Source organism: Nerophis lumbriciformis, linkage group LG30 (genome assembly GCF_033978685.3).
Source record: "Nerophis lumbriciformis linkage group LG30, RoL_Nlum_v2.1, whole genome shotgun sequence".
NCBI classification, from domain to species: Eukaryota; Metazoa; Chordata; class Actinopteri; order Syngnathiformes; family Syngnathidae; genus Nerophis; species Nerophis lumbriciformis.
The window spans coordinates 12,682,081-12,750,759 of record NC_084577.2 but is presented as its reverse complement, the minus strand read 5'-3'; the positions used below and the strand labels follow the sequence as shown (position 1 = coordinate 12,750,759).

Here is a 68,679-nt window from a genome sequence, read left to right as displayed (position 1 = left end):
GTGGCATGAATAGAAACAACTTACTTGGACATGGCATGAAGTGCGCAGAGCTAAACAGAGTGTGAAGCACAGTGTCAGGGGTATGGCAAGAGTGATGTCGTCAGGCCGACCAACAGAAAAAGACAGGCTTTAAATAACAGTGACATGATTGGTGACAGGTGTGTGAGTCCAAACGTGGAACAGGTGAAACTAATGGGTAACCATGGAAACAAGACAAGGAAGTGAAAAGGCAGGAACTAAAGAGTCCAAAACCCAAGCAAAACATAACTAAACGAAACATAATCACAGACATGACAATAAGCTACTTTGTATTCCAAATGGCAACAAGGGAAGATGCAGAGACATCATGTACTAGCAAGTCTGCCCCACAACAAGTTGATAGAGAAAATGAAGTAACTTATTTACTACAATGTCGAACTACAGTGGCGGACTCACGCAATGCTCCTCAGGTAAACCTCTACCATATATGGAGATATCCGCTGATGTCACATGTTATTAAAACGTCACAAGTTCCACAAATTCCAAACGGCTTATTTGGAGCAAGTATGAATGAAGGCAAGATTGTTTTATGAATATCTCCTTAATGCTGCCATGGTTTGATTTCACATTTTCGGGGCTTATTCAGTAACCTGACTCTCGCCAGATCCTTGTAGTTCGCTGAGCTCCACACAAGGATCTGGGCTCGAAGGCAATGCAGACTCCTTCAAACTCCGGGTGGGATGTCATAGATGTGACGTAGCGTCAAAGTGACTGTTTCATTCAAACAACAATGGCGGCACGCAGCGAGGAGTCGTGTGCTGACATTGATTCTGCTCTTGCAACTGTTTTGTCGAATCTATCGAATATTAATTATTTAAAAGATGAACAGAGAACGGTTTTGAAGGCTTTATTGGTGGCAAGGATGTTTTGGCTCTTCTTCCGACCGGGTTTGGCAAGAGCTTGATTTACTAAATCGCTCCACTGGTGGTAAAGGAAATGAACCTGACTCTCGCCAGATCCTTGTAGTTCGCTGAGCTCCACACAACTTTTACTGCCTTGTTTCAGTAAAAGTTCTGTAACTTTTCGCTCTGTCGTTATCCAATATGTCGGCTGTTCTGTTTTCGATTTCCCAGCGTCGCTCTCATCAGCGTCACGGGTTGATTTCGATGTGAGTGGTTGAAGTAGCAAGTCCTTCAAGATAACGGACTAGTGGTTTATCCAATCACATACAATGATTTTTTTTTTTACAAGGCCCCAATTCTCCAATTGAGAAGTCCCAGATGCTTGTGTGGAGCTCAGCGAACTACAAGGATCTGGTGAGAGTCAGGTTACTTATTCAAATCCCAAATACACAAAAACAGGTACCATTAGGTAAGAAACATTGGTTTTGCATATTAGAGCCCCTTTAAAGTTTACTAAGCACTTATTTATTGGTATTGTTAAAGTTAGCTTAGCAGTTAGCTTGAATTGCCACCGTTGTGTAACATGTTTCGCCGCGTCCTAATACTTGATAATAATACCTCTAATGGAGGTCATTATTTGTAGTTTAGGTGAGCAGCTCAACACTGTATGGAGACAAATAATTAGCTGCTAGCCGTTTGTCAGCCACACATTGATGCCGTTTGTGATCTGCATTAAAAGGCTTACATCGTCAATCATATACTTTTTTGTGAAAATCGGCCAATACCGATTGGTCGACAAAAAGGAAATCTAGCTCCTCTGCTGGTTTATCTTGATGAGATTGTAAAGTATTGCCACTCGCAAATACATCACACCCTCAAGTCAGGGCAGTATTGTGTGACACTGTGTGTGTGCGACTTTAAAACTAAACATGTACCACTATAACAATAATATATTAGTTTGCATGCAGAAATATGTATTTATTTAAAGTATGTGTGTATGCTAGCAATATGTATAGTTAGCATTAAAAAAACAATACATACATTCAATAAACACCAAAGACGTTTCTTTTTTTAAACAATTTTACATGGGTTGCTAAAAGGGAAACTGCACCTTTTTTTTTTTTTTTTGCCTATAATTCACAGTCTTTATGTAACACCAGAACACACAAATTCCTTTTTAATGAATTCTAACTGGTTAATAAATGTAAATAAAATCCCGCTTACAACGGGAGGTCCTCTGTTCTGCCCATTCTGCCCTCTAAATAACCAAAAGCTCTATTTACATTTTGTGACAGGAACATTAACAAAGTATTAGCGATATTATTTTTAGTGCTAACGTTAAGGATCTATTTTTAGCGGTGTATTGTCATAGAGAGCTAACTTCCTTATGCTGCTATATTGACGACATCAGCTGGCGAGCTGCTTCCTCGCCTCAGAGCTAGTAAAAGTTTATTCTAGATTATAAATCATCCCTCTCACTTGGATAGTGGAAGGATGAGGACATAATCCGAGAAATTGGTCAACTTTGACAGCCAATTTAGACCTGGAAATGGCAAAAAAGACCTAAAAAGACGCTTGGTTCTACCCACTTTTTTCGTAAGGATTATGAGTCAGTGACAACACATTGTACAGTAATGATGTTTTATTATGTTTGTTGGCTCTCCAGTGAGGGTTGGACTCCGCCAAGGCTGCCCTTTGTCACCGATTCTGTTCATAACTTTTATGGACAGAATTTCTAGGTGCAGTCAAGGCGCTGAGGGGATCTGGTTTGGTGGCTGCAGGATTAGGTCTCTGCTTTTTGCAGATGATGTGGTCCTGATGGCTTCATCTGGCCAGGATCTTCAGCTCTCGCTGGATCGGTTCGCAGCCGAGTGTGAAGCGACTGGGATGAGAATCAGCATCTCCAAGTCCGAGTCCATGGTTCTCGTCCGGAAAAGGGTGGAATGCCATCTTCGGGTTGGGGAGGAGACCCTGCCCCAAGTGGAGGAGTTCAAGTACCTCGGAGTCTTGTTCACGAGTGAGGGAAGAGTGGATCGTGAGATCGACAGGCGGATCGGTGCGGCATCTTCAGTAATGCGGACGCTGTATCGATCCGTTGTGGTGAAGAAGGAGCTGAGCCGGAAGGCAAAGCTCTCAATTTACCGGTCGATCTACGTTCCCATCCTCACCTATGGTCATGAGCTTTGGGTTATGACCGAAAGGACAAGATCACGGGTACAAGCGGCCGAAATGAGTTTCCTCCGCCGGGTGGCAGGGCTCTCCCTTAGAGATAGGGTGAGAAGCTCTGTCATCCGGGGGGAGCTCAAAGTAAAGCCGCTGCTCCTCCACATCGAGAGGAGCCAGATGAGGTGGTTCGGGCATCTGGTCAGGATGCCACCCGATCGCCTCCCTCGGCAGGTGTTTAGGGCACGTCCGACCGGTAGGAGGCCACGGGGAAGACCCAGGACACGTTGGGAAGACTATGTCTCCCGGCTGGCCTGGGAACGCCTCGGGATCCCCCGGGAGGAGCTGGACGAAGTGGCTGGGGAGAGGGAAGTCTGGGCTTCCCTGCTTAGGCTGCTGCCCCCGCGACCCGACCTCGGATAAGCGGAAGAAGATGGATGGATGGATGGATGGCTCTCATGAAGTCTGCAGTGATTTTTAATCAGTGATGTTGTTGCAAGGAAATAGCGAACGTCATGATGCTTTTGTGAAATTAATGCACCAACTAATGCTTGAATTGAGCAAAATACGTAAATATTACATGTTATTATGAATGTGCCTGTTACCCCATTATACAGTATACTCACAACAGGCATATAAAACCTTGATTGAAGTCTTTGGATTTTTTTAAGCGACTCCCATATGCTCTATTGTAAGCAGACTTTTGATGGCATTTATTTGCTAGTTAGAATGCATAAAAATAGAAAAACATATGTGTTCTCGTCTCACATAAGGATTGTGAATGATAGGCAAAATTACAAAAATCATCCACAATCCCTCCGTGAGACAAAGAACACACATTTTTCCCTTATATATGCATTCTAAATATTAAAAAACTGATATTATGAGGTGGCTAATGTTGCGCAGGACCAGATGTTCCTCCAAGGGAATTTAAGTTACTGGTCAATCCCAAGTTCTTTTGATGACACATAAACTGAGTTTAAATGATTACCAGAACAGAATAGGTATTTTGTAATTTATTTCCAAAGCTTTGGAAAGAGACCAGCCTAGAATAACACATTCAATTGCGGAGCCAAGTTGATCTGGCACACTTACGGAAGCGTTCTCTTCTTCAATATGCCAATAGCCCCCACCCTTCAGAACGAATACACATGTCTATTGTTCTACTTTAGACTGAGACAGGATGAGTTAAGGAAAAAGGAGTATCTCTCCTCCTCACATTCCTAAAGTCAAGGTAACTCACAATGCACTTGCGGACACAAGATGGAGAAAAAATAGAAAGAGTACAACTGGTAACCAATAGCTATTACAAATATGACTAAAAGAAATAACTCTTAAATATGTATATATGTATATATATATATATATATATATATATATATATATATATATATATATATATATCCGTCACTAACAATGCAGGTAGTTGTTTCTCGCTGTTAATTGGTGTTCGGCCTGATCGTGGTAAATTAATTTTTGCAAAATGAAATATTTTCATACCTACAGCAAAAAAAAACTGTTTATGTAATTTTCTTTTGGATATTAAGAAAGCCTTGTAGACATGAAATAACACACACTCATAGTCACCTTTACATCTAATTAATCCAATATAGTAATGTTGCCTGGGGCTGTGCCAATTAAGTATTAATACTTTTATCATATACTGTTATCAACTTGATTACCTGTACTTTCCAGATGACCTGGCTCTCCTGTCACACAATCACAACCAGATGCTGGCCAACACAGCCAACGTAATGACGATCAACACCTCTACCTATAACACAGTCACAGTATGTGGTGAATCCACACAAGAAGTCAACTCCTTCACTCGCTTAGGCAGCATCGTGGATAAGCATAGACAAGGACATTAAGGCCAGAGTAGTGTTCACCATGCTTCAGAAAATCTGACAACAAAAATGCATCTTATCAATTCCAATGTAAAAACTGTCCTTCATCTATGGTTCAGAGACATGGGGAATGTCGACGAGGACATTACAGAAGCTACAGACTTTTTTAAACAGCTGTCTGAAAAGCATCATTGGGATTAGGTGGATAAAGTGCATTAAGAATGAGGAACTATGGCTGGCGGGCAGCACAGTGGTAGAGGGGTTAGTGCGTCTGCCTCACAATACGAAGGTCCTGAGTAGTCCTGGGTGCAATCCCTGGCTCGGGATCTTTCTGTGTGGAGTTTGCATGTTCTCCCCGTGACTGCGTGGGTTCCCTCCGGGTACTCCGGCTTCCTCCCACCTCCAAAGACATGCACCTGGGGATAGGTTGATTGGCAACACTAAATTGGCCCTAGTGTGTGAATGTGAGTGTGAATGTTGTCTGTCTATCTGTGTTGGCCCTGCGATGAGGTGGCAACTTGTCCAGGGTGTACCCCGCCTTCCGCCCGATTGCAGCTGAGATAGGCTCCAGCACCCCCCGCAACCCCGAAGGGAATAAGCGGTAGAAAATGGATGGATGGAACTATGGCTGGCAGGATGTCAGGAACCAGTGGAGAAGTCAAAGGAAACCAGATCAACAAAGTTGACAGAAAAGTCGAACAGCAATGAGTTTGATAGGCGAGCAACCAGACACACTGGTAAATTAAAATATTTTTACTTGTCCAATCAAATATTTTTAACTATAGAAGTCAAGAATTCTGATTTTGAATTTAGGAAGACATATTATGAGGCCCTTTTAACTTGACGTCTATATAATTTCTTTTTTTTTAATTTAAAGTCAAACTCATGATCCTTCTAAAGTCAAATAAATATTTTTTGTCACGCAAAAAGCTACTTATTATTCAACATGCAATATTTCATAATAAGGCCAATAATTTACCGCAGATCCCTTCCCCACCAAAAACAATTATTATCGTGCAGGTTTTGTGAGAGCCAACAACGATTACTTTGGGTAAAATTAGGATCCAGAACCTTATATTGTTAATCCTGAATATAAGGAGGATGAGCTACAAGTTTTAGAAGCTCTGCTAAACAAATTCAGCTTTAGTGAAACACCATACCATCATGTAGCAGTATTGCTAAGTGCTTAACAAGAAATACAAAGTATAAACATAATAAAACGATCACTTACTGTACAATGTCTTCTTTTACTTCGATGACGACTGACAGGATGTCCATATCTTCCCGTTTAGATGAACAATTATCATGATGCACACAAAGGGTTAACAAAGACATTTCCTTGCAGACACTATCTTCGGTTGTGTTTGTCTCCATTTCCGAGTATGAATTGAATGTCACAGATGAACAACTTCTAGATTCAAGGCTAAATCCTCCTAATATTCAGATGAGTGGCATGATACAATCTAGAATAACTTTGACGAGCCGAGACCCGATGATGCGGGAGCAGCAGGACATTGCTGCAAGCTCACAGTAAAGGTAGCAGAGCGCTACTTAGCTGTCTGTATCATTGTGCCGCTAAGAAATAGTTTGTTTGCGTAAGCGCTTATAATAACAACATTGCTAATGGCTTTAATTGAAAATACAGAAGAAATTACCAATGCAATAGATAGTAAAAAATGTGCGGCAGCAGTTTTTATGGATCTAACTAAAGCATTTGACACAATTAATCACAATATTTTAATCAAAAAACTAGAACAATATGGCATCAGAGGGTTAGTCTTAAACTGGATAAGAAGTTATCTAATGAACAGGAAACAATACGTGAAGCTAGGCGAACACACGTCTACAACGCTAAATATATCCTGTGGTGTACCTCAGGGATCAATACTAGGACCTAAATTATTCAATCTCTATATAAATGACATTTGTAAAGTTACAAAAGATTTAAAGTTAGTATTATTTGCGGATGATACAACAGCGTTTTGTTCAGGAGAGAACACACAGCAGATACTACAAATAATAACGGAAGAAATTAACAAATTAAAAAGATGGTTTGACAAAAACAGACTATCGTTGAATCTCAGTAAAACTAAAATAATGCTATTTGGTAACAGTAGAAGAGAAAGTCAAACACAAATACAAATAGACGGAATAAAAATTGAAAGAGTAAATGAAACCAAATTTCTAGGTATAATGATTGATGATAAATTGAACTGGAAATCTCACGTAAAAAATATACAACATAAAGTAGCAAGAAACACGTCAATAATGAATAAAGCAAAACATGTTCTAGACAAAAAATCACTCCATATTCTCTACTGCTCACTAGTGTTACCATATCTGAGTTACTGTGTAGAAATATGGGGAAATAATTACAAAAGTACACTTCATTCAATAACGGTGTTACAAAAAAGATCAGTTAGAATAATACATAATGTTGGATATAGAGAACATACAAACCCTTTATTTATTGAATCAAAGATACTGAAATTCTACGACATAGTGAATTTGCAAACAGCTAAAATTATACACAAAGCAAACTATAACCTGCTACCCAAGAATATACAACAATTATTCTCAAAAAAAGAGGAGAAATATAATCTTAGAGAGAAATGTAATTTAAAACATTTGTACGCACGTACAACACTTAAGACCTTCAGTATATCAGTATGTGGAATTAAATTATGGAATGGATTAAGCAAAGCAATCAAACAATGTACTAATATGATCCACTTCAAGAAACTCTTCAAACTTAAAGTGTTTACAAAGTACAAAGAAGAAGAACCATGATAAACATTCTGAATTTATTTAATTCATCCATTCTTTCATTCTTTCACTCTCAAAATAATCTTACTTATCTCATCATATGAAATGTAACTTACTTCACCAATTATTATTTATTTACTTCTTTTTATTGTGATTACTTATGGAGTATATTGTGAATAAATTGAGAACAGGAAGTGAACAAAAGTTTTAGCAACTGTTATGTAAAAGAAAAGGGGTAGGATTAAATAAGCTCTGCTTCTTCCTACTCCTTTTCGAACATGTTGAAAAGAGAAACTGGAGATTGTGATGTATCATGTTGTATGCTTGCATGTTCCAAATAAACTCAAACTCAACTCAACTCAACTCAATATTTTGGTTAATATTCAGGTCACGATATGTATAAAGAGTATTGTTGGCGGGTTTTGGATGGTTCTTTAGAGAGTTTTGTGGGCGAAATAGAGAGCCCCCATTGACTACATTGTTAGTGAACTTTTTATGTATTTATGACTTAAAATGCATAAAAAATAGAAAAACATGTGTTCATGTCTTATATAGAGATTGCGAATGACAGACAGCACATCTCTCTCTAATGTTTGCATATTTCCAGTATGACTGATCTGATACTATGTTCGGAGTGCAGAAGCGTTCCCTTTGTGACGTCAATCTCCGGAAATAGCCGAAGGTATTCGGAGCGGAATGTTCCAAATGGCTGACTGAATTTGTGGCATTTTGGGATGTTTAAACTGTCTTTTTAACATACGGATTGTAAATGTGATTGGATGTGGTTTAATGGCTACAATGAAAGACAATTAAGCATATGGGGATAGGTTGATTGGCAACACTAAATTGGCCCTAGTGTGTGAATGTGAGTGTGAATGTTGTCTGTCTATCTGTGTTGGCCCTGCGATGAGGTGGCGACTTGTCCAGGGTGTACCCCACCTTCCGCCCGAATGCAGCTGAGATAGGCTCCAACACCCCCCACGACCCCGAAAGGGACAAGCGGTAGGAAATGGATGGATGGATGGAAGTTTACTTGTTTTTTTTTACTCAATTGGTACTTTAAAAGCGAGGATGGTGTAATGCACGCTTGAGCCTCAGGAGAGCATGAGTAAGCTTTCCTCTTTGCACAGCAATCACGACAAGGTTTCATTCAAGTCTTGGGTTAGGGCAGGGGTCAGGAACCTTTTTGACTTAGAGAGCCATGGAAGCCAAATATTTTAAAATGTATTTCCGTGAGAGCCATATAATATTTTTTAACACTGAATACAACTAAATGCGTGCATTTTTAAGTAAGACCAGCATTAGAGTATAAAACATCTGTTATTCTTTTTAATAACATTTTTATTCTGAAGCTAAGTAATAATGAATAAAATACTTCTTACCATTAATGCGACTTCTTGAACAGGTGCGGTAGAAAACGGATGGATGGATTAAAATGCATGACAATGTTTTATATTTTGAATGTTATTTTTAACACTGATTACCAGTGGAATTATTCATTACTTATTGTGTTAAGCAATGTCAGCTAAAATTAATCTGAGAGTCAGATGCAGTCATCAAGAGAGCCACATCTGGCTCTGGAGCTATAGGTTCCCTACCCATGGGTTAGGGGCTCTAAATATTACATTTATAGAATACATTTGTATAGATGTTGATTGCACATTAAATCTTTTTTTTAATTAAAGGGAAATGTTTGTGAAAGTTCTAGGGTTTTGCAACTTGTTAACTTCACAAAAGTGATTTAGTCTTATTGTCGTCATAAAATAAAAAATAATAGTCGTCATAAAAAAAAATTGACTTTTTTTGGGGGGGTTATTATTTTTGGAATGGTATAGGTTGTATGCACCTGACGTCACGTCCGGCTCATTGAAATACGTGAGACCGGAAGTGGTAGGCCAGAAAGCGATCTGCTGTCTTTGCGGCTAGTATGTACTCTAAAGCGTCACGACGCGGGGGACAGACGCTAAGCCTAAAATATTTTTTAAAAGTTTCAAATTAATTTCAAATTAATCCATTCTTTTTCATGTTTGAACATAATGACGAATTTGGACATGGTGGGCGTCTGCTTTGCGTTCCAAATGACATCACACAACTTCAAAGAGTTGAAGTTGAAAACGCAATATAGAGTCGAATCTGCTTTTGACATCAGAATGTCATTTTTTTCCCCACAAACTGCTCCGACTGTGGTCGCAATGTTGTCTCTGGATTCCATAGGTCGGAGTATACATTATATATCCTTTAAAAAATAATTTCGTTATAAAATGTGAGGCTTTTTTTTCCACTCACCTCGCATCCATCAGTCATGAGTGGGCCAGAGATCCTTGCCGAACGGAACGATAAACATCTTGACTTCTCTGAAAAAGGTACACAGTTAATGTTGTCTATGTCAATTTCCAATTATTTGAACATATTATTATCTCGAATATTAACGTGTTTTTCGTAACACCGTTGCAATATTCAGACTTGCGTTGTTTTTATCCAAATTCCTCCATTTTGTCCTATGTGAACTATTTTTATTTTTTTAATTTATTATTTTTTTATATTGAACAACAAACATACATGTATAGTTCACACAAAAGTCAAGGCACTTTCAACATCAACGAAAGAAAACAAGCAAATACAGAGAGTAATAATACTAAAACAAATTAAATGAAATAAATAATAGACAAAAAGGGCTACCTAAATCACTTTAAATGTTTTTAACAAGCATATCAAATTAAGGGCTTTTGTACTCTTTATCATTCTCCAAGATTTGATTGATAATTGTAACCCAGTTAGCCAATTAGAAAATTACTTTCATAAATCAACGTTTATGTTGAACATTTTTTGCCCGGAGCATAATAATGTTGACAAACATTTCTATGTTACATTCGTTTACAAAAATACCAAATTTGAGCTCTTCTATAGAGCAGTGTTTTTCAACCACTGTGCCGCAGCACACTAGTGTGCCGTGGGATACAGTCTGGTGTGCCGTGGGAGATTATCTAATTTCCCCTATTTGGGTTAAAAATATTTTTTGCCCCGCCTTCCGCCCGATTGTAGCTGAGATAGGCTCCAGCGCCCCCCGCGACCCCGAAGGGAATAAGCGGTAGAAATGGATGGATGGAATATTTTTTTGCAAACCAGTAATTATAGTCCGCAAATGATGTGTTGTTGAGTGTCGGTGCTATTTAGAGCTCGGCAGAATAACCGTGTAATACTCTTTCATATCAGTAGATGGCAGCCACTAGCTAACTGCTTTGGAGATGTCGAAACAGCGGGAGGCGGTGTAAAGGTAAAAAGATGTCTAATGCTAAAACCAAAAGTAAACAAAAGGTGAGTGCCCCTAAGAAACGGCATTGAAGCTTAGAGAAGGCTATGCAGAACAAAACTAAAACTGAACTGGCTACAAAGTCAACAAAAACAGAATGCTGGACGACAGCAAAGACTTACTGTGGAGCAAAGACAATGTACATCCGAACATGACTTGACAATCAACAATGTTACCACAAAGAAGGCTAAAAACAACTGAAATATTCTTGATTGCTAAAACAAAGTAGATGCGGGAAATATCGCTCAAAGGATGACATGAAATTGCTTCGGAAAATACCAAAAAAAGAGAGAAAGCCACCAAAATAGGAGCGCAAGACAAGAACTAAAACACTACACACAGGAAAACAGCAAAAAACTCAAAATAAGTCAGGGCGTGATGTGACAGGTGGTAACAGTATACCTACTTTGAGACGAGAGCTATATTGATGCATGCTTGGTTATGCTTTAAAGTCATATCCAACAATTGCGACAGCAACTTTTTACTGTCAACTGTTTTTTGTTTTTTAATGATTTCTGCTGGTAAAAAATGTGCCTTGGCTGAAAAAAGGTTGAAAAACACTGCTATAGAGAATAGGGACATCTCCACACCCTTGTTTCTCAGCCAATCTCTGATCTCCTCCCAAAACACATGTACAGCCTCACTAGCCACAAACAGATGATTAACATCCTCTACAGCTCCACAGATATAACAGCCATCAACCTCCATGTTACATTTAACGTGAATTAAACTAATAATTAGTAAACACGCTCTTGCCATCAATCTAAGATGAAAGTCCTCCAAAAGTGTAATTTCCTCTTTATTAGTACAGAAACTAATCACCTTTTTTGAGCGCACGTACGGCTTACCTTAAAAAAAAAACGTACCAAATGTCCTGCCGAATATTGTTCAGGTTTATTAACATAACGCGATGAAAAATGCATAACATGTGCATCTTAATACCAATGAAAAATGCATAACATGTGCATAGGTAGATAGATAGGCGAGACTTTATTTATTCCACAATGGGAAAATGCATTTTTTTCATACAGTAACAAAAGTAAAACGTAATAAAAACAATGAAAAATCAAAAGTGAGTAATAACACCACACCAGTGCACAGATTTACATATAGCACACTAAATGATTCACACTCATATTGCACACTGAGCATAAATTGTGGACATTATAGTAGTAGTATTCAGTACTAATAATTAGAGGTGTAACACTTGATATTAAGATTTGCATTTCTTAGATCAGTGGTTTTCAACCTTCTTTTTTTTTATAACAAGCACTTCCTCAGAAAACACCTGGTTCTCCAAGTACCACAGTAATGACCAACAATTAAAAACAGTAGCGTAGTAGGCCTAAGTATTCATTAAAAACATGGTAGAGGTTTTATTTAGCAACTATATTTAATATTTTTGGCCACTGTAACATTACACACGGTTTGAACAGCAACATTGTATTTGAAAATAGGAAAATAAAACTACTTTAATCAAGTGATTTTTGGGCGTACCACTAGATGGAGCCTGCGCACCAGTAGTGTTACACGTACAACACTGCCTTATATTCAACTACATCGATCTGTCCTTGGCAAGTTTGCCTTCCGAAAGATGGGTATCGATCCAACGTTGTCTTAAAAGGAAATCGATCAATTTTATCGATACTAAAAAAAACGTTGGATTTAAGGACGGCACACTTTTTATGAAGTTTAACATGATAAGGACGTTACGTTATTCAAGTTTGTCTGCCTGTTTGTGGCATTAGCCATCAGTCGACAAAACAAGAATGACGGATAGCTACGATGTCTAAGAAAGGTCACAACAAACGCAACAAGACAATATCATAAATTACAACACAACAACTTATAACTACAGCATTATTGCAAAAGCCACAACAAATACAAACGCCACAAGACAATAATATAATGTTGCAAAATACAACTTTACGCCACAAAGGACGCGGCGGATGTGATAGCGGCATGAGTTACGACAACGGACTGACTTCCTGAACATAGTATATTAGTATTATTGAAAAAGTAAAACAAAGTTATTTATGACAAAAAGTGGTCACACATTACTTTTTCAACTTGACGTTACAGGAAGTTAGTCAGTCGCCGAAACTTGTCACTTCCGTCGTGTCTTTATATTGTCGTGTTTTGGCTTATACTTGTGTTTATTGTTTTATGTTGTTGGGCATTTGTTGTTGCTTTTGCAATTGTGGTACAGCTAAAAGTTGTTGTGTTGTGGCGTCTGCATTTGTTGTGACTTTTAAAATGAGAGAAGTAGCAGGTCAAACACTGCTCATGTAATCTGAAAGAATTTGCTTGCAGTTAATTTTCTATATTAATATATTTGGATTTTTATTGTTTGTATGTCAAAAACAGTAAATAGCAACCTAAAGAGATGTTGTACTTTATTTTTGATGATTAGTATTGTACTCAATCAATCAATCAATGTTGATTTACAAACCCCGTTTCCATGAGTTGGGAAATTGTGTTAGATGTAAATATAAACGGAATACAATGATTTGCAAATCCTTTTCAACCCATATTCAATTGAATGCACTACAAAGACAAGATATTTGATGTTCAAACTCATAAACTTTTTTTTTTTTGCAAATAATAATTAACTTAGAATTTCATGGCTGCAACAAGTGCCAAAGTAGATGGGAAAGGGCATGTTCACCACTGTGTTACATCACCTTTTCTTTGAACAACACTCAATAAACGATTGGGAACTGAGGAAACTAATTGTTGAAGCTTTGAAAGTGGAATTCTTTCCCATTCTTGTTTTATGTAGAGCTTCAGTCGTTCAACAGTCCGGGGTCTCCGCTGTCGTATTTTACGCTTCATAATGTGCCACACATTTTCGATGGGAGACAGGTCTGGACTGCAGGCGGGCCAGGAAAGTACCCGAAGCCACGCTGTTGTAACACGTGCTGAATGTGGCTTGGCATTGTCTTGCTGAAATAAGCAGGGGCGTCCATGAAAAAGACGGCGCTTAGATGGCAGCGTATGTTGTTCCAAAACCTGTATGTACCTTTATTTTTAATTAATGGTGCCTTCACAGATGTGTAAGTTACCCATGCCTTGGGCACTAATGCACCCCCATACCATCACAGATGCTGGCTTTTGAACTTTGCGTCGATAATAGTCTGGATGGTTCGCTTCCCCTTTGGTCCGGATGACACGATGTTGAATATTTCCAAAAACAATTTGAAAGGTGGACTCGTCAGACCACAGAACACTTTCCCACTTTGCATCAGTCCATCTTAGATGATCTCGGGCCCAGAGAAGCCGGCGGCGTTTCTGGATGTTGTTGATAAATGGCTTTCGCTTTGCATAGTAGAGCTTTAACTTGCACTTACAGATGTAGCGACAAACTGTATTTAGTGACAGTGGTTTTCTAAGGTGTTCCTGAGCCCATGTGGTGATATCCTTTAGAGGTTGATGTCGGTTTTTGATACAGTGCCGTCTGAGGGATCGAAGGGCACGGTCATTCAATGTTGGTTTCCGGCCATGCCGCTTACGTGGAGTGATTTCTCCAGATTCTCTGAACCTTTTGATGATATTATGGACCGTAGATGTTGAAATCCCTAAATTTCTTGCAATTGCACTTTGAGAAACGTTGTTCTTAAACTGTTTGACTATTTGCTCACGCAGTTGTGGACAAAGGGGTGTACCTCACTCCATCCTTTCTTGGGAAGCTGTTTTTATACCCAATCATGGCACCCACCTGTTCCCAATTAGCCTGCAGACCTGTGGGATGTTCCAAATAAGTGTTTGATGAGCATTCCTCAACTTTATCAGTATTTATTGCCACCTTTCCCAACTTCTTTGTCACGTGTTGCTGGCATCAAATTCCAAAGTTAATGATTATTTGCAAAAAAAAATAAAAATGTTTATCAGTTTGAACATCAAATATGTAGCATATTCAACTGAATATGGGTTGAAAATGATTTGCAAATCATTGTATTCCGTTTGTATTTACATCTAACACAATTTCCCAACTCATATGGAAACGGGGTTTGTTTTTTTTGCCCTAAATCACAAGTGTCTCAAAGGTCTGCCAAAGCCACAACGACATCCCCACAATGGACGTCCAGTGGATCTAGTTAATAGTGTATAATTATAATTGTTAATAGTGTAGTATTATTTTATGTTTAAAAACAAAAACATAAGTAGCAGGTACATCTACTGTACTGTTAAAATGTTGGTTACTGTAGTTCTATTGAAATGTTCTTCAATATTGAAAATGAGAGCAGGAAGTGTTTCCTCTTGTAAATTCAACCTAAAGTATTTGTTGCATTTTATTCAAATAAGATGTGAATGCAGTGGCCATTGATTGTTGTTTAGTTGCTTGTTTGTATCCATAATTCATTTATATCTAATTCCCTTACAAGAAATAACAGGAGTATATGACACTTCACCGGTACCAGTATCCAGTGTTTATTTCACAGTCACATTGGTTGATTATTTTTGCTAAAAAGTTACTTAATCGATTTCAACTTAGTGAATCGTTTTTGATCGTATTGTTCTAAAAAAAAAAACATTGTCCCTGAATTGTATCGGCAACCACAATTTCTGAATCGAATCAGTGTTAAAAACAATCGTTACACCCCTACATAATAATTCAGTATCAAATGTGAATTATTTTTATTAGGTTCAATGAACTACTACTACTACTACTACAATTAAATTCAAAATAAAGCATGGTGATATGGAACACTAGTGGTGAAACTGTTATTTTTCCCCATATTAGAAATCAGGGATTATGCAGAGGACATTGGCATTAATCCAGAGACGGAGCCACATTTCATGTGGTTAGCCAAGGAAGCCATTGTTGCCCCGCTGCCTGCAGGATGGTTGAAGCGGTAAGTCAATGGAAGTTACACTGTTTTCTTTTAGAAAATACTGGCCATTAGGTTTTGGTTTTTTTTACATCCGGGCTATTCAACTACATAATGAAGAGGGCCGCAGTTTCAAGAGCCAGAGGGTTCAGGTGCCGGACATTGAAATTTGGCTGTTTCGTCAGAAAGCACATCCACAGTTTATATTCCTTTGAGACTGCGTTTACTTAATTACAAACTAAACACACGGGCTTTCACACTGCACTGTCAACAAATTCATTATTCTGAACTTGCTAATCCTTTCCAGCGTGTGCAGCGAGAGAGATAGTTAACAGCATGAAGAAATAGAAGGTCCAGAAGTTTTGTTATTTATTCTTTTGAATTAGTTTCTTTCCCCAGTTTTACTTCTTTACACTTCTTCTTTCATTTAGGTTTGTTAGACTGAAAATATAAACATAAAACAAACATTACAAAATACTGAAAATATAAACATAAAATAAACATTACAAAAGTATAATGTATATTCTTTATTTTACTTAATAAAGTCTGTTATGTATGTTACATAAATAAAATAGATTTCAAGAGGTTTATGTTAATACATTAACACAATCAACTACAGATGACTATAGAAATTAAACCTTGCACACAATGACTGGCTCAACAACCTAAGTAAGGTGTAGGGTTATCTTCCTCTACTGGTCAAATTTAGCGCTACATGTACAGGACTGTCTCAGAAAATTAGAATATTGTGATAAAGTCCTTTATTTTCTGTAATGCAACTAAAAACATGAAAATGTCATACATTCTGGATTCATTACACATCAACTGAAATATTGCAAGCCTTTTATTATTTTAATATTGCTGATTATGACATACAGCTTAAGAAAACTCAAAAATCCCATCTCAAAAAATTTGAATATTTCCTCAGACCAAGTAAAAAATAAAGATAACAGCAAAACAAAATCAAACATTTGAAAATGTCAATTAATGCACTTAGTAATTGTTTGGGAATCCTTTTGCACGGATTACTGCATCAATGTGGCGTGGCATGGAGGCAATCAGCCTGTGGCATTGCTGAGGTGTTATGGATGCCCAGGATGCTGATCTGTTGAAAAGCTCTATGGAGATGATGATTTCATTTTCCAGCATGATCCAGCAGTGCCAAAACCACCAGTAACTGGTGTACTGACCATGGCATTACTGTCCTCGATTGGCCTGCCAACTCCCCTGACCTGAACCCCATAGAGAATTTGTGGGGTATTGTGAAGAAGAAGCTGAAAGACACCAGACCCAATAATGCAAATGAGCTAAAGGTCGCTATTGAAGCATCCTGGGCATCCATAACACCTCAGCAATGCCACAGGCAGATTGCCTCCATGCCATGCCGCATTGGTGCTATAATCCGTGAAAAGTATCCCCAACCAAGTACGGAGTGCATTAATTGACATTTTCAAATGTTTTATTTTGTTTTGCTGTTATAAATCTTTACTTTTTACTTGGTCTGAGGAAATATTCAAAATTTTTGAGATGGGAATTTTGAGTTTTCTTAAGCTGTATGCCATAATCAGCAATATTAAAATAATAAAAGGCTTGCAATACTTCAGTTGATGTGTAATGAATCCAGAATGTATGACATTTTTGTTTTTTAGTTGTATTACAGAAAATAAAGGACTTTATCGCAATATTCTAATTTTCTGACAGTCCTGTATATAACAACACAACCACAAATACAAAAGACATCACACAAAGTCAGCAATTTCAATTCAAACCAAACTCAATATCTTTATGCACAATATATACTTACAAATTTTGGACCAAGTTTAGTGATGAAGCTTACAGGTGTGGATTTCTATTGTTATTGCTGGTCTGGAACAGTGTCCACCGCTTAAAATGTCCAAAACAAAAAACAATGACTCGAGCATTGGCTCAGGGCAGAACATTCATACTTTTTTTTACAGTCGCTGTCAAAAGTCCAATTTTTGCAATTTATGTAGATTTTTTTTCCAGGGTGAATTGTAATATTTTTTGAGTAGTCTTCTTCCAGTCACCCCACTGCTGTGTCATTGTGCCACAATGTTGCCCCCTGCAGGGTGGTGGGAGTACTGCATTCATGAGCAAACTTAGTTTGAATGGTTTCATCAAGCCTATTTGGGTGATGTTATTTGGCCCTGCCGGCCGCTAGTTTTATAAACCTGCTTTACATACTGGATATGTTGAATATTGAATGGACAGGAAAGTTCCCTTATCTATTCCTATTGTTTAAAGCAGGTTTCCTCAAACTTTTTGACATTGGGGCCACATTGGGTTAAAATAATTTGGCTGGGTGCCGGGCTATCTGTTTGTGTGTGTATTTATCTATGTATGTATATATATATATATATATATATATATATATATATATATATATATATATATATATATATATATACACACACAATAAACCAGTGAAGTTGGCACGGCACGTTGTGTAATTCGTAAATAAAAACAGAATACAATGATTTGCAAATCCTTTTCAACTTATATTCAATTGAATAGACTGCAAAGATATTTAATGTTCGAACTGAGAAACGTAATTTTTTTTTTTTTTTGCAAATGATCATTAACTTAGAATTTAATGGCAGCAACAAATTGTAACATGTGGCTTGGCATTGTCTTGCTGAAATAAGCAGGGGCGTTCATGATAACGTTGCTTGGATGGCAACATATGTTGCTCCAAAACCTATATGTACCTTTCAGCATTAATGGTGCCTTCACAGATGTGTAAATTACTAATACACCCCCATACCATCACAGATACTGGCTTTTGAACCTTGCACCTATAACAATCTGAATGGTTCATTTCCTCTTTGGTCCGGAGGACACGACGTCCACAGTTTCGAAAAACAATTTGAATGTGGACTCGTCAGACCACAGAACACCTTTCCACTTTGCATCAGTCCATCTTAGATGAGCTCAAGCCCAGCGAAGCCAGTGGCGTTTCTGGGTGTTGTTGATAAATGGCTTTCGCTTTGCATAGTAGAGTTTTAACTTGCACTTACAGATGTAGCAACAAACCGTAGTTACTGATAGTGGTTTTTTGAATTCTTCCTGAGCCCATGTGGTGATATCCTTTACACACTGATGTCGCTTTTTGATGCAGTACCGCCTGAGGGATCGAAGGTCCGTAATATCATTGCTTACGTTCAGTGATTTCTCCAGATTCTCAGATTCTCTGAACATTCTCTGAACCTTTTGATGATATTATGGACCGTCCCTAAATTCCTTGAAATAGCTCGTTGAGAAATGTTGTTTTTAAACTGTTGGACAATTTGCTCATGCATTTGTTCACAAAGTGATGACCCTCGCCACATCCTTGTTTGTGAATGACTGAGCATTTCATGGAAGCTGCTTTTATACCCAATCATGGCACCCACCTGTTCCCAATTAACCTGTTCACCTGTGGGATGTTCCAAATAAGTGTTTGATGAGCATTCCTCAACTTTCTCAGTTTTTTTTGGAGCTTGTGCTAGCCTTTTTGAAACATGCTGCAGGCATCAAATTCCAGTTTTCCAGTTCGAACGTTGAGTATCTTGTCTTTGCAGTCTATTCAATTTAATATAGGTTGAAAAGGATTTGCAAATCATTATATTTTGTTTTCAACAGCCGATATGGGCATCTATATCAACTATATGATTTGCCTGAGAAGCTGGACAGGCCAAAAATAAAAAATAAAAAAAATAAATTGTTTTTATTTACGATTTACACAACGTGCCAACTTCACTTGTTTTGGGGTTATATATACATATATGTTTGTGTGTGTGTGTGTATATATACATACTGTAAATATATACCGGTATATATATATATATATATATATATATATATATATATATATATATATATATATATACATAATGTGTGTGTGTGTGTATGTGTGTATATATATATATATATATATATGTGTGTGTGTGACTTGTGTAAATATATGTTTACATTTACATACAGTATGTATTTGTTTGTGTGTATATATGTATATTTATATATGTATACATATATGCATATACAGTCGAGGTCAAAAGTTTACATACACTTGTGAAGGACATATTGTCATGGCTGTCTTGAGTTTCCAATCATTTATACAAGTCTTATTTTTTTGTGATAGAGTGATTTGAGCACATATTTTTTTGTCACAAATTTTTTTTATGAAGTTTGGTTCTTTTACGAATTTATTATGGGTCTACTAAAAATAGGACCAAATCTGCTGGGTCAAAAGTATACATACAGCAACATACGTGATCAATTTTGGTGATGTAGAAAAAGTTACAATCAAATCAAATTAGCTTCATGGCATGGCCTCTTAACTTCATGTGAGTGATTATGATTGACAACACCTGTTGACTTCTCTGAGCCCATTTAAATAGGGCTCATGTGATGCAGTCATTAGACTCGGTTACAAACGCGACAATGGGAAAGTCAAAGGAACTCAGCACAGATCTGAAAAAACTAATCATTGACTTGAACAAGTCAGGAAAGTCACTTGGAGCCATTTCAAAGCAGCTTAAGGTCCTGTGCAGACAATTGTTCGTAAGTATAAAGTGCATGGCACAGTTTTGTCATTGCCACGATCAGGAAGAAAACGCAAACTATCACCTGCTGCTGAGAGAACATTGGTCAGGATCATCAAGAGTCAACCGAGAACCCCCAAAAAGCAGGTCTGCAACGAATTCGAAGCTGCTGGAACACAGGTGTCAGTGTCCACAGTCAAGCGTGTTTTTCATCGCCATGGACTGAGAGGCTACCATGCTAGAAGGAAGCCATTGCTCCAGATGCGACATCTTAAGGCTTGTCTAAAGTTTTCTGCTGATCACATGGACAAAGATAAGACCTTCTGGAGGAAAGTTCTGTGGTCAGATGAAACAAAAATTTAGCTGTTTGGCCACAATACCCAGCAATATGTTTGGAGGAGAAAAGGTGAGGCCTTTAATCCCAGTAACACCACACCTACCGGCAAGCTTGGTGGTGGTAGTATTATGCTCTGGGCCTGTTTTGCTGCCAACGGAACTGGTACTTTACAGGTTGCAAATGGGACAATGAAAAAGGAGGATTACCTCCAAATTCTTCAGGACAACCTAAAATCATCAGCCCGGAGTTTGGGTCTTGGGCGCAGTTGAATGTTCCAACAGGACAATGACCCCAAACACACGTCAAAAGTGGTAAAGGAATGGCTAAATCGGGCAAGAATTAAGGTTATAGAATGGTCTTTCCAAAGTCCTGATTTAAACCCCATTGAGAACATGTGGATAATGCTGAAGAAACAAATCCATGTGAGAAAAGCAACAAATTTAGCTGAACTGCACCAATTTTGTCAAGAGGAGTGGTCAAAAATTCAACCAGAAGCTTTCCAGAAGCTTGTGGATGGCTACCAAAAGCGCCTTATTGCAGTGAAACTTGCCAAGGGAAATGTAACCAAATATTAACATTGCTGTATGTACAGGTATACTTTTGACACAGCAGATTTGGTCACATTTTCAGTAGACCCATAATAAATTCATAAAATAGCCAAACTTCATGAATGTTTTTTGTGACAAACAAGTATGAGCTCTCCATCACAAAAAAATAAGAGTTGTAGAAATTCTTTACAAGTGTATGTAAACTTTTGACCACGACTGTATATATACGGTACATATATATATATATATATATATATATATATATATATATATATATATATATATATATATATATATATATATATATATAGCAAACGCAACATGAAAAATATCCCACTTTTCTTTTGTAAAAAAAAAAAAAAATCTGTACAGCAGATATGGGCATCTACATCAACAATACGATTTGCCTGAGCAGATAGACAGGACAGATCTCAAGAAAAAAAATTTGTTTGGGGCATCCCGTGAGCCTCAAGAAAACAATTTTGTTTGGGGCATCCCGTGAGCCAGATTGTGGACGCTTGAGTGCTGCATCCGGCCCATGGGCTGTAGTTAGAGGACTCTTGGTTTAAAGGTTGTATGTAATAACAGTCCACAATAGATGCACTTTTTTATTTATATGAATGCTTAAAATCCATCCAGGTTTTCAGCAATTTTGTATTTTGATTACCTTATTTTGTTATACAGATCAAAATATTCGTTTTCACTGCACTCGGTGATGAATACACAACCTTGAAGGTGTGGAATTGTTTTTTTGTTCAAATGTAATGTATTACACATAAAGGAGTTCAATAACTTTCAGGATTATATAAAGCATTGGTCCTGATTTCTTGAAGATACTAAAGCAAGGAAGCCATTTTAAGTGAGCGCGTATCAAAAATGTTCATAGACATAAGTCAATGTTGCCATTTTTGTTTATAACTAAAAAAAACTTTCTTTGACTTGATCCCTACAGTGAAGATGAAGGCGGGAAAATTTACTATCACAACTGCCAGTTGAACGCATCCATTTGGCAACATCCCAGCAAAGTGCACTACTCCAAGTTGGTGGTTCAGGAGCGTGATCGTATCCAGCCCAAGGCTATTGATGGGACCTCAATGGTGACGAACAAGCAGAAATATAAGAAACAGGAGGAAAGAAAAAGGGTGAAGGACATATTGAAAACACAGGGAGTGAGTAGTTTTCTCCTTGTGTGTTTTGTATGATACACTTTGATCTTTACACGATCTCTGTAATTACGTGTGTGGGGTGTGGCACACTTTAGGACTCCAAAAACAGTGATCCAGATCCAGTAGAAGATTACCAAGACAATACAAAAACAAGTTTTGGAGACCATGGTTCTGAATCCTCTCAACAACAGGTACAACATGTACTGTTAACTTGGCTTTGGCTATAGTGTTTGCCTTTGTCTATTAAAAGAAGTACTCTAAATCATCATATCAAACTATTTATAAAGCGCTTTTCATACATAAAATAAATGCAATGCAAAGTGATTTACATACTTAAAAGCAATACCCCAATGACCCAGTTCCCCCATTATCGGCACGCACACAAATACCTAACACAAACACACACACACACATACACACATTTATGAACAAATTAATGCATGGCTGAGTACAAAGGAGACATGTGAGTAAACACTATCACAAATAACATCTGCACCAGGATGTCATCAGACCATGGCCACCAGGACACTGACACAAAGTGCCCCCACAACACGGCCAATAACCCCTGATACAGATGGCTCCTTCTGAGGAACGCTGGAAAATAATAAAACTTGTAAAATAGTAAGAAACACGAGCAAAGATAAAGGATAAAATACAAGTAAAACATATGAAGAAAAACAAATATATATATATATATATATATATATATATATATATATATATATATATATACAGTAAATTTATAATAAATAAATATAACTAAATAAAATATCGCATATCTAATAAAATAAAAAGTAAAGTACTTATGACTTAAATAATACATATTAGGTAAAAACCAAATCAAAAAGGTGGTTCTTAAGCCTGCTTAAGTCCCACCCCAACCTAAACTTAAAGTCACCACCCCACATACACACACTATAGTATATACACTACAGCAGTGGTTCTCAAATGGGGGTACGCGTACCCCTGGGGGTACTTGAAGGTATGCCAAGGGGTACGTGAGATTTTTTTTTTTTAATTCTAAAAATAGCAACAATTCAAAAATCCTTTATAAATATATTTATTGAATAATACTTCAACAAAATATGAATGTAAGTTAATAAACTCAGTGAAGCACAAGGTCAGGTTTCTCACCATAATGTCTGTCAAAAAGAACTGTGAAAAGAAATGCAACAATGCAATATTCCGTGTTGACAACTAGATTTTTTGTGGACATGTTCCATAAATATTGATGTTAAAGATTTCTTTTTTTGTGAAGAAATGTTTAGAATTAAGTTCATGAATCCAGATGGATCTCTATTACAATCCCCAAAGAGGGCACTTTAAGTTGATGATTATGTGTAGAAATCTTTATTTATAATTGAATCACTTCTTTATTTTTCAACAAGTTTTTAGTTATTTTTATATCTTTTTTTCCAAATAGTTCAAGAAAGACCACTACAAATGAGCAATATTTTGCACTGTTACACAATTTAATAAATCAGAAACTGATGACATAGTGCTGTATTTTACTTCATCTCTTTTTTTCAACCAAAAATGCTTTGTTCTGATTAGGGGGTACTTGAATTAAAAAAATGTTCACAGGGGGTACATCACTGAAAAAAGGTTGAGAACCACTGCACTACAGTATGTATATTAATTTATTTATTAATATGGTTGGAACTGGCTATTGAGGTTTTTGCATGCAGCTTTTAATGTCTCCAATATTTTGTATGGAAAAAAACTTTAATAAAGGTTTTAACATTTTAAAGATTAAATTTACATATCTAGATTATAAACCATTACTCTTGCATGTATCTCTTCCATTGATCGGTCATCGTATATGCCGTTTTACGCACGCGTCAGTCTTTCCAACATGATAACCCAGAAGTACAGTAGATGGCACACACTGTCTTTGTTCATCAATAATGTTTTTCCTTCATATTTGAATGTCATTAGGCCTTTTTAGGGGGGCTAAAGGGTCCCTATAATATTCTAATCCCCTTAAATAATTTGGTGTTTTATTTTTTTAAAGTTCTGTTTAGCTGGGGGTTTTTTTTTTAAACAGTGCCGACAAATTTAATATAAAGTAGCCATAATGTGAGTTTTAATAATCATACAACCTGTCATTATTAATTTGAATAGAATTATACATCCATCAAGTTTCTCTTTACTTTGTAAAGTAAGGTAGAGATTAGCTGATTCACATTTGATTATCATTAGTGGATGATAAAATTAATACTTATAATGGTATATCAGCATTCTAAATATTACTATTATTTCCTCCCCTGTCTTTAAAAATGAATGACTCCTCTGTTTTAAACTCTGTTTTAAACTTTAATCAGGGTTCCTTGAACGCACCACAATTATTTGCTATGAGAGGCAAAATTAAACTTTTGTCAAATGCAACCATAAATATTATTTGTATTTCTTATCTTTCTGTCACCTCCTCTTAGTTCCCAAATGTTGGCGCTGTGTAAGAATGCATAAATGTGAGCTTTGATGGAGTTATGATGTTTGTGTTATGTAAAGGGGTGTGGGTAGTGTTACTATGTTACACAAATACACCTTCTTAATTTGATTCAAACAACATTATCATTTAGCTTTAACAACAAAAAAGATTGTATCCAAACTTTGATTTATTTTTGTTTTACATACATTTAAATGAAAAAAAATATTAAAATCTTTAAAAAATCTCAGGCCATGAGCTCCCTTATTGGTAGTGGCCCTGGAAAAACGTAAAGTGTTTATGCAACGGGCCAGCCCTGTCCTCTGTAGTTAACCGTCCTTGGATGGTACCCCTGAGTTGAAGTGAACCTGAATATATGTATTTCTTCCTTTCATGTGGTGTAAAGCTGTCAGGAGAGTTTTTCTACTCCAGTGATGTTTTAGAGACTGTAGTTGAAGAAGAGCATGGGTATATGAAGTACAAGAAGATCAAAGCAGCTAAAAGGTTAGCGGTTCTCTTTTGCTTTTAATGGAAAACAACTTACACAATCACATTTGTCGTCCTTGAGAAAGTTGACTCCAGATGAAAGCTATCTTGTTTGACTCACAAAGAGCATTATATTTGTTTTTTGTCAGTTCCCTTCTGTCTACAGCAGCTATTAATAGTCCCCAAATCCTTGAGGAGCACCCTGATGAAGAATTTAAGATATCCCAAGAAGGTAGTGTGTGAGTGTGTATACAAATATATACTAATAATCAGTGACGGGCCGTGCGTTTCCCACCTAGGCCTTCAGTGATGTCCGACTTCAATAAATACCAAAATTGATGTCACCACATAACCATTGCTTGAGAAATACTATACAGAAACACATTTACGCACTACTGGGCATTGTACAAAACGGGTTATTTTGTGGCGCATTTAAAAATCAATAAACCCGCATCAGCAATTAAAACATATCTTATGTGGTACTGTCAACATTTTAATTGCAAAAAACATATTAAATGTAAAAAAATGAAGAAATAAAATATCTGAACTCACATTTCATCGCCGGGACAGCTGAGCTAGCTTCCAGGGTTGGCCGACATCGTCTCACGAGATGTAGTTTTTCTTTAAATATCTTTCTTGAAAATGGCTTTATAAATACATGGGTTGTCTTGTCTAGTCATAAAAGATGCAGACGAGGCGTATTGGCTGAGTTTACTCCACAGCGTGCTCATCAAAAACATCCCGCTGCATGTCTACATTCAACAACCTAAACGGGGATACTGCGCATGCTCTTCACTACTGTGGCATGCTGCGTAATGGAGTTCTTGTGTTACCTAGCTCATAACATCACTATATATCAGCCTTAGGCCATCTAGAAGGCATTACTGACAACAACTCGTGATCTGATTGGCTATCACAACTGTCTGTCAAATGTTTGTGTCTGTTCACTTACAGCGCATAGACGCCTGCATTATTGATTCTGAAGGCTCGGGGCAGATTTCGTACAGCATGGCAACATAAGCTAGCTGAATTCTGATTGGATAAAAACTCTAATCTAAAAACAACAGCACTGGAAGGAGCATAATATGACATGAAGAGAATATGAATACATTTAGATATTTAGGGAAAGTAAATACAAAAATAATTTAATCTTTAATTATGATCATGATTTCTGGTTATGTTAGGCCAGCAGAGAAGGCCTTGCGAGCCCTGACGGCATACCACTGCTAATAATATATATTCCAATATTCAATCCTCAAACTCACCAACTTTACATCAATACTACTAATTGTCTATGTCTTATACCTCCAATTATTTTTCACTCACAGTATCACAGTTAAGCAAAGTTTGTAGCCGTTGTTGTGCGCGACCAGTCTTCCTCTCAGGAAATAAAACACACTGGTTTATCCCAAGTTCTTTTGGATGACATATATGTTGAGTAAGAAGGACCACTGAGACAGAATAGTACTTGGCCAATTTTTGATAAAGCTTTAGGAGACCAGCCCTTACAATGCGGCAATAGCAGCAGCAAGAAGAGGTCTAAATTCCAACAAAAAGAGTCCGCTTATGTAGAGCGAAAACAGCCCCTCCCGCCCAGAAAGAAATAGAGCTGTTGTTCCAAACAGATAAGGCCTTCTCCTCAGAAAGGGAGTATGTTATACCCCTACGAGGACAGTACGGCGCCTTCAAGGTGAAACAAAGAGTTTACTAGCGGACATAAGATAAAAAAAACAAAGTGTTCACATGGGAAAATATTAGCTGCTTTAAACATAACTATGGATTAAGAAAGACCACTTAAAAATATATGCATTCTCTACATTCTCCCTTCAGATCTTCCCCAGAAGATTTCTCATAAAAGAGCAACACTTCTAAAGCCCGCCCTACATTAAAGTAGATGCTGTTTCGGTTTTCGAGCAAGCTAGCAATAAACAAACCATAGTTACAAGGAAGGTGTAGAGGGATGGATGGAGTCAACGTCAATGTTGTCATTGTCAGGGAAGGAAACTAACAGTCCTTGAACGTCACTACTGTGCTTGACCCCCGTCAGCGACACAACAAGCCCAGAAATAGGGTGGGGTTGGCCTTCAACAGCCCTAACAATGATGCGGGTGCAAAGAGATTTAGCACAAGGGGCAACCAAACATCCACAGAAGACCATAATAGCAAGGAATACTCCAATTGAAATCAGGGTGGATTTGATGAAGTCGGACCATTTACCAAAAGTCCTGTGTAACCAATCTTTAGAACACATGATTAGTACGCTCAACCTTCTTAGTGGGAGCGTCAGGGAAAATCACACCTAAAAGTGGGAGGTTCTCAGCATCAAAGTACGGCGCCTTCAAGGTGAAACAAAGAGTTTACTAGCGTACATAAGATAGAAAACCCAAAGTGTTCACATGGGAAAATATTAGCTGCTTTAAACATTACTATAGAATAAGCTTTAAACATGACTATAGAATAAGAAATAACACTTTAAAATGTATGCATTCTCCACACCAACTTAATGTGTCTCAGCCAAAGGCTGGTAGATTTTTAGCCACTACTTCAAGAATGATAGTTTTCAGATCTTTCCAGATGTGGTTCCACTGGATTTTACTTTAAAGTACAGTAACACTCCCTTTGGATAAGTATCAGAGATCATGGTACAAGAGAGGAGCATGACTTTAACAATCATTGATCGGATCTTAATTTGTTAATGGAAACAAACAGAAAACAAGTAACAGATAGTGAAATGCGTGTTTTTGTTTTTTTTAATACTCTAAATCAGTGATTCTCAAACTTGGGCGGGCTCTATCTAATGGTACGCTAAACTGTGTATAATGTTACACTGGCTAAAATATTAAATATACTCGTTGAATAAAACCTCTTGTTTTTTATTGAATACTTAGGCCTACTACGCTATTGTATTTCAATGTTGGTAGTTAGTAAAAAAAAAGTTTGAGAACCACTAAAGTCATACTGAACCTGTATGACTTTAGGCGTAGTTTGCCTTAAGGAACCTATGATAATTTAATATTTTCAGACTTATAAATGTTGGATACTCATGTTAAACAATGCTAAAGCGTCAAATCATAAGGTTCATGTATTTACACGTGAGGCTCCAAGCAGTTTTGGATGTCTGAATGCTGTGTTTTGCAACCGTGTTTCAACAGATTGACGTCAATGGGTGCCGGACGTACTTCTATTGGTATTCTAGTACCGGGGTACCTCAACTTGAGAGCTCAATTCGTTCCACAACTGTAACTCGTAACTCAAAATGCTAGTATCGCTAATCCCATTGAAATTACTCAATCAGTTTAATCCTTCTTTGGTCCGTCTCAAAACACCACAATTTTAACATGTTACATGCCTTTTAAAACAAGAACAAACTTGGATCGTTGTTTCTGTTGCATACAGACGTCTTTGATTGTCAGACCGGAGAAGTCAGAGTTGACAGCAAGCTGTGTCTGTGTACCAGAGTCATGCTCAACTGTTTGTTGAGTCAGGGCTAGACAGAACAAACTGAAACACGGCAATGACAGCTTCTCAATATTTTTATGGATATATGTCCGTCGTTTGAACTGGTCTGGTGGCTGCATACTGCGCAGTCTGGCTGGAGCTTGTGTGTTGTGGAGTAAAAGTGTTGTTGCGAGGCTGACTCGCCAGGGAGGCTGCTAACAAGTACGACAGGTTTTAATGGTTTGTTTCTCTGATTTGGTCGTCCGCTTCTTCTCATTCTCAGTTAACTTTCTCAATTCTGGTGGTTGGGGGCAGAATTGGACAAATACAACTGGCGGCGGAGGGGTTTGTAAGTAAAGTTATGCTCGCAACTTAAAGAATAACAAAAATCCAAGCAATAGCTCGTATCCCAAATTACTCGTAAATTGAGTTACCACCATGTTCCCGGCCAGCCCAGACTGTTGTTAAAAGCCATCCGTGTCATGTTCTCTTGTCCCATGCCTTCCCGCCTGTCCTGCTGTCTTTTGTGTTAATTTGTCCACGACATGACTGGGAAATCTGGGCCAGTACAGAGTTGGATTAGTCGCTAAACTGCTGCTCAAAGACCGCACCTTTGCGATATTACTACTTGGTTGAAGAACCTCTAAAGAAAGCAGTAAATCACAATCTATCAGTGTCCTAATAGTTTTTATTTTGTGTAAGAGTGGTTGTCTGTGTAACATCAGTGTACAGACAGGGAGCTAATGTCAAGTTTTCAATCAAGCTGTGATAGGTTTACCGCAGAAATATTGTATAGATGGGAATAAAGCATTATTTTCATGTAATCGTGGAATGCGCACAATGACACTGATGTGAAACATGTGGCGAGATATACAATGTTGTTCATTTTCAACCGTGTCTCAAAAATAAAACCCATTAATGCTCGTCTTTAAGATACTGTATACATTCCAACAATGGGTGGAGAATGTGATTTGCATCTAAAAAAACAGCCCCTTAAAACAAACCATTTTGCAGGCAAAAATGGGCTTCAAATATGACTTTGGAGCAATATTTACGCATAATTTACACCAAAGAATAACCAATACATTTAAAAATCATAAGGAAGTGTGTTAAATGTTGATTGTAATTGAAAAGTGCCCCTTTAAAATGATGTACTGTATTTACAATACTACCTAATTCACAATCATATTAATGCTAATTTGTATGTTTTTCTCTTCATTATCAGACATCAAGGCATATGCACAGGACATTGGTATTGATCCAGAGACGGAGCCGGAGCTTATGTGGCTTGCCAAGGAGGCAATGTTTGCCCGACTGCCTCCAGAGTGGGTTGCTTTGTAAGTGTATGAACAGCACTCTCCTGTATCTTACAGCAAATAACATTGCCCAAAAAAAGCACTAAAAGCATAATTTCTTAAATTGTCTCAGGAAAAGCAAGATACTTACCACATTCTATCACACCATCATTCTATATGAACTACAATATACTGTAACCTTTTAGAGGTGTACCTAATTAGGCATTGTCTAAACTTTGAAATGCGCTTTTTGCTATTCTTTAACAAGGAGCTGAATGGAAAAAACCTGAATTTTTCTGTCGCCTTGCGTCTTTGTTGCAACCTGACGATTACACTCTAAGCTTAACTGCTTCTTCTGGTCCCTCTGTTGTGCAAAAAGTACTCAAACATTGAACAGTTGGACATGTGCATCCGATTCCAAACCCACAGTTATCAATGAAATGATTTGCAAATGTCAAGAATATTAATTAACAAAAAATGTGTAAAATATATATTTTTTTCCAAGATAATTGCTCAATCCGTGTTCTACCTCAAGATGAGGGTTGATGGATGAAGTCTCGCTGGGGTACGAGAAAAGCGAGAGGCAAGCGTTGGCTAATAGGCCAACAACAGTTCACTGTATGGGGCACTTCAGTGTAAGCTCATGAGTAAAATCTAAAATAAAGTGTTTTATTTAGTAGGGCTGCATTTTAGTAAAATCCAATTTGCTACATTTTGCCCTAGTCAAAGACTACGTTTACACTGCAGGCTGAAGTGGCCCTAATCAGATTTTTTCTAAATCAGATTTTTTCCATCTAATTGTTGACACTGCAAGTAAAATATGATTTTTATCCAGTGTAAACGCGCACAGGGCCCAATGTGGCCCAAATGTGGCCTCGACATCACTTGCATGTGCAGTTTGCTAATGTGAAAACAACGAAGGGAGGAAGTCGCTACTATTACTACAAAAAAAAAAAAAGTCACCACCTTAGATAAAATTAGTGTTTTTTTTATACGTGTAAATAAATTAAAGTAATATAATTTATGAATGGATCTATACAGTGTAATATATTTGTAATCTTTTTATGGCTGTTAGTAGAAGAAACACGGACATCAGCGTGGATCTACGGGAGCTTTATTTTTCAACTCACATGTCCTTCAACAATCGCTATTCCTATAGAATCAGAATACATATTCATATATTAAATATAGCCTATTATTCAATCATTATTGACAAGTAATGCACCGAAAATTTGCTGGTGGGTCGGGGGCAGTCTTCCCGTCCAGTTGCAGGGAGTCTCTGGGCCCCTCAGAGCCCCTCTGGGCGGGCGTTTCGCCTTTATGCCCGTGTGGGATGTGGTCTTTCGCTGGCTTGGGGGCTGGCTGTCCCCTGCTTCTCCCGTGCCTTGTCCTCTGCCATGCGCGTCTGTCTATGGCCTGCTGCTGGCCCTGCTGGGCGGCTCTGGGGTTCCTGTCACCGGCCTGGCTGCGAGGGGCCGGTGGTCTCTTGTTCCTTGGGTGCCACACCTGCTGTTTTGGGTTGGGCTCTCTGGGTGGTCGGGGCCGTACTTTGGCTCCTGCACATACTGGGAGACAAATATATTGTATATACAAATAAAAATACAGTATATACTCACATACACACAATTATTCATACATGTATACATACATACATACTGTATGCGCACACATAGGTACCTACGATCCCACATACATACACAAATACAGTACATACCTAAACACTCAAGGTACATACATCCACATGCATGTTCACTGTAGAATGATACATATACACATACTGTATATATACAAGCGAATATATACATACAGTGACGCATATAATCACTTTTCATCAAACTTATATTAACGTTGTTCCACTAGGGGAAACTGGATAACACACGACACACTGACAAAGCTTAACCTATTGTTACTATAACAATCTGCAAGGTTAATACAGTACGCTCCTCTTTCTTCCCCTCCACTTATCTGCTTTCTTTTGTATTTCAAGTTATCATTACATATATGTATTATTACATTTGAAACAATTGTATTGTTGATAATAGAAGTAATTATTGTTAATATTCATTATCAATATTACTATATCTATTGGTATTTGTATTGCTATTGAAAGTACAGACCATTTCAATAATGGTGCACTGTTAACTGGCGAAATGAGCAACGGGAGGGGAGAAGAGATACTTTCACAGTGATTCATGTGGACAAGGTCATTCTCTGGTCAGAATGTGCTTTTCACAGTAATACTGCAGTTTATACATAGGCAAATACATGTTTTTCATCACAGTTGGACACCACCACCCCTTGTATTTAGAATTAAGATCGCATACCGGTGGTAATCAAGATGTCAATTTAGTGTTGTAACAAATCTAATACAGTTCATTCAAAAGATGGTCAAACATCAGTGTTTGACTAAAACTTTTTGTCTCTGACTTTCTCCCTACAGCCAAGATGAGAGTAAGAATATTTTCTATTACAACTACCAGTTATCGATATCCACATGGGAGCATCCTTGCGATGTGAAGTACCGCCAACTGGTGGCTCAAGAGCGTGAGCGCCTCAAGCGGAGTGCTCTCCTCTTGGACTCAGAAGGCAAACATGATATAGAAGAAGAGGGGTCTGTTAAAACAACAAATGTAAGTCAGTACCCATTAAGTTCAAGCAACACCAAGCAGTAATTTAAGATTGTGTTTTTTAGCATATGGCAAAGTTTATACTATAAAGGTGCCGTACTGTTATCATTGCTGTCAGTTTAAGCGCTACCACAAACCCTTCATCTTTGATTGTTAAACCAGATGGTAATTATAATGTTTTAGTTCATTTCAAACATCTTTAACAAATTACATAAAGGAACACACTGTTAACACTTGCACGATTCAACGTGCTCTAAATGTCTACAACGTGCAATTTAGGACTGCATAGACACTGATGCAGTGGAGAAGATGACTGAGCCAGGAGTGTACAAGAAAGCTCATTCTGAGAACCAAACTACTGAAGCATCACAGCAACAGGTACATGCATGCACTGTGTACAGGCTCTTATCTCTTATTGGTGTGTATTTTTGTCTACTGTCCTAGGCTTGTGTCATAGAGTTTAAGAAACTAATAGTAAACTGTCAAGTTATTTTGTTCCGAAGCAATCAGCAGAGTGTCTGGCTTCTGACCACTCTTCTAACCATGACATCACTGAGAGGGGGGAAGAGCAGTATGTCGAGAGGTGTGTTGTTGTTCTTATTGTGTGTAATGTGATAAACATCTTATTTGAAATCCTTTTTGCTAAAGAATCAGACTAGACCCAACAAGTTTAAATATTTGTTAACGATTTTATAACCCTCTTGTTAGCCACCTTGAGTCCACAGCAAGCACGAGTAGCCTACAGATCCCTGAGGAGCACCATGATGAAGAACCTACTCTTTCTGAAGAAGGTAGATTATTATTATTATTATTATTTATTTATTTAACCTGCTCTGTACTATGTAAACAGCATCATGTTGGTAAGGTTATATTGTGGAACTGTAAATATGATTGTTATTAAAGGTTTGTTATTGATTCCTTGTTCGGTAGTTTAGTCGTTCTAATTAGCTTGTTTTTTTTCCTCTATGTCTTTAGAGATTAGGGAATATGCACGGGATATAGGCATTGAACCAGATAGAGAGCAACAGCTTATGTGGCTTGCCAAGGAGGCAATTGTTGCTGGACTTCCTCCAGGATGGATGGAGCGGTAAGTCACTGTCGTAACTTTCCTCCTACAATCAGATTAAATACAGCCCTTTTTTCTCTGTAAATACAGTAATTTGCAGCATTCCAGCAATAGAGAAACAATTAAATGTATAATAATAACATTTCACTTTTATCTTACTTTTGTAAACTGCCCGTCGCTGAATGATCAAGTATTTAGATTCCGTGTTATAGTTTGTTAGCACTGCAAAATGAGTCATAACAAATAGGTCCATCTCGCCATAATAAACAAACAAAGAAATCCCGTCAGAAACCATATCTACAGGTTTTCTGCTTGCTTAAGGGTGTCCTAGAATAGCAGACTATTTTAATTCGCAGGAGCCTGATTTGACTATTAACCTTGTAGTCCAATTGTCGGACATTGAATCCCCTTTTGTTAAAGTGCCTTTTTTTGGCATTGCAAATTGACGCTGCTTTAAAACGTACTTGAATTGATGTAGACAAGGTTTAGCTGGCTGACTTTGGCTAAAATGATAGTTAAAGTTACAATAAATCCTGATCAGGACTGAACCATGCTAGTAGTTTGATAGCATACAGCATACTTGCCAACCTTGAGACCTCCGATTTCGGGAGGTGGGGGGTGGGGGGCGTGGTCGGGGGTAAGGCGGGGCGTGGTTGGGGCGGGGGGCGTGGTTGGGGGCGTGGTTAAGAGGGGAGGAGTATATTTCCAGCCAGAATTCACCAATTCGAGTATTTCATTCATATATATATGTATGTATGAAATACTTGACTTTCAGTGAATTCTAGCTATATATATATATTTATTTATTTTATTATATATATAAATAAAATAAATACTTTTTTGAATTTCAGTGTTCATTTATTTACACATATACACACACATAACACTCATCTACTCATTGTTGTACTTGAAAGTACAATGCAATAAAATTCCGCTATCAAATACACAGTAATGAAAACACAGTTGTTCTACTAACTGTACTGTGTGTTATGAAAGTAGAGTATGTGTGTGTGTGGCCCTTTAATAGGTGACAGCATGTGAGGTGAGTGTGTGGGCGAGAGAAGAGAGGGAGCGGTAGCAAGTGCGGGGAGGGACTGGTTGGTTTTGTGTTGGATTGGCTGTGTGCAAGCAATCAATAAAGCAAGATTTGCAACTAATCGCTGGACTCATCATTCACCCTAAAGTCGTCCGCTGTGGAGACCCACTGCCGGGTAAGGTGAAAGGTGTTGCCCCGAGCATACATCGGCCCTGGAGAAGTGTCTCCCCTGTGCTCTTAGACTACGGTCTCGTTCTTCTGCTTCGTCTCCTTGTGTGCGCACACTGGACTCAGGTCCGCATGGAGCTGGAGGGGGCGTGGCCTCCAGCTGTGGCTGAATTCCGGGAGGTTTTCGGGAGAAAATTTCTTCCGGGAGGTTTTCGGGAGAGGCGCTGAATTTCGGGAGTCTCCCGGAAAATCCGGGAGGGTTGGCAAGTATGGCATACAGTATTTGTTACTCCCTCCGAGGTCTTAATCAAGGCTTAAGTCGTTTGTTTTGCTCACAGACATTTATTTTACCAACGATGCCAAATATAATGCCGTCAGAACTAATAAAATAAGCAAACAGAACTTACAATTAGTCTGACATCCAAAAAAGAAAACACATACATATCAGAAATAATCATACCTCATTGGCCTCATAAACTCCAAAGGAATAAAGTTTATTTTCATTGCATTACCGTCTTCCACATCAAACACTTGTTGTCTCATGCTGCTTCCTTAATTCCGTCACATATTAATTGTCCCCCCAACAACGTGACCAAATCTGAACAAAAAATATATTCCCCTCTCAATTTACATGGATTTTGTAACAAAAATAAAGTTAACATAAACTTGCATGAATTAACCCAAGGAAATCATTTTTTAATCACATTATGTGTACAATATGAACTTATATTTATGCATTGTATTTATTTATCCTTGCCAACTATGAAATTATATATCAAATATACATGTTGCTTCTGTCAGCAGCTACAGTATTCATTTGAATCCTCTTCTTTGAATTAATCACTCCAGAGAAGATGAAACCGGGAATGTTTACTATCACAACTGCCACAAGGACACATCCATTTGGGAGCATCCCAGAAAGGAGTACTACTGTAAGCTGGTGCTTCAGGAGCGTGAGCGTATCCAGCGCACAGCTGTTAACGGGGCCAATGCGATGAAGACGAACAAGAAGAAATCCAAAGAGAAACTTGAGGAAAAGAAAATGACCAATGACAAATTCAAAACACAGCAAGTAGGTGGTTGTTGGTACTCTAAAATGTACACGCATGGTATCTTTAGGTTTGAGCGATACAGACAAAATTTGGCCGACAATATAGATTTTATTTCTATCGCCATATTGTAATATTGCATGTTGATGACACATTCTAAAATTTGGCGACAGCAAGCTAGAGTAAATTAATCTTCAATGCAAAATAGCTTTCTCTTCAGCGAGTGTGGCTAATGTCTTGCCACGTTGCAAAAAAACGCTTCCAAGTCACTAATCTTCGACTCTATGGAAGCAAGTAAAATATGCTTTTGACAAACATCATCACTGGAGGACGAGAGGACAATGAATAATTGAACATGCTACATTACAGACCATAAAAGAACAGAAAAAGTCGTGCTAACTGCTAAGCTGAAGCTCTTTGAATGTAAACAAGTGGGCGGTAATGATACCAAATATAGTTTCAGAATATGGTCGATACCACAGTTTTTGCTTTGTGTTGTTCTTGTTATTGTTTACAAACTCGGGAAAATTAATCCCTGGACACAGGAAGATTTATAGGGCAAGAAGCAAAGATTTAAATTGTTTTACTTATGCTTAATTATTTTATCTAGGATGTAACTAACAAATCTCACGGTACGATATCATAAGGTAAAATATTATTGTGATATATGTACAAAAAAAAAGGCTTAATAATGTTATATGGGGACGGCGTGGCGAAGTTGGGAGAGTGGCCGTGCCAGCAACCTGAGGGTTCCTGGTTCAATCCCCACCTTCTACCAACTTCGTCACGTCCGGTGTGTCCCTGAGCAAGACACTTCACCCTTGCTCCTGATGGATCATGGTTAGGGCCTTGCATGGCAGCTCCCGCCATCAGTGTATGAATGTGTGTGTGAATGGGTGAATGTGGAAATAGTGTCAAAGCGCTTTGAGTACCTTGAAGGTAGAAAAGCGCTATACAAGTATAACCCATTTACCAGTTACCATTTTTATTGTTTAAAATGAAGTGGCAGGAATGTTTATGATGAACACACTTACTGTAATTGAACACAAACATTATGTTAAAATGTTCCGATATTATCGGCCGATAAATGCTTTAGAATGTAATATCGGGAATTATCGGTATCGTTTTTTTTTATTATCGGTATCGTTTTTTTTTTGTTTTTTGTTTTTATTAAATCAACATAAAAAACACAAGATACACTTACAATTAGTACACCAACCCCAAAAACCTCCCTCCCCAATTTACACTCATTCACACAAAAGGGTTGTTTCTTTCTGTTATTAATATTCTGGTTCCTACATTATATATCAATATATATCAATACAATCTGCAAGGGATACAGTCCGTAAGCACACATGATTGTGCGTGCCGCTGGTCCACTAATAGTACTAACATTTAACAGTTAATTTGACTCATTTTCATTAATTACTAGTTTCTATGTAACTGTTTTTATATTGTTTTACTTTCTTTTTTATTCAAGAAAATGTTTTTAATTTATTTATCTTATTTTATTTTCAATTATTTTTTAAAAAAGGACCTTATCTTCACCATACCTGGTTGTCCAAATTAGGAATAATAATGTGTTAATATCCACGACTGTATATATTGGTATCGGTTCATATCGGTATCGGTAATTAAGGGTTTGGTCAATATCGGAATATCGGATATCGGCAAAAAGCCATTATCGGACATTATTAGTTATAATCATATTTATTACTACAAATATAAATTTTTAAGTGCAAATAATTTTGCAGGGACATCCACTGTTTCAAGCAAATATTATTAAAAAAACTTACAGTTCAGTGTCTTTAAAGGGAAAAACATTGAGTGTAAAACATTGTCCACCAATGTTAATTTTTGACAGGTTTTTAAATTAGTTTCAGTTATAGTCTTTTGACCAAAATGTGTTTTAGTCATGTGTTAGTCATCTAAATTAATTTAGTTTTAGTCGACGAAATTCCTAAACATTAGTCTTGAAAGGACTTTTATTAATTATTATTGCAGAGCATCTCAAAAACTGAATTCACAACAAGACCTGCACTCCAACATTTCAATAAGAACATTTCTCACACACACACTACTTATGGGCAGCACGGTGATACGGAGGTTAGTGCGTGTACCTCACAATACGAAGGTCCTGAGTTCAATCCCGGGCTCGAGATCTTTCTGTGTGGAGTTTGCATGTTCTCCCCGTGACTGCGTGGGTTCCCTCCGGGTACTCCGGCTTCCTCCCACCTCCCACCTCTTACCTCCACCAAACAAATTATGTTTTTGCCAGGGTTCTTTTGTCTGTTTGTTGGCAACATAATTCAAATAGTTATGGTTATATTTTGATGAAATTTTACAGGAAATGTAAAAAAAAAAACAATTTCCTCTCATCAACTACGAACACACTTCATGTATCGGCCTTTCCAAGCTTTCCTGGTTCTAAACCAAAGGCTGTGGGCTGAGCCAGGGCAGGTGGTGCACTTTCATACGCACTTCAAATTACAACTTAAGTCTCTCCAAAAATAGCTTTATTTGCAAAAAAAAAAAGGTTTTCTTTCCAAGGTTAACAAAAATAACTTTAACTAGGTTCAAAGCTATAAACCAAACTAAGCTCAAGTGTTGCGTAAGCAGTGGTCAAAAAATGTAGAATCTATGCAGTATCCACGTGGATCCAGCAGAAGAGATTACAAAGGCCAATTCTAAAGTAGATAGTACTGAATACTCACAGAAAAAGGTACATGCACCGAAGTCTACGTTCATCCACTTTAAATTGGTAGTGTTCAGTGTTTCTTGAGAATAATGTTTCACTATTGTTTTGTCTCCAAAAAGGTGTCAGGAAGGCTGCTGGATGCTGGTTATTTTATGGCAGCGGATATTGAAGTGAGGGAAGAAGAGTGGCGATCAGAGAATGCTATGAGGTCTGATCACAGAAAATGTATACTTTAGATCAGACCTGGGCAAATTAAGGCCCGGGGGCCGCATGCGGCCCGTTAAGCTTTTCAATCTGGCCCGCCGCACATTCCCAAATTATTTATTTGGATCTTTAAGATGGAAACTGTAGCTGCCATTAATGATGTGCAGTGATGTTTTCAAATTACCGTAAGTCTTGAACTATACAAAGTATTTCATTGGTTGGAATCTGCGCTTTTGCATGATATACTAGTTACTATGGTAATCTAATTAGTTACTATGGTAATCTAAGTCACAGCAGCTCAGACGAGGCACCAAGCACTGTGGGAGGGGAGCGTTTCTACATAGTGTTTCCAGAGCGGCCAGCCCGAGAGGGGGTGTGACGTTCATATGTTGTCAATATTCAGTGTTTTATCCTTCATAGTTAATATTGTAAATCCCACATTCTTTATTTTCATGTACATTCTGGGTGTCTCATTCAGTAAAAATATGTAAAATTCCATTCAGTTTTTTAAGGCGGTCTGTCATAACGTTTTTAGCATTCAATCAGACATAATTGTGAGGTTTTGTATTAGCGTTCCTAAAAATAGATATACCGGCCCCCACACACATTTTTTTCTGTAAATTTGGCCCCCGGAGTCAAAATAATTGCCCAGGCCTGCTTTAGATTTTTGACTGCTGCTGCCAACAGCAGGCCACTAATTTTTTATACAGTACATTTTCATAACAACTACATTAACACTGACTTCCTTTTGTCAAGGGTCCATGCAGACAAAAATCAACCTCCACCTGGTACCTTACTGTCCAAAAGTCTACCATGCCATGAGGAGCAAGATGTATGGCTGCAACAAAAAACACCAATAGAAACATCTGAATGTCAACTTCATCCTAATTCCAAATCCCAAACTAAACATCCTCAACACTCTGTAGAAAATTTGAAGAGCCTAGTGGAAGAACATCAGAAGTGTGAAATCCATCTTGAAGAGGAGAGAGGAGCGAGGGAGGAAAAGAGGTACAGTTCTGAAAAAGAGAAGCGCAATCTGAGACAGAGAAACGTAGAGAACGAAAAAAGAAGTGATGAAATCGATTGGAAGGGGGATCTCGCACAGTTGATGAGAGAAAAGGAGCTTAACTTGAATCTTGGTGAAAACAAGGTAAAGAAAGAGGATATTGAGAAGGTGGGGGATTTGGATAATCAGATGGAAATGGGAACGTGTAACCACCAGGAGGACATGAGGAAAGAAGAGGAGGCCACGTGTTTGCTGGAGAAAGAGAAGGGAAGACTTTTCCACAAGGAACAACGAGGTAGAGCGGAAGAGGAGGTCAAGAAGTTGAATAAGGAAAGGGACATTGGAAAACACAGCTTCCAGAATGAGCTGAAGAGGAAAGAAGAAGAGGAGGCAGAAACTTTAACAGTCAAGGAGCAGTCTACAAACCACAAAGATATAAGGAGGGAGGAAGAGGTAGAGGCAGAGCACCTCATGAGGGAGAAGGAAAGAAAACAATTGTATCAGATGGCGCTGAAAAGGGAAGAAGAGGATGCTGAGAGGTTGAAAAGAGAAAAAGAGGCGAGAGCCTGTCTTCGACTGAAAGAGCTGAGAAATGAGGAAGAGATGGAGGCGAAGCGTTTAAAGAAGGATATGAAATTGAGACTACGTTTTTGTATGGAGGAACTGAGTAGAGATGAATTTAAATGTTTGGAACAATTCAAAAGGGAAAAGGATAAGAGAATACATTCACGCCAAAGGGAGCTGAAAAGAGAGGAGCAGGAGGAGGCAGAACAATTGAAGAAGGAGCAGCTGCTAAGGATACATGTCTTACAAGAGGAACTAAGCAAAGAGGAGGAGGAAAAGCGTGAGCAGTTGAAAAGGGACCGGGAGATAAGAATGCGCCTCCGACTGGAGGAGCTAAAAAGAGAGGAAGAAGAGGAGGTAGAACAGTTGAAGAGGGAGAGGGCAAGGAGGAGTAGGAAGGAGGAAGAGGAGGCAGAAAGTTTTAAAGAGTCCATAATGCATCTTCGTCGGCAGAAAGAGATGATGGAAGAGCAAAAAAAGGAGATTGAGTTGTTGAACAGTGAAAGAGAGAAGCAGATACATCTCAGACGGGAGGAGCTAAAAAAAGAAGAAGAAGAACATTTGAAACGGTTGGAGGCAGAGAAGGAGGCAAGAATGAGCCAGCACTGGGAACAGCTGATGAAAGAGGAAGAGGACACGCGAAAGCAAAAGGAAGAAAGCATAAGAACAGAGACTGAAAAGAAAATGCGCCTTTACAGGGAGCAGCTGAATAAAGAAGAGGAGGAGGAGGAAAGGCGGTTGAAACTGGAGAAAGAGAAAATAATTTGTCTTCACCAGAAGGAGCTAAGGGGACAGGAAGAAGAAGAGTTGGAGCAGTTGAAAGCAGAAAAAGAGGCAAGAATGTGTCAGCGCCGGGAACAGCTGAGGAGAGTTGAAGAGGAGGAGGCTATGGTGTTAAAGCAGGAGGAGACAAGCCTGAAAACAGAGACTGAGCAGAAAATTTTCCGCCACAAGGAGCACCTAAATAAAGAGGAAGCGGTGGAAGTAGAGCGGCTGACGATGGACAAAGAGATGAGAGTGCATTTCCTCCAGGAGGAGCTAAGGAAAGAGGAAGAGGAGGAGATAGCCAGGTTGAAACAGGAAAAGGAGACTAGAATGCAGCAGTGTTCCAAGGACCTCTTTCGAAAGGAAGACGAAGACATGACGCAGTGGAAGGAGGCAAGAATTCGCTGTTTCCAAGAAGAGCTGAGGCGAGAGGAAGAGGAGCAGATGGAGAGGCTGAAACAGGAGAAGCAGACTAGAATGCATCTCTACCATGAGGCCCTACTTCGAGAAGAGGACAAAGACGTGAAGCAGTGGAAGAGTGAGAAGGAAGCAAGAATTCGCTGTCACCAAGAAGATTTGAGGAAAGAGGAAGAAATGATCAATACAAAAATGGGCCTATGGAAGGAGAAGTTGATGAGAGAGCAAGAGGAGGCGGTGCAGCAGTTGAGGGCAAAGATGGAAATGAAATTGTGCCAACGTCGGGAGGATCTGAAGAAAGAAGAAGACGTGCAGGCACAGCGCTTGAAGGCTGAGATGGAGATGAGATTTCAACTCCGCCGGGAGGAGTTAAGCAAAAAGGAAAGGAATGTGGCTGAGCAGTTACAGAGGGAGGAGGCGGCAAGTATTCATATCCACAAAGAAAAGCTTAGAAGAGAGGAAGAGGAAGAGGTGGAACAGTTGAAAACAGAAAAGAAGTTGACAATGCAACACCACAGGGATGAGCTAAAGAGAGAGGAACAGGAGGAGGTTGAGCAGCTGAAGAAGGAGAAGGAGGCAAAAATCCGCTGTTGTTGGGAAGAGTTAAACAAAGCAGAAGAAAAAAAGTTGGACGAAATGAAGAGGGAGGCAACTAAATTAAAGATGGAGGCGGAAACAAGAATGCGCCTCTGCAAAGAGGCGCTGAAGAAAGAGGAAGAGAAAGCAGTAAAGGAGATGAAGACTGAAAATGAAACAAGAATACGTCAACGCCGGGAAAGGTTGAAGAGAGATGAACAGGTGGAGGTGAAGCAAATGAAGACAGATATGCAATCAAGGATACGTCTTTGCAAGGAGGAGCTGACGAGAGAGCAAGAAGAGGCGATGCAGCAGTTGAAGACTAAGAAAGAAACACATATACATCTCGGCGAGAAACTGAGGAGAGAGGAAGAAGAGGAGATACAGCAGTTGAAGACTAAGAAGGAAACAAATATAAATCTCTGCAAGGAGGAACTGAGGAGAGAAGAAGTAGAGGAGATGCAGCAGTTGAAGATTAAAAAGGAGACAAATATACAACTTTGCAAGGAGGAACTAAGGAGAGAGGAAGAAGAGGACATGCAGCAGTTACAAATTAAGAAGGAAACAAATATAAATCTCTGCAAGGAGGAACTGAGGAGAGAAGAAGTAGAGGATATGCAGCAGTTGAAGATTAAAAAGGAGACAAATATACATCTCTGCAAGGAGGAACTGAGGAGAGAGGAAGAAGAGGAGATACAGCAGTTGAAGATTAAAAAGGAAACAAAAATACATCTCCACCAGGAGGAGCTGAGAAAAGTGGCAGAGGAGGAGGTGTATCAGTTCAAACAGAATATAGAGATGAGAATGCGCCTCTGCCGGGAGGAGTTAAAGAGAGAGGAAGATGAGGTGGAGATGTTGAGGAAGGAGGAGAAGAAGAAAAAGAAAGAGATTGAGCTGAGAGTGCGTCTTCAGCAGCAGGAGCTGAGGAAAGAAGAAGATGAGTCAGAGCGTTTAAAGACCATCAAGGAGACCAGAATAAGCCTCCTGTTGGAAAAGCTGCGCAAAGAAGAGCAGGAAGAGGCACAGCGTTTAAAAGAGGGGATTGGAAAGAGAATACACCTCCACCAGCAGCAGCTCATGATAGAGGAAGAAGATGAGTTGGAGTGTTTAAAAACTGAAAAGGAGACAAGAATGAACCTGTGTCTAGAAAAGTTGCGCAGAGATGAAGAAGAGGAGGTGCAGCATAGAAAAAGTGAGCTCGAAAAGAGAATACGTCGCCACCAACAGGATATTAAGAGAGAGGAAGAAGCTGAGGTGGAACGTTTGAAGGCATCAAAGGAAACAAGATTGAGCCTCTACCAGGAGGTGGTAAATCAAGAGGAACGTAGAGAGTTGGAGCGTTTGAAGGAGGAGAAGGAGTTAAGAATGCACCACCACCAAGAAAACCTGTGGAGAGAAGAAGAAGAGGCAGCGGAGCAGCTAAAGATTGAAAAGGGGAGGAGAATGCTTCTCCAGCAGGAGCTACAAAGAGAGGAGGAGGAGAAGCAGGAGGCGGAACAGTTTAATAGGGAGCTCTATTTGAAGGCAGAAATGGAGAGAAAAATCTGTCTGCAACAGGAGGAGCTGAGAAAAGAAGAGGAGGCTCAAGTTGAGTGCTTAAAGAGGGAGACAGAGAAAAGAATACGTCTTCGAAAGGAGGAGATGAGGAGGGAGGAAGAAGAAGAGGTTGAGCGATTAAAGCGGGAAAAAATTAAGAAGATACGACTTCGGCAGGAAAAACTGAGGAAAGAAGAAAATGTAGAAAGGTCGCAAAGCGAAAAAGAGACCAGACTGCGTCTCCGTCAGGGCAGGGAGAAGGAGAAAAAGAAAACACATGTCCGTCAAGAGGAAGTGACCAAAGAGGAGGAGGTCGAATCACTAACAAGGGACAAGGAGAAACAGTCCAGTCTCCCCGAGGAAGATCAGACTAAAGAAGAAGAGACACAGAAACAAAAGAAAGAAAAGGAGGAGCAAATTAATTTTTGCAAAGAAGAGCTTAGCAGAAAGGAACAGAATACTGAGCAAGAAAAGAGAGACAAAGAAAGGAGAGCACATCCACGTCAGGAAAAGCCACGGAAAGAAGATACTATGGATCGTCTTAGAGGGGTAAAAGAATGCAGAATGCGTTTTCCTCAGGAGAAGCAACAGAGAGAAGAGGCGGATCAGAAGAGAATATCTCCACATCAGGAGAAACGGATTCCAGAGAAGGTGGAGACAGATTCGTTAAACATGGAAATACAGACCAAAACATGTGTACACCAAGACGAGCCTAACCGAGAGGAAGAGGTGTCAGAGTGTTTAAAGCCACACAATGACAACAACAATCTTTTCCATCAGCTGAATGTGAGTATAGAGGAAAATGAGGACGCTAATGAGGACGCTAATAGGTCGGCAATGAGGAAGAATGAAAAAGAGAAGTGTACATGTCTCCACCAGGAGGAATTGAGAGAAGAAGAGGTGGAGACGGATCGATTTAAGAGGGAAAAAGAGCGAAGAACATATGGAGGCCAAGAGGAGCTAAGTAGAGAAGATCAACGCCAAGAGGAGCTGAGTAGAGAAGAGGAGGTGGAGATTCAGCGGTTGAAAAAGGAGAAGGAGACAAGAACACTTCTCCTCCAGCAGGAACTGAGGAGGGAAGAAGAGGAGAAGGCACTGTTTTTTAAAAAGGAGAAAGAGAGACGAACACTACTACGACAAGAGCAGCTGAAGAAAGAGGAAGAGGAGGAGGCGGAGTACTTGAGGAGGGAAAAGGAAAAGAGACTGCATCTTTGCCAGGTGGACCTCATGAGAAAGGAAGAGGAGAACAGGTTGAACAGGGAGAAGGAAAAAAGAACACGTCTCCACCAGATAGAGCTAAGTAAAGAAGAAGAGGAGGAGCGGTTCAGGAGGGAGCAGGAGATGAGACTGCGTCTTCGCCATGAGGACCTGATCAAGGAGGAAGAGGAGGAGGCGGAAAGGTTGAAAATGGAAAAGAAGAAGAGAATGCAATTACACCTAGAAGAGCTGAGGAAGGCGGAGGAGGAGGAAGCCGAAAAGTTAAAAAGGGAAAAAGCCAAAAGAATGCAACTTTTTCAGGAAGAGTTGAGGAGAGAGGAAGAGGAGGAACGGTTGAGAAAGCAGAAGGAAACGAGGTTACGCCTCTGCCTGGAAGAACTTAAGCGACAGGAAGAGGAGGAGATGGCGCAGCTAAAGAGGGAGAAGGAGAAGAGAATGCGCCTCTGTCAGGAAAAGTTAAGAAGAGAGGAAGAGGAGGAGGTGGAGAGGCTGAAGAGGAAGAAGGAGAAAAGAATGAATCTCCACCAGGAGGACCTCAGGAGGGAGGAAGAAGAGGAAGTGGAGCAATTGAAGAAGAAAATGTGCATCTTCCAGTTGGAATTGAGGGGCGACACTGAGGGAAATTTGGAGAGATTTAAAGAAAAGCGACTGCGTCTTCAAGAAATAGATATGAGGGGAGAAGAGGAAGAGAAGAAACTGAAGACAGAGTACAGGGATAGGCTCAGGTAGTGTTGGATCATTTCTCTCTCTCACACACACACCCACACACACACAACTTACTCTGGGATGTTGTGTAAGTGTGAATAATCAGCCTCTTATGTGTACTTTCATAGGGCGCTGCGACTGCGTCTCATGACATGGAGGAAAGAAGAGAAGGTTTTGTTGAACAATTTATCTGACCAGACTGAAGAATTAACACAATGTGACCAAGAGATAGACGACGAGACATTCAGGTTAGACACACAAGAAATAAGCATGAATTTCTGCAGATTTGTTATCAATGGATTTCCACAGATTTTATTTTTTTTCAAAACATTTTTTTTGTGGGGAAACCCAACCATTTGGGATTTTTCTCTCTGGAAATAGGCAGTCTAAAAAGAAACCATTCAAGCCGCTAATAATTAAAATAGTAAAAAATGTATATATTACGTGATAATAAAGTATCAACTGCACAACATGATAATACAGCATACATGTTATACACGATATATTACCAGACCATTCGGGCCGACCTTCACAGGACAATCCTCCCTTATGGAGCGCGGTTCAGTTATGTAGTTAAATTTGCTCTGTCCAGGCTGGCGAAAAGCCCTCCCCAGAACATTATGTCAAATCATCGCCGTGCCTCTAATCCCGCTCCTTCCCCACCTACCTCAATGCTCACAGCGTTGTAACTTGAGCCGGGGAAAATTGTGGTTTCCACACAAAAGAAAATATATCGTAGATTTATGCCTAAAGCCAGGAGAAAAGTGAAAAGACCAAAGTTTGATGAAGCTGGGGCTTCAGTGAAATCCCCCGTTTGGATGTACTTTGGAGTTAAAACTGTCGACAGAAATGTTCGAAATATGTCCCATACTCAAAACGGGAACACAAGCAACATGACCAAACATCTCGATGTAATGATCCCTCAACAAAGGCTGGCAGAGCAAAAGGTAGTAACAGCTGCTAAGCAACTAATATTCACTTTTGATCAGACCTACTGTGTAACAAATCAGAAAACACTAATACTGGAATATTGGTTGCCAGAGATTTGCAGTCATTTAATAAAAACTCTACACCAAGGGTGTCCAAACTTTTTTCCCCTGAGGATCGCTCATTGAAAAATAAAAGCATGCAAGGGCCATTTTGATATTTTTCATTTTCAAAACCAGTACAATATATATTTTAACCCTGGGGCTTCCGTCAATTTTGGTGAACGTTAAAATAGCTTTGAGGTCGGTAAGCACAACCAGAATTATTCCGTACATTAGGCGCAACGGGTTATAAGGCACACTTGTCGACTTTTGAGAAAATGAAAGTATTTTAATATTTGATGTGAAGTAATTGGAGCCTTGATAGAGAACTACACTTTTTTGTAATTTGGCTATTGTTCACAATCATTATGAAAGATTTAGACATCTCTACAGATCGAACACGCCTGAGATTAACTGAGTCCTAAACAGATCGCGTATACCATTTTTACAACCATACCGCCCCATACCGCAGGTACGACTGTAAAGTTGCGCTGAATGGATTGCACTTCAAGACTAGATAATGATTGGTTGATTAATTTGAAATTCCCAATTGGATGTTTTTTAGGCTCCAGACAGTGGACATATGCATTGACAGGGGAACATCAGACCAGTCTACTCAGATAAGGCAGTACTTTGAGCATCTGAGGGCGGAAGCAGAGGAGCTGCAGGAAAACCAGATGTTTTACAGTCAAGAGGTATTGATGAGAATGTTGTTCCGGTTTGTGTCAACAATTGCAATTTGAGTTGTAAAAGGGGAACTGCACTTTTTTTGGAATTTTGCCTATCGTTCACAATCCTTATGAAAGTCATGACATGACGACGTAAGTAATTCTTATTTAATGCATGCTAACTCGTAAATAAAAGTCTGCTTACAACGGAGCCAATGAGAGGTCCTCTATTCCGGCCATAAAAAACAATAAAAACCAACCAAAAAGCACCAACAATACTCCATTTAAATTTTGTGACTTGAATATTAACCAACTATTAGTGACATTGTTATTATAAACGCTTACGCAGACAAACTATTTATAGTGGCGCTGTGATCACAAGCTTGTGTTCCAATGTTGACATGATGAGCTGCTTCCTCGTTTCTTTGCTCGTTCAAAGTTTGTTCTCCATCATGAATCATGCCTCTCACCCGGATTCTAGAAGCATGAGGACGTATTCCGACAAGTTGGTACAATTTGAAAGCCAATTTAGACCCGGAAATGGCAAGAAAGACAGGAAAAGACGCTTGGCTCCACCCCTCTTTACTTGATGTGTCATTTTCATCTAAATGAGAAAATATGAACATCCTAGTGACAGCAGACATTGTACAGTAAGTGATGGGAGTATTATGTTTTTTGGCTCTCATGAAGTCTGCAGTGAGTAGTAATCACTTGTTTAAAAAAAAAAGCAAACATTGTGATGCGTTTTTTTTAATTAATGCACCGCGTTTGCTTAAAATGATCAAAATATGTAAATATTAAATGTTATTATATGTGCCTGTTACTAATGTACATATACTTACATCATGTATATAAAACCTAAATGGAGGTGTTTGGATGTTTTTAAGGGCTTCATAGGCAGAATAAAGCAACTCCAATAGGCTCCATTGTAAGCGGACTTTTGATCGCATTTGTTTAATATTGAAATGCATTTGGCCCTTTTCTACCAAAAGTTCAGCAACGAGAGGTTCCTGTAGAAGTGTGTGGTTTGTGTTTACACAGCATTTCACAGATCAGGCTGATGACGTATGGAGGAATGGTTTACTATATTTCTATACTGATACCATGTAAATAAACAGACAATATTAGGTCAGAGTTATTTTAATGAAGTACAAAGCAATCATATACAAAATGATATGATTAAAAAAATTCTGCTTTGTCCAACAGTCAGAAAGTCGTCCTCCCAGTAAATGATTAATTCATTTTTGGTCCAGTTCAGCTGTAAATAACAATATATGAATAATAAATGTCGGGGTTTATTTCACGGCGACAACAAAAACACATCGGCTTTAGTGTTAGCTTGTTAGCATTAGCATTCTGTTCTCTCGGGTTGAGGCGAATAACTACACACATGGAGTGTCACTGACTACTTTTACAAGATGTACAAAACTCAAAACCAGTGAAGTTGGCACGTTGTGTAAATGGTAAATAAAAACAGAATACAATGATTTGCAAATCCTTTTCAACTTATTTTCATTTGAATAGACTGCAAAGACAAGATACCTAACGTTCGAACTGGAAAACTTTGTTTTGTTTTGCAAATATTAGCTCATTTGGAATTTGATGCCTGCAACATGTTTCAAAAAGCTGGCACAAGTGGCAAAACAGACTGAGAAAGTTGAGGAATGATCATCAAACACTTGTTTGGAACATCCCACAGGTGAACAGGCTAATTGGGAACAGGTGGGTGCCATGATTGGGTATGGAAGCAGCTTCCATGAAATGCTCAGTCATTCACAAACAAGGGTGGGGCGAGGGTCACATTGTGAACAAACGCGTGAGCAAATTGTCGAACAGTTTAAGAACAACATTTCTCAACTAGCTATTGCAAGGAATTTTGGGATTTCACCATCTACGGTCCGTAATATCATCAAAAGGTTCAGAGAATCTGGAGAAATCACTGCACGTAAGCAGCAATGCCGGTGACCTTCGATCCGTCAGGCGGTGCTGCATCAAAAACTGACATCAGTGTGTAAAGGATATCACCACATGGGTTCAGGAACACTTCAGAAAACCACTGTCAGTAACTACAGTTTGTCGCTACATCTGTAAGTGCAAGTTAAAACTCTACTATGCAAAACCGAAAGCCAGTTATCAACAACACCCAGAAACGCCGCCGGCCTCACGGGACCCGAGCTCATCTAAGATGGACTCATGCAAAGTGTAAAAGTGTTCTGTGGTCTGACGAGTCCACATTTCAAATTGTTTTTGTAAACTGTGGACGTCGTGTCCTCCGGACCAAAGAGGAAAAGAACCATCCGGATTGTTATAGGCGCAAAGTTCAAAAGCCAGCATCTGTGATGGTATGGGGGTGTATTAGTAACTTACACATCTGTGAAGGCACCATTAATGCTGAAAGGTACATACAGGTTTTGGAGCAACTAATATTGCCATCCAAGCAACGTTACCATAAACGCCCCTGCTTATTTCAGCAAGACAATGCCAAGGCACATTCTGCCTGTAGTCCGGACCTGTCTCCCATTGAAAATGTGTGGCGCATTATGAAGCCTAAAATACGACGGAGACCCTGGACTGTTGAACAAGTTAAGCTGTACATCAAGCAAGATTGGGAAAGAATTCCACCTGAAAAGCTTCAAAAATTGGTCTCTTCAGTTCCCAAACATTTACTGAGTGTTGTTAAAAGGAAAGGCCATGTAACACAGTGGTAAAAATGCTCGTGCCAACTTTTTTGCAATGTGTTGCTGCCATTAAATTCTAAGTTAATGATTATTTTAAAAAAAAAATAAAGTTTCTCAGTTCAAACATTAAATATCTTGTCTTTGCAGTCTATTCAATTGAACATAAGTTGAAAAATATTTTAAAATCATTGTATTCTGTTTTTATTTATGATTTACACAACGTGCCAACTTCAGTGGTTTTGGGTTTGTAATAAAGTAAATAGTTAATATTTGATGTTCTACTCGTGTGGTGCCTCCTTTATTTCACATTTGTCCCAACAAAGTCAAGAGTAAAGCAGCTGAGGTCGCCGCTTAGAGTGCGGCTTCATTTTCCTTCGTTAAATGTTTAAAAGAGTCTGTCCACCTCTCGTGGCTTCGCGTATCGAAATTAAGTTTGTAAAAATAATAAACTGCACGGATAGTTTAAAGACTACGGCTGAGATCTGCAAGATCAGCGTTCTTCAACACAAAGGTGCCCCACAAAAGTTGCCGCAAGTCGAAAGTTTCTTTCATTCTGCTTTCTCTTCGTTGTCAAGTTTGTTGTGATAGAAATACACAAGAAATAAGAAATAAACAAGTCTCCGCACTGGCGGGCGTGTGTTTGAAAGAAAAGTTTTAGGAACGTCCCCAACTGTGTTCGACCATTAAGAGTAGCTAGGCCCACCTAGCTAGAATAAAATGTATTCAAACACAACTCCTAAACCAAACATGCAAAATGTCTAAAAATGCCTGTAATATTGAATCTATGTGAGTTTTACTAGAATCAGTTGTTTTTGTAAGGTTTGCAAATACAAAAGTTAGGTTTTTACACATAATGACAGTATAACTGCCACACTCAATATGACAGTTATTTAAACATAACTCCTAAACCACACATGAAAAATATCTAATAATGCGTGAAGAAATGTATCTCTGAGTTTTACTAAAAACATTTTCTTTTTTAAGGTTTGCAAAGACACAAGTTAGTTGTTTTTTTTACTCAATATGACAGTATAACTGCCACACTCAATATGACAGTTATTTAAACATAACTCTTAAACCACACATGAAAAATGTATAATAATGTGTGAAGAAATGTATCTTTGCGAGTTTTACTAGAAACATTTTCTTTTGTAAGGTTTGCAAAGACACAAGATAGTTGTTTTTTTTTACTCAATATGACAGTATAACTGCCACACTCAATATGACAGTTATTTAAACATAACTCTTAAACCACACATGAAAAATGTCTAATAATGCGTGAAGAAAGAGTTTTACTAGAAACATTTTCTTTTGTAAGGTTTGCAAAGACACAAGTTAGTTGTTTTTTTTACTCAATATGGCAGTATAACTGCCACACTCAATATGACAGTTATTTAAACATAACTCCTAAACCACACATGAAAAATGTCTAATAATGCGTGAAGAAATGTATCTTTGTGAGTTTTACTAGAAACATTTTCTTTTGGAAGGTTTGCAAAGACACAAGTTAGTTGTTTTTTTTACTCAATATGACAGTATAACTGCCACACTCAATATGACAGTTATTTAAACATAACTCCTAAACCACACATGAAAAATGTCTAATCATGCATGAAGAAATGTATCTCTGAGTTTTACTAGAAACATTTTCTTTTGGAAGGTTTGCAAAGACACAAGTTAGTTGTTTCTTTTACTCAATATGACAGTATAACTGCCACACTCAATATGACAGTTATTTAAACATAACTCCTAAACCATACATGAAAAATGTCTAATAATGCGTGAAGAAATGTATCTCTGAGTTTTACTAGAAACATTTTCTTTTGTAAGGTTTGCAAAGACACAAGTTAGTTGTTTTTTTTACTCAATATGACAGTATAACTGCCACACTCAATATGACAGTTATTTAAACATAACTCCTAAACTACACATGAAAAATGGCTAATAACGCCTGAAATAATGCATTCTTGTGAGTTTTACTCGAAACATGTGCTTTTTCAAGGCTTGCAAACCCAAAAATTAGTTTTTTTACTCAATATGACAGTAATGTTCTTAAAATCCTGAGATAATGCGAAAAAAGCAATAAAAAGGTTCCTGAAGAACTAATTCTACCCAGGTAGTTTTTGGTGGAAACATGGGGAACTTTATATACCCAGGAGAGTGGAAAAGTTCCTGAAAAAGTTTCTGCGGTGGGAAAGGGCCTATTAAAAAAAAAAAATCCGTCATTTATTTCATAATAATTGTGAACGATAGGCAAAATTTTAAAAAAGTGCCGTTCCCCTTTAAGTAGAACCCCGTATTTGTATCGATTGAAGCATTCAAAATACTTCTTATGGCCGTTAAAAGGTAGCTAAAGTCAGTGACTGTCTCAGCAGCTTGGAGATGTGAAGATTTGTGATCCGATCCTTTAATCTCCTTCTGAACTGGTGACATGGTAGCACAGGTAACACATTTTTCAGAGTGGAAAATGTTCTATATAATTAATATCCACCATGTTTTTATAGAAAGATGTTCCACATCTGCAAAGTCTCCGCATCAGAGCATCTTTGTGGACTAAAAAAAATCAGCACCAAAATCAGGGGTGGAAAAAGACCACCGTTGGCACAATTATTGGAAAATAGAGAAACTTCAATGTCGCCCTCGCTCCGTTCTTAGCTTCTGGTGTAAGCACCATTCTGAGAAAGCTGACTTACCCACAATTAAGCAAGAAGAGCTGGGTAGTTGGGGACCAGTTCGCCTGAAAATCACCTAAATGGTGCAGAGAAGACCCGGAAGACCAGAATGAAGCTCTTTGGCACAACTCGACTTGGAGCTAATAACATCAGCTGTTCTCTGCTACAGGAAGACTTCATGGACCGGAATGGATGATGAACTGGGCCATTAGCAGATACAAAATCATTTTAAATTTCACATGAAAAGCTAATGTGCTTATACTGTCTGTCAGATCCTATCAGGTCAGGACGTGTAGTGTCTACTAGACTATGAAATAACATGTTTTCCATATGGTGGAAGATTGCGTTCCTATGGAGCTAGCAGACCGATATTCTTGTAAACAGTGGTACATCATTGTGAGCAGGTAATAAAGTGTAGCCAAACCAAAGTCTGACAGCACATGTGTGATTACACACATTCCACAAGAGAGGACCCTTAAATATGTTTATGGCATAAAAGGAGTCGGGCCTCTTCTCCTTGAGTTAAGATTATCAACTGAATGACTAAGGCGACATCATTTTGGTCATAAGAGCTGGTTGTCTGTGTGTCCGAGGAGAGAGCACAGTATCATTTGGCTGCATCTCCTCCACCTGTTGTGATGTTCACTGGTCAATTGCTTCAAAACTACAGTAAACCTCCACGAAAAACAGATGCGCTCAAAAAAAGTGTTGCAGTCTTTTTTTGTTCAACGCTTTAAAATGCATTTTTTATGGTGGGAAAAACTCCAAATATGCATATGCATTTCCAAAAACAAGTTGCCCAGGGGAATACTTTAGATGTCAGCCTTTAATAGGTCAATAATTCATAGCACTGATTTTGATGCATTACTATTTATTTCCCAAAATAGACACGCTTAAAAAATGTTATGTCATACACATACCGTTGTAGAAGTTGCTTCCTAGCAGTTCCACTGTAGACACGGCACAGGAGCCAAGCGTGCAGTTTTAACAAAGTTTTAATGTGCATAGATTTTTGTCAAAGTCTTTCTCCAGCAGAACGTGACTTTTCAGTTACGTCCGTATCCTCTCTCCCCCCTGCTCTCGGCCGCCTACTATTAAAGACAACAGATGATTAGATTAACACGTACCACCTGGGAAATCTAATCACCTGTCAGCTGTGTCTCGCCATCAGCACATGCCCCACCCCCATCCGTCCTCAGCACCACAGACAGAGGCGGTGACCTTTGCTCCTGCAGGCGCGCTGGCCACACCTCCCTCCACAACCGTATACTTTTCAACAGCTTCAGACCTAAAGTTTTTATATATTTGTAATGTTTTTTTAATAGTTTATGCTTTTTTTTATATATATATATAAAAATAAATACAAAATTTAGAAAGGGAAAAACACAAAATACGCAATGTTTTCCAAAAATGAGGTGCAAGGTTGAGGTAATTGCAGCCTTTAATGAGTCAGTTCATAACACTGATTTTGATGCATTATTATTTTTGGGAAAATGACTGTTTTTTGTTTTTTTTACTTTAAACATTACAAATCTTTCAGCAGCTCCAAACCTTGTATTTGTTATGGCTTATTCTTAATTCTCTTTTTGGAACAAACAAAAAATATATTTTTTTTATTATGGGAAAAACCCAAAATATGCAGCATTTTCTCCAAATTTAAAGTACCAGTAGGGTGGAGCAACTCTTAATTACCGGTACCGATACCGATATAAACCGATACCGATATATGCAGTCGTGGAATTAGCACATTATTATGCCTAATTTGGACAACCAGGTATGGTGAAGATAAGGTCCTTTTTAGAAAAATTAATAAAATAAAATAAATAAATTTAAAAAAATTCTTGAATAAAAAACAAAGTAAAACCATATAAAAACAGTTACATAGAAACGAGTAATTAATGAATATTAGTAAAATTAACTGAAGGTTAGTATTATTAGTGGACCAGCAGCACGCACAATCATGTGTGCTTACGGACTGTATCCCTTGCAGACTGTATTGATATATATTGATATATAATGTAGGAACCAGAATATTAATAACAAAGAAACAACCCTTTTGTGTGAATGAGTGTGAATGGGGGAGGGAGTTTTTTTGGGTTGGTGCACTAATTGTAAGTGTATCTTGTGTTTTTTTATGTTGATTAAATTAAAAAAAACAAAAAAAAAATGATACCGATAATGAAAAAACCGATACCGATATTACATTTTATCGGACATCTCTACTTTATATGCTTAATTGTGTTTTCATTGTATCCATTAAACTATATCCAATTGTATTTACAGTTTTCAAGTATGTGAAAATACCGTCTAAATATCACTATCACTAAACCAGCGGCTGCTTCTGCTTGGTCTCCAAAAGTAAAGGTTGCCAAAAGTACATTTTATACTATGATTCATGCATCTCACCTGGTAGTAGACACATGTGGCCATTGTCTGGCAGGCTGGTTGACTCCGAGATGGCTAAAAAGGCATTGGTTGTGGAAACCTTTTTTTAAACCTCCATGAGAATAGTGATTGAATCTTCATCTAAACGGGATTATGTGAGCATCCCAGCGAGAGTGGAAATTGTACAGTAAGTGTTTGTTTTATTATTGTTAGTTTGTGTGTTAAGCACCTAGCAATGCTACTTATAGTAGTGTTTCAACATAGCTGCATCAGTTTAGCTTTCGCCTTCTAAAATGTGTTGCTCATCCTATTAGTGTTCGGTCTCAAAAAAAGGTCCTGTATTAATAATTGTTGTCTCTCACAAAGTCTGCTTGAGTAGCTTTGTCGTCGCTGGATCTGTGGTTCCTACTTCCACGTCACAAATTACTTGACTGGCTTGCTCATTAACTCTCAAAATGCCTCTGGAATCTCCTTAAGATAGATATTATTTTAATATCTATTTATTCGCAAACTTTGGAATCCAGTTAAAGAAACAGATATACATAATACATGCAACTTGTTTTTCCACTCTACTGGTGCTTTTTTTTTGCCACGCCAAGAGGGACAAGCGGTAGAAAATGGATGTATGGATAGAACAGACCTGGACATTCCCAAATAATTATTTTCGATCTAAGATGGAAAGTGTAGCTGCCATTATGATGTGCAGTGATGTTTTCAAATTACTGTTATACAAAGTATTTCAATGGTTGGAATCTGCGCTTTTGCATGATATACTAGTTACTATGGTAATGTAATTAGTTACTATGGTAATGTAAGTCACAGAAGCTCAGACGAGGCACCAAGCAGTGTGGGTGGGGAGCGTTTCCACAGAGTGTTTCCAGAGCAGCCAGCCTGAAAAGTGGGTGTCAGGGACAGACGCAGGAGATTTTTACAACAAAGTTCTGAAGCTTAGTGATATATCAGATTTTAGGTGGGGTTTTTTACCTTTAGCATTCATATTTGGCTATTTGTTGCATTTTTTTTTGCGTTTTGCTTGATTGTAAAATATGTCGATCAAGAGGGGGTATGACATACATCTGTTGCCAATATTCAGTGTTTTATCGTTCATAGTTAATATTGTACATCCCACATTATTTTGATGTACATTCTGGGTGTCTAATTCAGTAAAAAATTTAAAAATTCCATTCCGCTTTTAAGGCGGTCTGTCATAACGTTTTTAGCATTCAATCAGACATTATTGTGAGGTTTTATATTAGTGTTCCCAAAAATCTACATATACCGGCCCCCAGACCCATTTTTTACTCTAAATTTGGCCCTCCGAGTCAAAATAAAGCCCAGGCCTGAGATAGAAGATATTGGCACTTACTTTTGCTGCAGCTGAACATTTTTAGCATAAACGTTGAAGACTCAAATGTATTTGAAGTTACATAACCACACAATCTAGTGGTGCCGTTGCACATGTACAAACTGAAAATAGACACAAAATGTCTTCAAAACCACATTTATACACTTCTGCAGCAATAACAACCCACCACGATCATTGGTTTGAATCGTTTGTTTGCAGATTTTTTACATTTGACTTAAATTTGAACAATGTAAAAACACTATAATCAATAATCCGCCATCAGTGTGTGAATGTGTGTGTGAATGGGTGAATGTGGAAATAGTGTCAAAGCGCTTTGAGTACCTTGAAGGTAGAAAAGCGCTATACAAGTATAACCCATTTATCATTTAATATCTCGTGCAATAACTAGTGGTTGAGAAGTGAATTTACACCAAAACAAATGTTCCTTGTATTTTGAAGGAAGATGCTGAAAGCTCTATGCCAGGGGTGTCAAACTCATTTTAGCTCAGGGGCCTCATGGAAGAAAATTTGCACACGCGGCCTGGACTATTAAAATCATGGCATTAAAACTAAAAAAAAAAGACAAATTCAGATTTTTTTTTCTTTGTCTTAACTTTGGCCAAAATAGAACAAACACATTCTGAAAATATTACAATAAAAGTATTGAAAGAAATGCTGGCAGCGGCAAAGTTTAGATCCATGAAAGAAAGAAGAAATTGAATGAATGTTTATAACTGAATACTTTTACATATGCATTAAAAAAAAGGTTTTTGTTGTATTTTTTTTTTAAAGAATCAAGTAACGTTTATGACAACTTTTTCCAAAACACAATATAGAATGTGAGATTTAACAGGATAATGCGTACATTTATCATTTGTTTTCAAAACGGTTACAAAAAAGTGGGACCCCAAAAATTTACTGTGGGACCCTATTTTTATGACTTTTGCAAAACAGCAGCAGGCGGCTGTGGCCTGCAGTCCGGTTCTAATGCTAATCAAATATCATCCATAGAGGCCTTGACTTCGACACCACTGCTCTATAACATGTGATTTATTATTATATAGCGCTTTTTCTCAAGTGACTCATGATCTACGTCTTTAAGATGCATTTAAACCAGTGTGGGTTACACTGGGAGCAGGTGGGTAAAGTGTCTTGCCCAAGGACAGAACGGCTGTGACGAGTATAGCGGAAGAGGGAATCGAACTTGAAACCCTCGAGTTGCTGCCACGGCTGTTCCGTCAACAAGCCACGCCGCCCCAACATGTCAGGTTTTCTCTGTTACAATAGGCGACCAAAACCAGGCTAAGTGTATAGTAAATTAATATTGTAGTGTCCCGGAAGAGTTGGTGCTGCAGGGAATTTGTTCTGTTGTGTTGAGGTGCAAAATATTCTCCCAAAATGTGTTTTGTCATTGTTTAGTGTGGTTTCACTATATGGCACAGATTTATAACAGTGTTGGCGTTGTTTATACGGCCACCCTTAGTGTGACAGTTGAATAACTATGCCCTTCATTACAGTGAGTATTCAAAATGAACATGTTTATGGAAAATTGCTGTCAATAGAGTGTGATAGCGCTTCTTCACATGTTCAATTAAACACCACTATTGTTCCATTCAACGCTATAATATCACCTATAAGTTCCATAATTATCGTTTAAAAGAAGATTTTGACTAAGGCTTTGGCCAAATCGCAGCCTTCTAACCATGATATGTAACTGACTTTTCAAAACAAGGGAGAAAAAAGCAGAAAATGTCATTTTTTTTGGTCAAGGCAGTCAAGGGTTAAGCCAGCTTTTGTTCCGGAGTCATCTTTGATCTGTCACACGCCCACGCACCCTTCAGCCCAGAAGAAGGTGGCAAGACCTTGTGTTCCTTTTGCTCCAGAAGATTGTATATGTTCCTTTAGACTGCAGGTGACTCATGTTTAAACCAACCAATTTCAGATAGCTGCACGTCTGACAAGGGAAGCTTTATTCTGTAACTCCTGATTGCCATGTCTAATATTGACTTTTGTTAGTGCAAAATAAAAAGTACCGGTACGAGTCAGGCCTACAGTACATTCATTGCAATATTCTCCAGAAAACTGCGTTGGCTGGCTTCTTTGTGACTCATCACAACATCAAATGCTGTTTGTAAAAAGACATGTGACACCCATACAGCATATAAACATTCATTTGCAGTCAAAATAATTTTCAGTGAAGTATAGACAGTATCAAGTACAACAGCGAGATCATTACTGGCAGCGTGACGACAAAATGGTTCAACACCAGTAATCGGCCCGGAAGGCTACAGGCTCTGCTTTTTGACATGGATGGACCGAGAAGGACGATAAGGCAAGAAGAAGAATGCACTTCTCGTGTCTTGTTAGAACACGTAGATCTTGTCTCTCTGGACGGCGTCGAGGTCGTCGTCCATGGTCAGGAGAACCTGAGTGTGGAACGGGGGAGGTTACGCGCTAGTTTGCACCAGAAGACAACGATGGGCTTTACCAGGAAGGATCCGAACATGGCGATGGACGAGAGGAAGTGCCAGATGTCGTGGTCGTCAAAGAAGGAAAGCAGGATGCAGTCTCGGTTGTGTTCACGAGACTCTGCCGGGGTTTTCTGTTGCGGGAGAAACCAACACAATGCTCACGCCATCAATGAAGCCTGAGAATGTTGAACATAATTCAAATGTGCCTGTTTTTAAGTCACCATCTGAATTACATTTATCTATCCTTGGAATTCTGGCTGTCATTTTTGATAATATATGAGCTAAAAAAAATGTATGTAACATGATAAACAGGTTCTACTGTTGTAGTGAGGTTTTAGGAATTTTAACACAACTCCCCTCAAGACTGGCTGATGCCGACCTAAGCGGTTTTGTCAGCAGAACCAATTTTTGCAGTGTCAGAAAAACTATAAATCTAAATCAGAGTGCACGATGGGACAAATTAGGCCCATCGAGTTGTTTGATTTGGCCCATCAAATGGTGGCTTCCCAAATGTAATACCGTATTTTCCGGACTATAAGGCACACTTAAAATATTTTTTTTTACTCAAAACTCGACAGTGCGCCTTATAACCCAGTGCACCTAATGTAAATACGTTTGGTTGAGCTTATCCACCTCAAAGTGATTTTATTTAGTACATGGTGTAATGATAAGTGTGAAAAGTAGATGGCAGTCAAACATAAGAGATAAGTGTAGGCTGCACCGTTTGATGTGCTTCAACATATAGTATTATATATATATATATATATATATATATATATATATATATATATATATATATATATATATATATATATATATATATATATATATAATATATATATATATATTTATTTATATATATACATATATATATACACATATATATATATACATATATATATATATATATATACATACATATACATATATCATATATATATATATATATATATATATATATATACAGTATATATATATATATATATATATATATATATATATATATATATACTACCGTTCAAAAGTTTGGGGTCACATTAAAATGTCCTTATTTTTTAAGGAAAAGCACTGTACTTTTCAATGAAGATAACTTTAAACTAGTCTTAACTTTAAAGAAATACACTCTATACATTGCTAATGTGGTAAATGACTATTCTAGCTGGCCCTGCAATGAGGTGGCGGCTTGTCCAGGGTGTACCCCGCCTTCCGCCCGATTGTAGCTGAGATAGGCTCCAGCGCCCCCCGCGACCCCGAAGGGAATAAGCGGTAGAAATGGACTATTCTAGCTGCAAATGTCTGGTTTTTGGTGCAATATCTACATAGGTGTATAGAGGCCCATTTTCAGCAATTTTCACTCCAGTGTTCTAATGGTACAATGTGTTTGCTCATTGGCTCAGAAGGCTAATTGATGATTAGAAAACCCTTGTGCAATCATGTTCACACATCTGAAAACAGTTTAGCTCGTTACAGAAGCTACAAAACTGACCTTCCTTTGAGCAGATTGAGTTTCTGGAGCGTCACATTTGTGGGGTCAATAAACACTCAAAATCGCCAGAAAAAGAGAACTTTCATCTGAAACTCGACAGTCTATTCTTGTTCTTAGAAATGAAGGCTATTCCATGCAAGAAATTGAAGATTTCCTACAACGGTGTGTACTACTCCCTTCAGAGGACAGCACAAACAGGCTCTAACCAGAGTAGAAAAAGAAGTGGGAGGCCGCGTTGCACAACTGAGCAAGAAGATAAGTACATTAGAGTCTCTAGTTTGAGAAACAGACGCCTCACAGGTCCCCAACTGGCATCTTCATTAAATAGTACCCGCAAAACACTAGCGTCAACATCTACAGTGAAGAGGCGGCTGCGGGATTCTGGGCTTCATGGCAAAGAAAAAGCCATATCTAAGACTGGCCAATAAAAGAAAAAGATTAAGATGGGCAAAAGAACACAGACATTGGACAGAGGAAGACTGGAAAAAAGTGTTGTGGACGAATGAATCCAAGTTTGAGGTGTTTGGATCACAAAGAAGAACGTTTGTGAGACGCAGAACAACTGAAAAGATGCTGGAAGAATGTCTGATGCCATCTGTTAAGCATGGTGGAGGTAATGTGATGGTCTGGGGTTGCTTTGGTGCTGGTAAGGTGGGAGATTTGTACAGGGTAAAAGGGATTCTGAATAAGGAAGGCTATCACTCCATTTTGCAACGCCATGCCATACCCAGTGGACAGCGTTCGATTGGAGCCAATTTCATCCTACAATAGGACAATGACCCAAAACACACACACACCTCCAAATAGTGCAAGAACTATTTAGAGACGAAGCAGGCAGCTGGTAATGGAGTGGCCAGCGCAGTCACCAGATCTGAACCCCATTGAGCTGTTGTGGGAGCAGCTGACCGTATGGTACGCAAGAAGTGCCCATCCAACCAATCCAACTTGTGGGAGCTTCTTCTAGAAACGTGGGGTGCAATTTCTCCAGATTACCTCAACAAATTAACAGCTAGAATGCCAAAGGTCTGCAATGCTGTAATTGCTGCAAATGGAGGATTCTTTGACGAAAGCAAAGTTTGATGTAAAAAAAATCTTATTTCAAATACAAATCATTATTTCTAACCTTGTCAATGTCTTTACTTATTTTCTATTCATTTCACAACGTATGGTGGTGAATAAGTGTGACTTTTCATGGAAAACACAAAATTGTTTGGGTAACCCCAAACTTTTGAACAGTAGTATATACAGGTAAAAGCCAGTAAATTAGAATATTTTGAAAAACTTGATTTATTTCAGTAATTGCATTCAAAAGGTGTAACTTGTACATTATATTTATTCATTGCACACAGACTGATGCATTCAAATGTTTATTTCATTTAATTTTGATGATTTGAAGTGGCAACAAATGAAAATCCAAAATTCCATGTGTCACAAAATTAGAATATTACTTAAGGCTAATACAAAAAAGGGATTTTTAGAAATGTTGGCCAACTGAAAAGTATGTAAATGAAAAATATGAGCATGTACAATACTCAATACTTGGTTGGAGCTCCTTTTGCCTCAATTACTGCGTTAATGCGGCGTGGCATGGAGTCGATGAGTTTCTGGCACTGCTCAGGTGTTATGAGAGCCCAGGTTGCTCTGATAGTGGCCTTCAACTCTTCTGCGTTTTTGGGTCTGGCATTCTGCATCTTCCTTTTCACAATACCCCACAGATTTTCTATGGGGCTAAGGTCAGGGGAGTTGGCGGGCCAATTTAGAACAGAAATACCATGGTCCGTAAACCAGGCACGGGTAGATTTTGCGCTGTGTGCAGGCGCCAAGTCCTGTTGGAACTTGAAATCTCCATCTCCATAGAGCAGGTCAGCAGCAGGAAGCATGAAGTGCTCTAAAACTTGCTGGTAGACGGCTGCGTTGACCCTGGATCTCAGGAAACAGAGTGGACCGACACCAGCAGATGATATGGCACCCCAAACCATCACTGATGGTGGAAACTTTACACTAGACTTCAGGCAACGTGGATCCTGTGCCTCTCCTGTCTTCCTCCAGACTCTGGGACCTCGATTTCCAAAGGAAATGCAAAATTTGCATGGTTGGGTGATGGTTTGGGGTGCCATGTCATCTGCTGGTGTCGGTCCACTCTGTTTCCTGAGATCCAGGGTCAACGCAGCCGTCTACCAGCAAGTTTTAGAGCACTTCATGCTTCCTGCTGCTGACCTGCTCTATGGAGATGGAGATTTCAAGTTCCAACAGGACTTGGCGCCTGCACACAGCGCAAAATCTACCCGTGCCTGGTTTACGGACCATGGTATTTCTGTTCTAAATTGGCCCGCCAACTCCCCTGACCTTAGCCCCATAGAAAATCTGTGGGGTATTGTGAAAAGGAAGATGCAGAATGCCAGACCCCAAAACGCAGAAGAGTTGAAGGCCACTATCAGAGCAACCTGGGCTCTCATAACACCTGAGCAGTGCCAGAAACTCATCGACTCCATGCCACGCCGCATTAACGCAGTAATTGAGGCAAAAGGAGCTCCAACCAAGTATTGAGTATTGTACATGCTCATATTTTTCATTTTCATACTTTTCAGTTGGCCAACATTTCTAAAAATCCCTTTTTTGTATTAGCCTTAAGTAATATTCTAATTTTGTGACACACGGAATTTTGGATTTTCATTTGTTGCCACTTCAAATCATCAAAATTAAATGAAATAAACATTTGAATGCATCAGTCTGTGTGCAATGAATAAATATAATGTAAAAGTTACACCTTTTGAATGCAATTACTGAAATAAATCAAGTTTTTCAAAATATTCTAATTTACTGGCTTTTACCTGTATATATATATACCGTATATTACCAAATAAACGCCCTTGGGCAAATAACCACCCATGTCCAAATAGCCGCCCATGGGCTATTATTTGCATAATTTAGATTAAAATGCTACTGGGGTTGCATTTGCTGCTTTATTTAAAACTTGGAGTGCTGTAGCCTTTATTTTATTTAAGTGACAGTATTATTGTCCTGTTTTGATGGTGGGTTTTATACTTGAGTACTTGGTACCATAATTTTATTCTTCCCGGTAGGCTGCTTTATTTAAAAAGTTTATTTATTTTTAGTATTGGTATTCTATTTGACAATTGTTGCACTACTGCCATGTAGAGGCCTTGTTGATCTCGTCTTTCGATAGCCTACCTCAGGTTGATCTCTTATTTTTTTGTTTGTATGTTTACAATAGCTTTTACATTTAAAGTTTTTTGTACGAAAAAAAATACTGAGCAGTAGCCAATGTAACCAAATAATGGCCTGGTGCAGGCTGGTGCAAAAATAAATAAAAGCCTTGTGCAAATAACCGCCTACTTCTTTTAAACGCCTGTCTCCAAAATCGATTTTGTGAAATAAACGCCCGGGCTACTATATATATATATATATATATATATATATATATATATATATATATATATATATATAGTAGCATATATATATATATATATATATATATATATATATATATATATATATGTATGTGTGTGTGTATATATACTACTTCATGGTTCGCATGGAAATGTTGTGTTTGTGTGACTGACCTGCCAGGTGCTGAGACCCTGGAAGAAGAAATAGAGCGCAAAGCCCCAAACCACGGCCGTAAACAGAATACACACCAGCGCCAGACACCGGATTCTCTCGCCGCTCCGCAGCTTTAAACATAAAAGCGACAACAGGTTAAAAAAAGAAACAAAAAAAAAAAGGCCCTTGAACCTTTTTGCTGACGTGTTAAAGCACCTTCATGATGATGTAGAAGGCAAAATAGAGCAGAAGGTTACAGATAGCGATCGCCAGCAGATAGGAGGCAAAGTCGTTTGGCCTCTCGATGAGGCCGTAGGCAGCGCTGCAGAGAAGGATGGCGTTACAAACATTCTGACAGGATGACTCAAAAAGCCCCGCTTACTCACAGCGACCAGTTGACGATGTTCCCCATGACCAGCAGCACCATGCGATCCTAACAACAAACAGGAGAAACTGTAGCAAACACATTTTCCAATCACAATAATACAAGATATTACTTACTATGTACATTGGCCCGCTGCACTGTCTGATACTATCCGTGTAGACGATGTAGACCATTCTGCGCAGGATGCCAGAGTCTGAAACCGATCATTTATATATTCATCATGCATAAATGAAGTTCATGTCGTCCTATTAGTATAAGCATGCGTGGCATAAACTGTTTTTACAGCCTATCACGTGTGTGACTGTTTTTCGTTTATTATTTTGATACTGTTTTAACCTCCACCCCCAGGCAAAAAACAAATCCGAGAGTAGGTTTTGGTTTAATCCCCTGATGACATTTTATTTTTAAGTGTGTCAAATGATCATGTTAGTTGTGATTAATTATTTACAGTCATTTTTAGTGCGTTATGTTTTTTATAGGACTGTCAAACGCTTAAAATATTTAATCACGATTAATCGCAGTTTGTTTATATTTAACTTGAAATTAATCGCAGATTAATTTAATTTTTCATCAATATGCTTTTTTAAACTGCTCAACCCAAAAAGGACAAACAGGCTTTTAAAGATTTTTTTTTTTTACTGCACTGTGTTGGCATCTTGCCAGATTTTGTAGGAATACAGAATTTGTATTACTGCTATCGGAGCACTTGCATTAAGAGGAGGAGCAACACCACGTTTAAATATATTTCTTACGCATTTTGAACACAAAATGTGGATTTTTATGATCATGGTTTGATTGTCAAAGATGTTTGGTAATGTAATGTGTAATATTTCTACCTGAACAAATGTTTCTGATATTCTGTACATTACATGTTACAAGCTAATGATATTCATATCTGTGCATGACAATGTTTCTCTATTTATTAATAAAATGTAATATTCAGCCTGTTAAACATTCTGTAATTACGGACTATCAATCGTATAGGTCAGGGGTCGGCAACCCAAAATGTTGAAAGAGCCATATTGGACCAAAAATACAAAAACAAATCTGTCTGGAGCCGCAAAAAATTAAAAGCCATATTACATAGATAGTGTGTCATGAGATATAAATTGAATTGAGATGACTTAAAGGAAACTAAATGACCTCAAATATACCTACAAACGAGGCATAATGATGCAATATGTACATATAGCTAGCCTAAATAGCATGTTAGCATCGATTAGCTTGCAGTCATGCAGTGACCAAATATGTCTGATTAACACTCCACACAAGTCAATAACATCAACAAAACTCACCTTTGCGCATTCATGCACAACGTTAAAAGTTTGGTAGACAAAATGAAACAGAAAAAGAAGTGGCATAAAACACGTCCTAGAAAGTCGGAGAAAGTTATATATGTAAACAAACTACGGTGAGTTCAAGGACCGCCAAAATTAGTAGGACAAAACGGCGCTCGCCAAATACTCGAATCAGTGAGGCATGTTTAATATAAACAGTGTGCTTTAAAACAATTAGGGAGGTTTGCGTCATGTTTGCCCTTCTACAGAAACCATATTAAAACAATTTTTCATACATTTTTGAAAAGGCTCCAGAGAGCCACTAGGGCGGCGCTAAAGAGCCACATGCGGCTCTAGAGCCGCGGGTTGCCGACCCCTGGTATAGGTTATCAAAGAATATACTGCAGTGATGGGAATATTTAGTAGTGAACTGTAATTACCCAATGTGGGCTGCAAAGGGCAGTGGCAGGCATGCCTGCAGTATTGGACCTAGTCTCAGTGGGAGCAAAGGAAGAGTGTTCAAGGAGCCTGTGTGTGCGTGTGTGTGTGTGTGTGTGTGTGTGTGTGTGTGTGTGTGTGTGTGTGTGTGTGTGTGTGTGTGTGTGTGTGTGTGTGTGTGTGTGTGTGGCTTCTGGCTATTTAGTTGGACGGTGCTATTTGTTAACATAAATAAAAGGCTAAATTGTTCAAAGACAGTCTACTTCCTTCATATCGCCACCGCTATTACAATACACTTTATTTCAATCTGCCAGATAACATTTATTTAGGTAAAAATATCACATAATAACATTTCAAAACTTCTTTAACAAAGCATGATCGTAATGTGAGGCGATTTTTCGTTGTTTTGTTGGTTGGACCGGATGTGAAGCGCAGCGCTGTTGTGAAGCCGAGCGTGTGTGATTGGTATAAGAAAAGATTGACATATTTTGACGAAAGTCTCCGATTAAAGTGACTCTAGACGTTTTTTATTGCACTCAACTGTAATGTAAACACAGACGTGAAGCTCCTCCTCACTATAAGCGGCAAAGCGTGCCAGCAGCATTAGTTTCAATAATGCGTCTCACGGCGATTGAAGATAATATTGTCTCGTCTTGTCTTCAGAAGGACTTACCATGGCTTTGGACCTGAGACTTCTATCCCGCTTTCTTTGTGCATTTCTGCTCGCTATTTTCTCACTCGTGGCTCCACAGTAACTGAACGCCATTACGTTTCCTCAAGCTACGGAACGGGGCAAAGGTCCAAAAGGAGTCAGGACGTTATTTGCGCGTTAAAAAAAATGATCGCCGTTAAAGTAACTTATAGTTAACGTGTTATCGCCCTACCTTTGACAGCCCTAGTTTTTTAAATCACGTTAATCTAATTTTTCATCTTGATTAAGCAACAACATTAGCGCCACATGGTACAAACATAAAACGTAACCAAAATAGAGGTTACGTAATTTATTACAGATCATAAATAATTGCTAATCTTTTTTTTTTTTTTTTTTTTTTAAATCACTCAACAGTACTACTGATTTTAATTATCTTCCAAACCAAATAGGACATAAAAGTCATTTATGTTTTTAAAGGCCGTAAAAAATAAATGTTTCAATAAATTTCAGTCCTAAACAGAAATATCCTCCAACATGTGATGTTTTTAATTTTTTTCATTTTGACCTTTTTGATCAAATAATGTCACCGGTTAATTAACCCTCAGGGCACAAATGCTTGACTTTTTTCTCCTATCAGTAATTTGTTTGTGTTACTCCAATACACACAATTTTTATGAAGAGGTCTTTTTTTATGTTCAATTTAAAAATGTCAATGTTCAATTCCTTTAGAAGTGTACGACACACTAGCAGTTATTCCAAAATGCAGTCCTTAATTTTTCAAAGAGAATGAAATATATTGGACTCTTTCTTTATTTGTTTACTTTTTTGCTTAAATCTCTGGTTATAGGGAGACACAGGAAGTGAACTTGGCCGGTGTGTCCTACTGCTGGGGGTTACAATAAAGTACAAGTCAGCAAGTACCGTATTTTTCGGAGTATAAGTCGCACCGGAGTATAAGTCGCACCTGCTGAAAATGCATAATAAAGAAGGAAAAAAACATGTATAAGTCGCACTGGAGCCCGGCCAAACTATGAAAAAAAAATGCGACTTACAGTCAGACAAATACGGTATACACCTCTAACCAACCACTCGAGTTAAACAACGTCCATTTTGCTTCACTGACTTCTCTCCACTCATCGCTGTCTTTGCCAACAAGAGTCTTCAATAAATGTTCATGTATCCAATTTCATTCATTTATATTCATATTGCATTATTTTCTGCAGGTAAAGCTATAATTTGTTTCTACAAAAGAGTGTTTTGTTTGTCTGAAATGGATTGATTGTATTTGCACTATTATTCATAGAACAAATTGCATTGTTTTTTGGTACTATTCCGGTCTTAACTGGACCTTTTGGAACAGATTACAAACAAAATCGAGATACCACTTTAGAATAATAATTTACAGAGGCCTCAGACAGTATTATGTAAAAACTATGTACACAACAAACATTGTGTCCCAAGCTGAATGAAGTTCATCCAAAGTAAAAAGTCAGGCCTTTCAAAGCCATGAAGTGCATATTTGCATCATTTGGCCACTTGGTAGCACTGTTGACAAGCTTTTTTTTTTTTTTTTATCACCAACAGAAAGATTGTGTCATGTTTCATTACCGGCTTACTTTCACTTTGAAAACGCCTGCAGCACTTACAAATGAGAAGTGAATTTTATTGGTCATAAATCTGGTTTTACTTGACCGCTTTTTAACCTTTAAAGACTTGTAGGCAGTTTAAGTCTGTGATAGGGCTGCACGATTATGGCCAAAATAATAATCACGATTATTTTCATCAGTATTGAAATCACGATTATTATTCATTTATTTAATGTTAGTTAAAACATATTTTAGTGCACTTTCAATTTTAAACAAACAGTCTGTGAACTTAGCTTTTATCTCAAAATAAAAATATAAAAATTATTGATTAATAATTAATTAAAATGTACAAAAGACAAGGGGCTAAC

General features: G+C 38.3%; 2 protein-coding genes across 19 annotated transcripts in view; one reads left to right on the top strand and one right to left on the bottom strand.

Annotated features, from left to right (window-relative positions):
* The first annotated feature begins 9,653 nt into the window (after nucleotides 1-9,653).
* On the top strand, nucleotides 9,654-53,431 carry LOC133572689 (uncharacterized). 11 transcript variants are annotated; one of them, XM_061925593.2, is made up of 19 exons: nucleotides 9,654-10,020; nucleotides 15,712-15,823; nucleotides 22,181-22,397; nucleotides 22,490-22,585; nucleotides 25,229-25,326; nucleotides 25,458-25,540; nucleotides 29,972-30,083; nucleotides 32,482-32,671; nucleotides 32,948-33,046; nucleotides 33,172-33,251; nucleotides 33,377-33,459; nucleotides 33,644-33,755; nucleotides 35,788-36,010; nucleotides 38,805-38,893; nucleotides 39,646-40,039; nucleotides 40,112-45,696; nucleotides 45,805-45,924; nucleotides 47,270-47,399; nucleotides 52,555-53,431. In XM_061925593.2, exons 1-19 carry the CDS (start codon nucleotides 9,960-9,962, stop codon nucleotides 52,669-52,671), a joined length of 8,001 nt encoding a protein of 2,666 aa, XP_061781577.1. In that variant the 5' UTR covers nucleotides 9,654-9,959; the 3' UTR covers nucleotides 52,672-53,431. The 11 variants fall into 11 exon arrangements, 10 of the variants coding, with proteins under 10 accessions (XP_061781577.1, XP_061781585.1, XP_061781582.1 ...); XR_009810569.2 differs by adding an exon at nucleotides 52,397-52,493 and having other exon boundaries at nucleotides 9,656-10,020; nucleotides 39,646-45,696; XM_061925601.2 differs by adding an exon at nucleotides 52,426-52,476 and having other exon boundaries at nucleotides 9,656-10,020; nucleotides 39,646-45,696.
* A 4,974-nt stretch (nucleotides 53,432-58,405) lies between these two features.
* The window catches only part of sidt2 (SID1 transmembrane family, member 2), a 29,326-nt gene continuing 19,052 nt past the window's right edge, over nucleotides 58,406-68,679 (bottom strand). For all 8 annotated transcript variants that reach the window (XM_061925583.1, XM_061925584.1, XM_061925587.1 and 5 more), the window contains 6 exons: nucleotides 64,475-64,551; nucleotides 64,360-64,406; nucleotides 64,190-64,295; nucleotides 63,994-64,104; nucleotides 58,941-59,054; nucleotides 58,406-58,878 (listed from right to left, as the gene is read on the bottom strand). In XM_061925583.1, the coding sequence (XP_061781567.1) occupies nucleotides 58,816-58,878; nucleotides 58,941-59,054; nucleotides 63,994-64,104; nucleotides 64,190-64,295; nucleotides 64,360-64,406; nucleotides 64,475-64,551 (518 nt within the window). In that variant the 3' untranslated portion in view covers nucleotides 58,406-58,815. The remainder of the gene's footprint in view (nucleotides 58,879-58,940; nucleotides 59,055-63,993; nucleotides 64,105-64,189; nucleotides 64,296-64,359; nucleotides 64,407-64,474; nucleotides 64,552-68,679) is intronic.

Bases quoted from the DNA above. Each gene is read 5' to 3' on its own strand.
- LOC133572689 (XM_061925592.2), top strand. From the start codon at position 9,960: ATGAGTGGGCCAGAGATCCTTGCCGAACGGAACGATAAACATCTTGAC. The intron at 30,084-32,481 runs GTAAGTGTATGA...TTCTCCCTACAG, and splicing joins CCTCCAGAGTGGGTTGCTTT to CCAAGATGAGAGTAAGAATA. The intron at 38,894-39,645 runs GTCTGATCACAG...CCTTTTGTCAAG, and splicing joins CGATCAGAGAATGCTATGAG to GGTCCATGCAGACAAAAATC.